This window comes from Diceros bicornis, chromosome 28 (assembly GCF_020826845.1).
Source record: "Diceros bicornis minor isolate mBicDic1 chromosome 28, mDicBic1.mat.cur, whole genome shotgun sequence".
NCBI classification, from domain to species: domain Eukaryota; kingdom Metazoa; phylum Chordata; class Mammalia; order Perissodactyla; family Rhinocerotidae; genus Diceros; species Diceros bicornis.
This window is the reverse complement of record NC_080767.1, coordinates 17,747,930-17,820,018: the sequence shown is the minus strand read 5'-3', so window position 1 is coordinate 17,820,018 and position 72,089 is coordinate 17,747,930. Positions and strand designations below refer to the sequence as shown.

Here is a 72,089-nt window from a genome sequence, read left to right as displayed (position 1 = left end):
TTTTCCCCCCATCACACAATTAATAAATGATGGGACTATGATTTGAACTTAGGTCTCTGTGACTCCAGGGTCCAGGCTCTTTGCTCAGTGGCGGGCTGCCCCTCCTAATAAGCCAGTATGTGCTTCTGAAAATAGGTGCCCACTATGCCTTGGTGATTTTAAAGTCTTAAGCATAAATAGAAAGGGCTTGTTGTTTCAGATAGGTAGAGCTGGCAGGAAGCTGTAACTTCAGGCTGTACCCAGTTTATAAAAGAACAGTGATCTGACAGTTCATTTACATTCCTGTTGTTTGGAACTCAGACCATGTTCTTCCACAGAATCAATGTGATTCATGGTGACACATGCCCAGCCTAGCTCCCAGACACCTCTATAACTCATAGCCTGAGGTCTGGGTCAAGGGAGCAAGGAGAGAGCATCATGATAGAGATTATGATTCTCCAATGACCAGATGCCTCATGCCTATTCTCCCCTATGCTTCTGGCCTGCCTTTCCTCCAAATTGCCACCTTCCCTACCTTTCAGTCAAATCCCCCAACTCCTCAGTCTAGCTCGTTCCACAAAGGAATAAATAAAGGAAGCAATCTGATTGATCTAATTTACACTAACATGATTGTTATCTAAGAAAATGTATGCGATTCAATATGGTGGACTTAGAAAAATTTGCTTTCTACTTAGTGCATTTTGTTACAGTGCAGTTGTGGTCTACAAGCATGCTTGCACCAGGCTGGGGAATTCGGTTATTTTACTGATCACATTTAATTCTTGCAGACAGAGGAAGTTTCATACAGAAAGGCGTAAGTAGTATCTTAAAGGAGAGTGAGGTGGGGAAACAATTTCAAAAGACAATCAGATGCATAGCTACCTAGTTTAATTGCTAGAAGACTGGATTGCCTTTATGGAGTTTGGAAAGCAAAGAAATTGTCATCGACTAGGTGCCTCGAGAAACTCAAAGGTGGATTTGGAAGCAATTAACTGTTTTTTCAAGTTGTTTCTTTTCATTTTTTGTGTTAAGGAGATGTAACCACCAGCCATCCTGAAACTGACCAAGCCTGCCACAAGAGCTCTGCCCATGACCTTTGCCTTATTTTTAATACAAAGATCTCTGCAGGAGGAGCTTAGGCCACATTATGTGGAAGCATGTTCTCCAAGTGAGCCTGTGCAAGTGAATATCTGCCTCTCCCTTTTGAATATTCATTCCTCAATCAAAGTAAAAGTTCCTGCTTCCCTTTGTTTGGGGATGCCATGACTTTGGAAATGATTCCTCATGGCCTCCTATTTGCTGCAAATACACTTTACTTTGTGAGACAGCTTCCACTGGTGTAGAGTCTTATTTAACTCAGTAGGAGGTGAGCCCACTTGGTTTGGTGACAGAATGAACTGGAAACACAAGAGCTGTGTTATAATTCTGCTTTGTACCATATTGATCAGAATTCAGTTCAGGAAACAGAATCCTTTCTGAATATTTTAAGCAGGAAGAGATTTTAACACATGAAATCTTAACAAAATAGTGGTGAGCTTTGGGGGAACTAGCTCTGGTTCTGGATGTCTGGGTATGCAGGACGCTACAGAAATGACCCACTAGGAAAGCCACCACCTCTTAGGCCACTTGAAACGATTGAGTTCAAGAACCCATGACTGTAGCTTTGACCTGGGATAAAGAAATGGGAATCACAAAGCTGCTGCCACTGCTGTCAAGGTCAATGCCTATGCCACCGCTGCCTTGCACACCCAGGAAGCTGAACAGATGCTGGTGTGCTGCTGCAGAAAAGCCTGACCTCCTCAGGTCATGCTTATCTTATGTTTGCCTCACCAAACTCATACAAACATATCTAATTCGTAAACAAAATTTGTATCCAGAACCTGCAAAGGAATGTGGGAAGTGTAGTTTTAGCTTCCTAACCTCAGCCATATTGGAAGGAACTTGAGATCTACGCTGTCCAATAGAACTTTCTGTGATGGGAAGATGTTTTCTATCTGCATCATCTAGTACAGTAGCCTCTAGCCAGAGGTAGTGACTGAACACTTGCAATATGGCTAGTGCAACTGAGGAAATAAATTTTAAATTTTATTTAGTTTTAATTATTTAAATTTAATTTTGAATAGCCACATGTGGCTAGTAACTAGATTATTGATTAGTGTAACTCTAGAAGGAGCGTGGAATGGAGGTTGAATGAGCCAATCCACAGTATCCATAACACTGGTTATAATCCTTTTGAATCACTGTGGAGAATAACTCTCATGGCCTCTACTTCTGCACCTGTAAAATGAGGATAACTACTTCAAAGGGTAACATTACAATAAAGTGGTTGCAAAACAGCTTATGGTTGGCAATACATTCAGGATCATGAATACCAGGGAGCTGGGATTAAGATGTGGTAGGAAAGTTATCCCAGAGGATAAATACACTTGAAACTAGATCTGGCACAGTACTTTTGACAACTCAAGGACTCTACAAAGTGTACGTTTCCAAGGAGAAAGCTGCTGCTATGTGCTTGGCTGAACTTGGCTTCTCCAGTCTAGACCTCTCTCCTGAACTCCATATCCTCATATCTATCTACTGAATGGCTACAGCTGGATGCCCAACAGTCACCTCAAATGTGACACATTTATCCATCCACCCATCTATCCATCCAGCCTTCTGTCCATCCATCCATAAATTCACTCATCCATCTATCCAAACATCCATACAAACATAAACAAACATGTATTATATGCTACTAGATGCCACGTGCTGAGCTAGGCACTTGGGGTGTAGTGTTGAACAAAACAGATAACACCTCTCTCTCTGAGCTTACACCTTAATAGGAAAGAGAGGGAAGTAACAGACAGTGGGGTAAGTGGATTTACAAGGCACAATGGGAGTACCTTGGAGGAGAACTAGACCTATACCTGGAGGGCCTGTGTTGCGTCAGAGAAGGCTTCCTGGAGGAGCAGAAGAGTCACATCTAGCCAAAATAGTTAGAGGAGAACTACAAAGGCAGAGGCCCAGAGGCAAGAGAGAATGCAACGTGCTCTAAGAACCAGAGATGCTCAGTATGACTAGAGCATGTGAGGGAGCAGTGTAAGGTGGGAGAGGTAGGTAGAGACAGACGATGCAGGATCTTGAAATTCAATCTAACTGGACTTTATCCTAAAAGCATAGGGGAACCACAGAAAGACTTTAAGCAAGGTATTTGTTTTTTGGGAAAAAGCCCTGCTATGGACTGAATTGTGTCCCTCCCCTAAATTCATATGTTGAAGCCCTAACCCCCAATTTGGAGATGAGGCCTTTGTGAAGTAATTAGGTTTAGATAAGGTCATGTGGGTGGGGCCCTCATGGTGGGATTAGTGCCCTTATCAGAAGAGACACCAGAGGGCTGGCCCTATGGCTTAGCGGTTAAGTGCGCACGTGCTCGGCTGCTGGCAGCCCAGGTTCAGGTCCCAGGCGCGCACCGCTTCTCCGGCCATGCTGAGGCCGCGTCCCACATACAGCAACTAGAAGGATGTGCAGCTATGACATACAACTATCTACTGGGGCTTTGGGGGAATAAATAAAATTAAAAAAAAAGAGACACCAGAGAACTTGCTCTCACTCTCCCTCCCTGCCATGTGAGGACACAGTGAGAAGGTAGCCTTCTACCAGCCAGGAATGAATCCTTACCAAAAACTGACCATACTGGCACCTCTCTAGCCTCCATAACTCTGAGAAATAAATTTCCATTGTTTAAGCTGCCCAGTCTATGGTGTTTTGTTATAGTGGCCCGAGCTAAGTAATACAAGTACTCGGGTTGCAATGTGAAAGAATTCTAGGAAAACAAGTCTGGAGGCAGGGAGACCCTTGGAAGTAGGAGGCTGTTGAAGTAATTTATATACGAGATGACTACCTGCACGAGGGTAGTAGCAATGGGGAAGGAGAGAAGAGTACAGGATATGGGGATAAATATAGATTTCTGACTTGGGCAATGGGTGAATATTGGTGCTAAGGTAGGGAACACTAGAAGATAAGTTGGTTTTGAGATGGTGAGATAAAGTCAATTTTGGATGTGATAATAAAACATTCAATTTGTTGATCCTTTACTGCACTATGTCTAATAATGTAACTTCACTTGATCAATAAGTTTTTCTAGTGGTCATTTAGGGAGATGAGTCAATGATTGGAAACATTGCTAACTGATGATTTTGAAGGTGTAAGCAAATAGACCTTGTGGTAGGGAGAATAATGGTCCCCCCAAAGATGTCCACATCCGAATTCTAGGAATCTGTGAATGTTACCTTACATGGCAAAAGGGATTTACAGATGTGATTAAGATATGGGGAGATTATCCTGGACTAACTGGGTGGGCCCAATCTAATCACAGAGTCATTAAAATGGAGAACCTTTCCTGGTTGGATCAGAGAGATGGGATGGAAGAAGAAAGAGGAGAGAAGGGCTCAACCCTCCATTGCTGGCTTTGAAGATGGAGGAAGGGGACCACAAGCCAAGGAATGTGGTAGCCTCGAGAAGCTGGGAATGGTTCTCAGTTGATAGCCAGCAAGTAAATGGGGATCTCAAAAGTACAACCATAAGGAACTGAATTCTGCCAACCACCCAATGAACAGGAAACAGATTCTTGCCCAAAGCCTCCAGAAAGGAATGCAGCATGCTGACACCGTGATTAGTCTAGTGAGACCCCTACTGGACTCCTGCCTTACAGACCTGTGAGAGAATATATTTGTGTTTTCTTAAGTCACTACATTGATGTAATTTGTTAGGGCAGCATAACAAACAGATGCAGGCCCTCACATGTATGGTGGAGAGGCACATCAGCCATGGTCAATCAGGAGCTTAGACCACACTAGTAATTTGAACAAATTGATTATAAGAATTGTTAACTAGTAAATGGTGATTATAAAATAAAATAAAATAAAGAGAGTAAAAGAGAACTTTAAAGAATATAGGAATGGCAAATGCAGAGAGCAGCTACTACCTCTACGGCTGAGGGAAAATATAGAAAGAAGGAAAAAATTTGGCCATGTGATTTTAAGGAGGTCTTGCAAGGTGGGGAATTGATTAGGATTGTTTAGAGTTTATGACATCAAAGCTTTGGACTGGTGGGCACAAAAAGCAAAGATCTTGAAGCAAGCCTTGATGAGCAGTTGTCAATCCTGATGAATAAATCATTTTAGTTGTTTTGCATTGTAATCTTCCAGGAGTAAAGCATTTCCTGGTACAAATAGCTAAATTATTTTTGCTTGTTTTTAGAATTGTTTAACACAGCAGTAGAGAAATATGCATATTTTAATGTATTATTTTAATACAGGTACAGAAAATTATGTTGGTTTAAATTCTCATTATCTTTGTCATTCTGATAGGGGAAAAAGATACCTTCATTGTTTAAATTTATTTTTCATAAATGAGTTGAACAGTTTTTCATATATAGTTCTGTGTGAACTCCTCCTGTGAATTAACCATCTTTTTCTGATTGGTTTGTAAGAATGTTGGATAATAAGGATATTTGTTCCTTATCATTTGAGTTTTAGTTTTTCCCAGTTTGTTTTTGACCTTGTTTTTACCTTTTAATATAGAAATATTAAATTTTTATATTGTCTTATGAATTAGTCTTTTCCCTTTAAAATTTCTGAGTTGCAGGTTATGCTTTAAAATGCCTTTCCATACACACCAAATTATTAACTGTGCTTACCTCCAGGGAGTGGGAGTATAGAGGGATGGAAAGAATGCTTACTCTTTGGGATTTAAACATTTATGTGTTGTTTGAATTTATTATAAAAAGTATGCTCTACTATTATACTTTTAAAATATTTTTAGAGCAGAAATGCCATATCTACTCCAAGATAATAATCTTCTAGAGCTTTTTATGTTTTTTTTTTTAATATGCTTATTTAAAGAGTGCGTTGTATCCAGTTTTTCCTCCCAAATGCCTAGGCAATTGCCCCAACTTTGTTGAATATTCCATCTTTTCTCACTGATTTGCCATGCTGCTCTTATTAGATGCTCAATTTCCCTGCACATCTGGGGCAATTTATAGACTCTTTATTCACATCCACATTCCTGTATACTCCTGTGCCAATACCATACTGTTTTACCTACTGCAACTTTATTAAAATATTTTAATACCGTTGGGCCACTTGCCCCCTTCATTGCTATTTGTTTTTCAAAATTTCTCTGACTATTCTTATATGTTTTTTTCTCTTTATGTTAATTTTGGTAATATTTGACCAAAATCACCACAAATCATCCTGGTATTTTCATTACAATTGTAATGATTTATAGATTTAGGGAAAACTAACATCTTTATAATGTTTATTTCCATCCTAAAATAAGGTGTATCTTACTTTCCCCCAAAAATTTTCTTTCCGGTGTTCTTTTAAGTCCCTAAGTAGAATTTTAGAAACTTGTGATTTTTGTGTGTTTATTTTTTTACTTAGCTACTTTATTATTACATTGTTCTATCAGTTAATTCTCTAGGCCTTTCTAATTTTTCTGACTGTATTTTAGGCATGTAGTTTATAGACAGCATAGAGTGTGGTTTCATTTTTTGACTCAATCTGAGTTTTTCATTTGCTAGGGATTTTATCTTACTTTCATTTAGTGCTATAGCAGATGTTTGTTGTGCTTCTGTATTCTTATTTCAAATAGCCTTAGTCTGTTTGGGCTGCTATAACAAAAATACCATAAACTGAGTGGCTTAAACAACACACATTTATGTCGCACAGTTCTAGAGGCTTCGAAGTCCAAGATCAAGGTCCCAGCAGATTCGGTGTCTCATGAGAACCTGTTTCCTGGTTCACAGATGGCTGTCTTCTCGCTGTATCTATGCTCGGTGCAGAAAAAAGAGATGGGACGCAAGCTGTCTTGTGACTCTTATAAGGGCGCTAGTCCCATTCATGAGGGCTCCCCGACGCACGACCTCATCTAATCCTAATCACCTCCTAAAGGCCCCACCTCCTAACACTATCACATTGAGGGGTAGAGTTTCGACATATGAATTTTTGGGGGACACAAACATTCAGTCCATAATGTAGTCTCTTTTGAGACTTCCCTTTTATATCTTTTCTTGGTAGTCAACCTCATTACTGCCATCCAAACAAATCTGGTATTTTTGGTTCTAATAGTTAAAATAGTTACTTTTATCTCTCTTCAGATACAGGTTTTTGTTTAGATTTTCTGAGCTTTATCCCAAACTACTGTCATACATTATTATTATTTCTACATTATGTAAAAGGATTTTAAAAAGGACTCCAAAATTGAGTGGCAAGTTGGTCTGAAATTTCAAAGCCCTATTAATCTCTCAAGATAAAATATACTGAATAGCTCTCATTTTTTGAATACTTACTAATGACTAAGCATTTCACATATGCTATCTCATTTAATCCATAGAACATTTTTAGGAGATGGGTATTATTATTCTCATTTTCTTGTGAAGAAATCAAGTCTCAAAAAGTCTAGGAAATGCACAAGTTCAAACAGTGAGCGCACTTGAACCATAATCTCTTTCAACAATGTTTCTGTTCTTCCCTGCTCCTCTCATTCCTTCTACATTTTGAGAGAAGAAATAAAAGCCAGGTCATCATCCCCATGATGTTTTTGTTTATGAATCAAATGAAAGTGTTGGAAGTGAGTATAATTTATTTACTTTTGACTTTTGAACTATGTAAATGTTTTACATTTTTTGAAAAATAAAATCAACAAGGAAAACAAAGCTAACCCTAAAATTGAAAATAAATTGAAACTAATAACCTTAATTCTTTCTCAAATTAGTTACATAACCACACAGAGAAAAGAATTATTTCAAGTGACTTTGGAACATGTTCTGGTATACCTTCTTGGTGGGATATATTCTAAGGAAAAAAGAATTGGAAATAATTTCAAACTTGACTCTGTAGTTTGATTATTAGGAGTAATATTTGTATTATAATTTTGAAAGTACTTTATGTATATATTAGGATAGAACAAATAAGAATGTTAATGTTACTAAGATCCAAAATTTTCATTGCGAGAGAAATGAGATACATATAAAAATCAAGGTGAAAACCTTGTGTTAAATTTGAATAGTATGTATTAATATGAACTCATGGCTAAATTTTTTAATTTCCTTTCTCTGTTCACTGAAAGGACCTAAAAGCAACCATATCCCAGTAGCAATGTTAACTGAGAGTCTTTCCCTCATTCTTGAAAGTTAGTTTTGCTGCCAGTTCTGGCAAAGCCTCATCATATGGGTGGGAAAGGATTGGGTGCCCTGGGCCAAGACTGTTTCAGATAAAAAAATAAACACTGAATTATTTCCTTATTTTTTTTTTTAATTTTTTTTCCTCCCCAAAGCCCCAGTAGATAGTTGTATGTCATAGCTGCACATCCTTCTAGTTGCTGTATGTGGGATGGGGGCCAGCATGGCTGGAGAAGCGGTGCGTCGGTGCGCGCCCAGGATCCGAACCGGGCCGCCAGCAGCGGAGAGCGCGCACTTAATCGCCAAGCCAGGGGCCGGCCCCAGTAATTCAGTGTTTAATTCAGCAGTTAGGGGTTTTAAAATTGTTTGTCAGGGGTGAGGTCTGCTCCTGGCCCTCTTCATCACCCTCATGATATCTTTTGTAAAGGCTACATTGCTCACTAATGCTTTTATGTGAAAGTGGACTCTTTTTTTTTTTCTTTCTTTCCTTGTTTTTTGTTTTTGAGGAAGACTGGCCCTGAGCTAACTACCTTTTGCCAATCTTCCTCATTTTGCTTGAGGAAGAGTGGCCCTGAACTAACATCTGTGCCCATCTTCCTCCATTTTGTATATGGGTCACCACCACAGAATGGCTTGATGAGTGGTGTAGGTCTGTGCCTGGAATCCGAACCCGTGAACCCACACTGCCAAAGTGGAGCACGCAAATGTAACCACTATGCCACTGGGCCAGCCCGGAAAGTGGATTCTTTTGGGTGAACGTGAAGACGGGGTCATGTCCTATGTCTGGGTTGGTACAAGGTAGGAAGCTGGAATAAAGAACAGAGGAAATCCTGGGACTGTAAATCCCTGGGAATTAGCAAAAATTCATGGAAGAACTTCAGATTTTCAAAGGCTATATAATTGGTAGGATCAAAGCTGAGGTGATGGACAACCTAGCTAATATCTCAGTTGTAGGAGGAATAAATAGAAAATAGCACTACAGTATATCTGTGATATGATAAAAGGATTGAATTGGAAAAATACTAAGGCCCAGAGAAGGATAGAAGGATCTGGAAGGCTCAGGGAGGGGTGGAGGGATCTACTAGGCTGGATGCTGTGAGGAGGGATTGTGAGGTCACCTTTCTCCATAAGGGCCCTCTCCCACTCTCAAGAGCACTGTCACTGTTCATAGTCCACGATGGGGGCCTAGAACTCCAGTCTACAGGCGTATTCTCAGTGCTCAGTTGTCTGAGGCTCACATACACTTCAGATAAACTCTGCTTTCAGATGCATCTCAGTGAGTCGTGGAGCACTAGTTTCATTTTATATTTTCTGTGTAGTATGGGGTTCGTTTTCCTGTTCCTCTAGTATTTATAGAGGAATCAAAATTTACTAACATTTAGGAAAAATAGACACATCAGTTTGGCAAAGGAACCCTAGAGCCAGCCAGCAGCAGAGATTAACCTTTTCCTCTTCCTCCTTTTCTAAATCAATTATGTTGGCACAGAGAGCCCCCTGAGATGGAAACTCTCAGGGAAGATTAGAACATCATCCAGGGGAACAGGGCAGGGGTAGGAGTGGGAACTAGGGTTTATATTTGAAGCACACAGACCCTCTATCTCGGTGTGGTAGAGGGCTCCCGGATAAAACCCTGATCACGATCAGTTACTGGATTGGATTGTGAAGAGAGTTAGGATACCTGTAAGAGGACAGAGTGCCTCAGCTCTTATTCATCAGTCACGGACCCATCTCAGGTCTCTGGGCCAAGGCTTCCCTTTGCGTTAGGGCTGATATGGAGAGCAATGCTCTGAGCGTTTGAAAGCCTTGAATCAGAATCCGGATCCCAGGCTCTGTCATCAGGGGCGAGTCCTCTGTGAAGGAGTGCACATATGCCTGCAGTTCTGGGATTCTGTGCCCTTCATCTGCAGATGACAGGGACAGAAAAAAATCAATTGAGCATGACACACAGAAAATCCTTCTTGAAATTTTCGAAGAAGGAAAAATAGAAAACATTTTTATCCACTTTAAAATGAATAACAGGGATAGATCACAGAGCTCTATTAATTCAATATAGAAAATCAGATTACCCATGAATAATGAATGTCTGCAGCTTGCCTAAAGAGGGCAAAGTAAAAATTCAGACCTAGCCACTCACTCTAGCCTCTTAAGATCAGTGCAGAGTCAAAAAGAGGAACAAAGGTGTAGCATTAAAAGGTGAGCTTTTGTCTAGTCAACCCTGGGCTACCCATGAGGGTAGTAGCAATGGGGAAGGAGAGAAGAGTACAAACTATGGGGATAAATACAGATTATTCTACCCAAGGTTTAACCTTACATTTTCAGGAGGCAGAATAAACACATCATCCAAAGGCATTTACAGAGTCTATTAATCTATAACCCTTAAATAATGTATATGAATAAGGATAAATTAAAACTATATATATATATATGTTTTTTTTTTTTAAAATAGAAACTGTTCAGGTATCCAAATATTATATGTCAAGTGATTCAACATTATTTAAAGTCTTAACCTTTTAACTAAGTATTTGGAAATTACAATTTTAGCTAAAACAACAAGTCCTCATGATCTATAGTATTGTAAGAATTTTACAAGATTAAAACCCTTTAAAAGACATCTGTCCTATGATTTCACTTAAACACAATTTTATATTTTGTAATCTTAAAAAATTTGTTCCGACAAGGATTCTTTTCTTGTCCCACGAAGCCAGCATACAAAATTTAGAAAGTTTAAATCTTGAGAAGTTTTAATCTTCATCTTATATGAGCTAGAATTTTGTCATAGCGTTAATTTTATATAATAAAACTAGGGCAATATAGACAGAGTTGTGTTTAATCAATATGATTCACTCATTCCAATTTGTCCAAAATTTACTTATCAGAAATATTACAGGATACTTCTAAAAATATACTTTATAAACTTTGTATTCATGAGACAACATTTAAATAATCTTACAATATTTAAAAGCTCTTATATTGTAGGTAAGATCTTTTCTTCTCTCATAGCTATAGTAATGAAAGCTATTATTTAAATACATTTGTCTACACTTTATGATGCAAAATAAATAGTTTATTGACATTTTTCTTTTTTCTTAACATTTTCAACTATTTAGTATGCAAAATAATGACACTGATTTTTTTTCTGCACAATTAATCTTTAAAATTTCCCAAGTGAGAGGAAACGAGAGGGATAGAACAACAACAACAACAAAAAAGTCAGAGAGAGGTAGCTTTAGACAAATATGAAATTATCACTATAAAAGGTTATCTTTGCTCTTTAATGAGAAGGGACAAAGTTTAGATGCAGGAAAACCTTTTTCATGTATACATAGACACAAAAGAAGAAGTCTCTACAGCTGGTTTAAACAGTAACTCAAGCCCTTGACAATTTTATCAAGCCATACAACTAAAAGCCAGTGCTTATTAATCCCTAAAGAATGGAAATAGAGGGGAAATCTACATTAATCACAGTGATCTCTCTCTCTTAGACAAACCAGTTATACAATCTCCTCCTGAGAGTTTCTTTTTCCTTTTTGCCTCAGGCTTTTCTCAAATGAACATTCTTGTTCATGTCAAAGTTCCCCAAGTGGCCACTATAATTCTAATTTATCCTCAGTAAAGTTATGCCAGGAGGTTGCACCAGTTTATTAGCAGACAAGCCCATGAGAGATTGCTTGACTGTTGATCAAAGGTAAAATATCACTGTGTTTTGAGTCCTCAACCCTAGGATTAAGTTGCGTCTATTTGCTGACCTGAGAAATCAGTAGCCACCTGGCTCACGGAATGTGTGGAGAGATCTTTCCCAAAGTCAATTTCTCATACCCAGAGAAGACTGGGAAAAATTATCATAGACAAACAGAAGAGGTGGACAAATAGAAGGCAGGAGATGGTGGTAAAAGCCCAGTTTTACCAGCGACACCAAAGTCTGATCGGAAACTCCAAAAATTTCAGGAGACAAATAATAAACTGATATTGAAGGACCAAAGAGACAACCAGAGTCTAAATTCAGTGCCAAACCACACAAAGAGGGAGGGACTTTGAATGTCTTGAGACTCAAGGAGTCTCGGATATGCACATTATTACTGAGTCAAGGAGGCCAGTCCTTAATAGGGAGGGTCTTGACCAAATATCAAGAGAACCTCCAAATGTCCTAATCAGGACACCCGGAGCAAAGTTGTAGTGTGACCAACTTAGGTTTACTGGCTCATTGCAACCAGGGAGGTCACACATCAGAGGAACCATGGGGTATGTCACCAAGAAAGGGAAAAGTTATGATATGATTTGGGGGAAGGGTGGCATTAGGTGAGATTTATATGAAATAGTATTTTGATGAGTTAAAGCAAAGCAGGGCTGTGTGTGAAGGGGCAACATCAGGTCTGGACGGGCAAGTGGACACAGGGTCTCCTTTCCTTAGAAACTACAAATGAACATAGACATGGAATGTTATATCCCAAACTTCTTATCTGAATTTGCATCTGGGTTGGAAATCAAGGCGGCTGCTCTGTGTCAAGGTGAATTAGATCCTTCAGGCAAGAGCAGGATGTTTTGTTCTTACTGTTATGATTTCAAAAGCAAAGTCTCTGATAAACTAGGATTTTAGAAAACAAGATTTCTCAGTAACAAAGTAATAGCCATGCTACTGAGTGTTACTAGGACACTTTACAGCTGCAGTGTTTCCTTGGGAGAAAGAATTTTCTGCTAACTTTGCAGCTGGCTTTATCTGTGTTCTGTCTCTTTTCCCAGCTTGATGAATGGCATGGCGGATTTTCATTTTCTCAGGCCAAATTAATTTTCACTTTTTCAAAATGTAACCCAGTCTCTTGTTTTATCAGCTTGTGGAACTTGCCAGAAAGAAGCTGTGGTGGCATGGCACCTTTTCTGGAAGTGATTAATTTCTTCCATTCTTTCTCATTTCCCACTTGCTAGCATGGGCCATGCAATTTTAGGGCCCCAGTGCAGCCAGGGGTTGTTCCTGAAGGAGGAACCCATAGGGTACAGAATGAGAAAGCAATCCTTTATACCTCAGCAGAATGAGGTATAAAAGGAGTATTATAAGGTCTAAGAAGTGGAAGAACGGGAAGGGGCAGCATGCTTCAGGTGCCTCTACCCTTGCCAGATCCTCTGTTCCTCTTGCAGTTTTGGTAACTGCTGGGTTAAGGTCTGTGCAGGGAGGGTTGGGAAAGCATCACTGTGGAGGTTGACCTGCTTTTGGGAAGCCTGTGAAAGATGCTGCTCCCTCTGTGTCGCTGTTGGTTCCCACAGCTCCTCTGCTGCAGCCCTCTTTAACTCTGGCCTCACCCTTTTACCAGAACTTCCAGGAGACCAATTACCAGCCCCTCTGTCTGTGCCCTTTCACTTCTGGCCTGTTCATCAGCCTCTCTTCCCAGGACCTCACAGTCTCATCAACCTTTGCCGCTCCCTAGCTTGTGTCTGACTCTGCTCCCACATAGTCTGTTTTCTCATTGTGCCCTGCCCTTCACAATGGGTTCCACTCACTCATCACTCCTTTCGCCTCCATTTCTGGCCTTCTCTCTGCCTCCAGAGGCTCTGCCATTGGCTCCCACATTCTCGCTCATCTCCTTTTCCACTCCCAGGATGGCTTTATGTCCTCTGCCTGGGAGTCCTCCTTGCTTTGTCTCTCCTAATCTTTCAATTATCCTTCTTTCACCCCCACTACCAGCTTTCTCATTTTTTCCACCAAGGTCCTCTCCGCCTCCACCCTGCTCCCCAGGTTCCCTTATTCAGTCTCAACACTGGACACAAGATCCCTTTTTGCCTCTGGAGCTACAGTCTTAATGGACCATCTTCTACCCCCATCATTTACCCTTCCTCCTCTCCCCTAGAACACACTCAGATACTAGACTCTCTTCCTCAACCAGATCCCACTTCTTCATATGATGCTACTCTTTTTGCCAGGACCTCAACCTCTCATCTCTCACCAATATCTCATTCACTCCATGAATCCTACTGATTCATTTGCTTGTCACCTGTACGACCAACTGTCTCTACCCCACCACTGCCAGACTCTACTTTAACAATGACTCAATTTGGTTTGATTTCAATCCTACTGAACAGTGTCCCATAGAGCTCATTTTCAGAAAACCTTCTTTTGTCTGGCTTCTGTTGCAACAACCTCAGACATCGCCGGCTCCAAACACTTGCCAATTTCAACTTTCTCCTGCTGGCAGGTGTCTGCTGAGGACTTGTTTCTCCCTACCTTCTCTTCCTATGATTTCCAGCAGGAGCTTTTTTCCCCATCCATCGGTTTCTGCCTTTGGGGAGACCCTGTATCCAGACATGTGGAAGCAGGTCGACATTCTTTCCTCAGCCCTACTGTCCAGAAGTTCCTGGAGATACAAGTTAGAAAGAGTGTGGATTTCCACATTTGGGAGGAGAAGGAAGAAGGGGTCATTTCTAAAACAACAGAGGGCATACTAACAACTCCATTGTTCTGCGACTCCCTTAGCATCAGTCGCTGTTGAGTACTACTCCACAGCCCTCCAACCCTTCTAAAGACATGAAGGCCAACCAGAGTAACTGCATAGTCTGTAGGAGCTTCCAAATCCCAAAACCTTGGGAGACTCTGCAGCAGAAATGTAGCTAGCTCTTCAGACGTCTCCCTTCTCTGCACAGCGAGTCCCTGGCGGACTACTCTCCTGTTCTTTGATAGCCATTCCCCACCAGTCTCCTTTTCTCTTATTCAGTCTCTAATTCCCTCCTCCCCCAATCCAAATGCAGATAACCAATCCCCCGCTGCTTCCTCAGCCCCAGACCTTGCCCCCACCTTAAAGCCTAGCCTCAGCCCTTGGGGGAAGTTCCAGAGGGAAGGAGCTCACCAAGGAAGGACAGTATCTTCTCTAAGTTGAGTTTCCACTTTAGGAATATGATGATGAAGATGAATTTAGGAATTCTTTCAAGGGTTAACAGTCCAGAGAGACAGTCAAGGCCAGGGAATCCCCAGCTCTAGAGCAGCTTGGGTCAGCAGAAGCCCTGTGTCCCTAAGCTTCCGGCCCCAAGGAAAAGCCAGAAAAACAATAGAGCTGCAAAGGATGAGAAGACCTTAGGAGATCCAAAGCATAAATGCATCAAGGAGAGGAGGCAGGATGAGAGACCTTCCAAGCCAAAGAGTCACCCTCTCAGACCAGGGACTTAGCTGACACCCTAGTGAACAAGACCCCTAGTTTTTGCCCCAGAGAGAATAGACTTCTACAAAAAGTCACTTGGTGAAAAAGGAGGAGATGCTTGTTTCAGTGGCTTTGTCCCAGGCCACAAGGCTAAGGGCAAGAAGGTTACTTGCAAAAAACTACATCAACTGTGCACTGTCCATATCCAGTTGAAACCAGAGGAGTCTTTGGGTGAAGAATCATAGTCATTATTCCAAGCATTTGGGACACATCAGCAAGAAAAACAAAACTCCCTGCCTTCTGGAGCTTACATCATTGGTCCTTGAATCAGCTCCCTCTCATCCTACTCAAAACGATATCATATCTCCTTCGCTTTCCTCAAGCTTCTGCCCCTCCCACCCCTCAACAGATTTGCTGTATGGCCTGTTTCTGAAAGGAACCATAAGCCTTCAGATGGGAACTTTCATCATCAAGTCTTCAAAAACTGTTGCATCCCACCCTCTTTTCCTCCTTCCTTACTGCTATGTGAAAGAGCGGTCCTTCTGGGAGACCTTTCTTGACCCTCCCAGGAAGGGACTGGGGCCCTCACTTTCCCCATCACAACTCTCGTTACAGTGTGTTGTAACTTTGGGTTACTATCCAGCTTCCCTAAGAACTGGGACCGTGTTTATCTCCCTCACTACTGGCCTGGCATGTTGCACCTAGTTAAAAGGCAATAATCATTGAGGGGAATTAAGGAAGGAGAGTTGGACTGCACCTCTAGAGGAGAAGCCCCGCCCAGCGCGGCATGGGGGCGGGTCATATCAGGGGCGGTGCTGCGGCTTGGGGGCGGGGCTACATCCGGGGCAGGGCTGCGAACTGGGGGCGGAGCCAGCATTGGGCTCGCCTCGTGTTAGCCAGCTGGGGTGTGGCCCGCTTCTCCTCAGGGTTGTGAGTGGGGAAGCAAGAGGATTCAGCCTTACAGATGAAGTTATGAGGGGGCTTTCTGGAAGCCTGAGGCACCTTTCCACCTCCCCTGCCTGCAGGGCTACACCAGCTGTCCCTTCACCTCAGCCCGCGGGGCATCGCCTTGGGGCCGCGTGGGCCAGGCTGCGGCCTTCGCAGGGAGAGGCCTCAGAGGCCCTGAGCGCGGGCCGCCCTCTCTGCCTGAACTCGCCGGAGATCACCTTCCTCTTCATCTCCGTGACACTGACCGCTGTCTGCTGAGGCCGCACCCCGCACTGGCTGCCCCGCTCTGGGCAAGTCGCTGGGCTCAGGCCCCCGAAGTCACCCTTCCACGGGGCACGAACAGTGCAGTACACCTACCGAGTGAGGGTGCGCGAGGAGTGGAAGGAACCGGAAGGCCTTCGCGCGGCGCCGGCGTTCAGGGCCGGCCCAGAGGCTCTGCTGCAGTTGCCGCAGGGGCTCGGCGAGTGGGCACCACACAGCCTCCCTGCAGGACCGGTGCCCACACCGTGGAGGGTGCCCGCCGCCCCGCGGGGAGTTGTTTTCCGAGGAGCTGCCGGGCAGGCGCGGGCGCCCTCAGCAAGGCCAGGGGGCACGGTTCGTGAGCGCCCGGTACAAGTCTACCAGGGCAGCGTGACGGTGGAGAAGACGGGGGTGGAGGAGATGAGACCAGCCCTGAGGGCAGGGGAGAGCCGCGCAGACTCCGGGATCGCCCGTCTGCGCCGCGCTGCAGTGTCGGCAGACGGGGTGGAGCCGCGGCGCGAGGGCTCGGCTGCTGCCTTCGCGACGCAGGTGTTGGTCCGGCGTGCTGATACGAGGGCCCCTAAGCGTCGCCGCCTGTGTTAGACGGGAACGCTGGCCGTGATGGTCGTCGCTAAAGATGGAAGGCAATACTATGTTTCTTTCTCTTTTTTCTTTTTTTGGACAAGTTTTCTTCTTCATAAGTATTACATAGGGAATTGACAAGATGTAGAATAGTAGACGGCAGTATCTCACAGGCTCCCAACCTCAAAATACTTAATAGTAACTTTTATTTATTTATTATTTATTTATTTTTTCCCCCAAAGCCCCAGTAGATAGTTGTATGTCATAGTTGCACATCCTTCTAGTTGCTGTATGTGGGACGCGGCCTCAGCATGGCCGGAGAAGCAGTGCATTGGTGCGCCCCCGGGATCCGAACCCCAGGCGGCCAGCAGGGGAGTGCCGCGCTTAACTGCTAAGCCATGGGCCTGGCCAAATACTAACATTTTAATGTATGTCTCTCCAGACTTTGCATATTTTGAATGTTTAATATATACATATATTTTTAAAAAGGAAGGAAAAAACATTTTATCATAAGAAATTTCTGCATTATTGTGTGCTTTTCCTAAACATTTTAAATGTCTTTCAGATTAACTGAACCATTCTATATTTCTTTGATATGTTTATTCTGTTTGTGATACGTAAGACATTGCTTAACATCTTTGTGAATATTTGTACTTGTTTATGAACTGCTTTATTCCCAGACTCGTAAAGCTTTTCCTGAAACTCAGATTATTTCCTAATCTAGGGTTCTAGCTTTAAGCCATTTCTGTCCTCTTTTCTGTAGTCTCTTTAGGTGCAATATCTACCCACGCCGTAGATTATCTCAGTGCTGACTTCTCCCCTTTGCTTCAAATTTATACGTCCAAATGCTTGCTAAACATTTCCAACCTTGACTTCCCACAGGTACCCCAGACCTAAAGCCTGTAAATTTAGTCCATCATCTTCCTCTGCTATCAACCGTTCTTGCTCTCCTATGCTCAGTTTCAATTAGTAGCACCTGGTCCCCAAGCCAGACACGTAAGAGCCTTGCTGCGCTCCTCCTCCTTCACCCTTCCCATAATAAGTCAGTCACCATGTCCTACTGAGTCTGTCTGCTAACTTTTCTCAAATTTTATTCTCCTTTCAATTCTTACTACCACTCTGATAGTTCCGGCCCTCATCATCTGTCACCAAACTATGCAGGAGCCTCTTAGCTAATCTCTGTTCTTAACTAATCCTCTACTTGCAGATCTCTCTCTACTTCTTTAGGTTCTTCTGCTACTCTCTACTCTGCAATTTTCTACTCCAGTAATAGAGAAATGCCTGTTTTGTTCAATGTTTCCACGTCTTGACTCATTATGATTTCTCTACCTGGAGTTCTGTAGGCATATAAACACTAAAGTTCTCAAGGTCTACTTCAGTAGGTCAAGGGCTCTATTTTTTTTTTTTCAAGGAATTTGTCCATTTCTAAGTTGTTGAATTTATTGGCGTAGTTGTTCATAATATTTCCTTGTTATTCTTTTATTGTTAGTAGATCTGGTGATGTCGCCTCTTTCATTCTTCTTTTTTGTTCCTCCCCAAGGCCCCAGTACACAGTTGTATATTCTAGTTGTAAAGTCCTTCTAGTTCTTCTCTGTGAGCCACTGCCACAGCACGGCTACTGACAGACAGGTGGTGTGGTTCCATGCCTGGGAACCGAACCCAGGCCGCCAAAGCGGAGCGTGCCGAATTTTAACCACTAGGCCACCAGGGCGGGCTCTCTTTCATTCTTGATATTGGTAATTTCTGTCTTTTTTTTCTTGATCAGTCTGACTAGAGATTCATCAATTGTGTTTTTTTCAAAGAAACAGCTTTGGTTTCATTGACTTTTTTCTATTATTTTTCTGGTTTTTATTTCATAGATGTCTACTCATATTTTTTATTATGTCCTTCTGTTTGCTTTGGGTTTATATTGCCTTTCTTTTTCTTTTTCTTTCTTTTTGTGAGGAAGACTGGCCCTGAGCTAACATCCGATGCCAATCCTCCTCTTTTTGCTGAGGAAGACTGGCCCTGGGCTAACATCCGTGCCCATCTTCCTCCACTTTATATGGGACGCCGCCACAGCATGGCTTGACAAGCGGTGCATCGGTCCGCCCCCGGGATCCGAAACTGGGAACCCCAGGCTGCTGAAGCTGAGCGTGAGCACCCAACCGCTGCGCCACTGGGCTGGCCCCTTGCCTTTCTTTTTCTAATTTCTTAAGGTGAAAACCTATTAGGTCATTGACTTGAGACCATTCTTATTAATATAAACTTATTTTGTTTAAGTGAACATAACCCCAAGATTTTATTGCTGTTATAATAAAACGAAAGATGAAGCTCAGAACTGGATCATTTGGCCCTCTATCTTATCTCTTCCTAGTTTAAAATGCTTCCGTCTCTTGATAGCCAGCATTCTTTTAGATCTGTATTTGGACTCAATGCATTCAAGCCTCAGCACAATCTTCATTGTAGCTTTAGCCTTTTTCTGGAAAATCCACTTAGTCTGCTTACCATAGCCACTTTGCTTCCTGTTGTAACACTGCTTTCCTTGAACACATGAGAATCCTTGGCCTTCTTGTACTGTGTCATATTGTGGGGTTGGTGCTCACCACACTTCTTACAGAAAGTCTGGTGGGTTTTAGGAATGTTTGCCGTGTTTACAAGGTCACTATCACTATGTACTTTTTTTTTGTGAGGAAGATCAGCCCTGAGCTAACATCTGATGCCAATCCTCCTCTTTTTTCTGAGGAAGACTGGCCCTGAGCTAACATCCATGCCCATCTTCCTCTGCTTTACATGGGACACCGCCACAGCATGGCTCGACAAGCAGTGTGTCAGTGCGTGCCCGGGATCCGAACCGGCGAACCCTGGGCTGCCACAGCGGAGCGTGTGCACTTAACCGCTTGTGCCACTGGGCCGGCCCCTCACTATGTACTTTTAATGCTATGAATTTCCCTGTAAACACTAATTTACCTGTGTCCCACAAATTTTGATATGTTGTGTTTTCTTTTTCATTCAATTCCAATTATTGTATAATTTCTCACTTGACTTTATCTTTTTTTTTTTGCTGAGGAAGATTTGCCCTGAGCTAACATCTGTGCCAGTCTTCCTCTGTTTTGTATGTGGGTTGCTGCCACAGCATGGCCATGGACGAGTGGTGTAGGTCCATTGTCAGGAACTGAACCCAGGCTGCCAAAGTGGAGCATGCTGAACTCAACCACTAGGCCACGGGGCTGCCCCTGACTTTATCTTTGAGTTATTTAGAAGTATGTTTTTAATTTTCAAATATTGGGGAATTTTCCAAATATCTTTCTATTCTTAATTTCTAATTTAATTCCATTGTGGTGAGAGAATATACTTTGTACAATTTCAATTTTTAAAATTTTGTTGAGATTTGCTTTATGACCCAGTGTATGTTCTATCTTGGTGACTGTTTTATGTATACTTGAAATGAATGTGTATTCTCCTGTTTGTTGGATAGAGTTCTCTATAAATATCAGTTAGGTCAAGTTGGTTTGTAGTGTTGTTCAGGTCTTCTGTGTCCTTCCTGATTTTCTTTCTGCTTATTTTATTACCGAAAGGAGTGTTGGAGTGTCTGACTATAATCACGGAATTGTCTGTTTCTCCTTTGAGTTCTGTTGGTTTTTGCTTCATGCATTTTGAAGCTCTGCTGTTAGATGTGTATACGTTTAGGATTCTTATGTCTTGTTGGTTAATTGTCCTGTTTGTCATTATCTAATGACTCTCTTTCTCTGGTAATATTCGTGTTCTAACGTCCACTTTGTCTGACATTCATCAAGTTACTCCAGCTTTCCTTTGATTAGTGTTTGGAAACAGGAGAAAGTTTTCCTTTTTCCATCTTTTTAACTTTTAACCTATTTATATCTTTATATTGAAGGTGAGTTTCTTGTAGACAGAACTTGTGGGGTCTTGCTTTTTTATCCAATCTGACAATCTCTGCCTTTTAATTGGGGTGTGTAGACCGTTTACATTGTTATTTTTGATGTAGTTATATTTAAACCTGCTATCCTGCTAGTTGCTTTCTATTTGTTCCACGTGTTCTCTCCCTTACCTTTTTGCCACATGCTTTTGGATTATTTTTTATGATTCTGCTTTCTCTTCATTCTTGTCTTGTTAAACCTCTTTTTACTAATTTTTTTTCCTGTGGATGTTGCAGGTTTTAAAATATTCATCTTTAATTTGTCATCTTTAACATTCATCTTTAGTTTATCACATTTTTCAATAGTTGTCTTCAAATAATATTTTACCACTTCATGTATAATGTAAGAACCTTACAAGAAGATACTTTTTCCTTCCCTTCATCCTTTGAGCTATTGTCCTATACTTAGAGGCTATATTATTTCAAATTAATTGTAAATTTCTCAAGTAATATATGATTATATTCTTTGAGTAAAAATGTTAAAATATTGCACATAGTCTTAAGTCCCTTTGACCATCCCTTCCTTGGAGGTAAACAGTGTTACCAGTTTGTTATACTTCATTCCAAACCTTTGCTATGCATTTACATATATGTGTGTGTGTGTGTGTGCACGCTCGCACGCATGTGCGTATGTATATGTACATATATATACTTAGAATATGTATAGTTTATTTTTTTACGTAAAAGATGTCATACTTCTATATCCTTCTATACATGCTTTTTAAATTCAATAATATATCTTGTCAGTCTACCGGTGATTAGTACCTATAGATCTGCCTCATTCTTTTGAGTTGCTACATAGTACAGTCATGCACTACACAATGACGTTTCAGTCAATGACAGGCTGCATATATGATGGTGGTCTGATCATCACAATGAAATTGCCTAATGACACATTTCTCATTATCCGTCGTTAAGTGACACATGACTATTGTCGGGGGAAGAGGGAGAATCTCCCTCTGCCCTTTACCTTAAGGTTCTTCTGGCTGGCCAAACAATCAACAAGACAGGTTAGCAGGAGAAAATAATACCAAGTTTAATAACATGTATACATGGGAGAAAGCAGGGACACTGCATTTCTCAACACAATAGCAGAAATTCTCGTCTTAAATATCATTTTCAGCCAATGACAAAGGAGGATTTTGGGGGTGGGGGCAGTCAGTTACAGGAGATTACCACTAAAGCACAGTAAACAAGAGTAAGGTTTATTATGTAGCTCAAGGCCTCACCTTCCACATTGACAGGTCACTAGAAATGAGCTCATCCCCCTCTCTTCTCCAAACAGAGGGAGATACCTTTACAAATGGAGATTTCCCTTATAAATGTAAATGATTGTCTGGCAGGGTCATCCAGAGAATGTGGCCAGAGAGACAGAACTTCTGATAAGAGGGGCTTGTTGGTGCCTTTCCTATTGTAACATTTACCCTACGTTATCTTTACAGCCATCATGATAGATCTGTTCCAGGAAGGAGCTACCATGTCAAATTCTTTAGGCAGTTAGTAGGGGAGGTCAAATGTCCCTAGAGAAAACAACCAAGGTAAAGAGATAGATTTCAGGGTGGCCAAATCTTGATCTCCCACACTATATTCCATTAAATGGATTTCCTACAGTTTTTTTTTTAAGTTGATGGACAATTGTTTTCAATTATTCATTATGATACACGAGGCCCCAGTGAACATCCTTCTGTATGCCTTTTTATTGTGGACATTTGCAAGTACTTCTCTTGAGTACATACCTAGAAGTGGAATTGCATTTCTCATAGAACCCTCTAGCAAGAAATAAGGGGGAGAGGAGAGGCTAGAAAGTTTTACGGTTGTACTGGGGCTAGTGGGTGTGGTAGCCATGTGATAGAGGATTTAAAGCCTTGGAAAGTCTTTGGAAAACCTTATACAGTAATGGCATCATCTTTGGAACTCAGGGATGTCTGGGAGAACATGGGTTGGTTACTATTTTCATGCCTTGGGTATAAAGAAGCACCTGTTTTGCTTCATCAGAGATGGAAAAGAGGAGTGTGACTCATTTTGATGGTCTATCAGAGGAGTTAAATAACTTGCCTAAAGTCATATGGCTAGTAATCGCCTTCTTTTCTGGTCACCTCACAGTGGAATGAGTGACAGCCCAGTGGGCTTATGAAGGTAATTGAATTTAGAGATCATCTGGTTATACACCTTCACTGTTCACATGGGAAGTGAGGTCTCGTGAGGGAAAGAGACTTGCTCAGGTTACCATATCGGGTGAGTGGTAAAGCTGGAGCTCCAGCACTAAATGCTGACATATTTCAGTCCAGCTGCAGGAGGCAGAAAGCAGAAACAGGAGGGAGATAGCTTAGTCCAGCCAGGGGAAGTGGTGGTGGGGGGCCAAGGAGACAGAGAAGCAAACAACATTGCTGCCCACTGCGCAGCCTGCAGCCCACTCTTCCTTTCTCCAGATTCCTGCGGACTTCTTTCTTCAGCAGTGTCAAAGATGTCCAAAAAGGAAAACTAAACAATCCAAATTACAGGATGGAGAAAAAGACCCATTTCCATGTAAACGTTACTGTTCTGCAGCAAAACAAACTTAGTAGAAATAATGAGGCTTTGGTTTGGGTCTGCAATGTGGAAGATGGGCGTAAATAGTCTCTAAACCAACAAAGGAGCCGCAGTAATGCTCTCCTGGATAGTAGATGAGTGGGGGCTGGGCACATTACCCAAAGGCAGCTATTCAAAAATGGGTCTAGGTCTCCTTGCAGTAATTGTTAGTTTCAGGCAACAAAATGAAAAACCCAACAAAAGTAGAGGCTGGATCATTAAAACAAAAAAGCTGGGCATTCAAAAGACTTCTCACAGCTGGAAAGATGTGGAGGTTGAATTTGAAACTGTTGCCTGGCTCTTGTCCACTTTTTAGCAGAAGTCCTCAAACTGGTCTGCCCACAGGCAGACTAAGGATGCCCATTGAGAAATGCAGCATCTTGGGGTGCTGTCTTCTGAGTACTTGGGAACAGGATATTCTTCTGGTCTAGAAATGCAACAGAGGAGTTTCCCCCTAGAGCAATGTCTCCGCCTTGGGATACCTGGGATGCCTTTTTAAAAGGCAAATTCCTGAACTACCCCACCCCAACTTCAGTACTGAATCAGCATTTCTGGGGGTGGACCTAGGAATCTGCATATTAAACAGTCACCCAGGTGATTCTTGTGCCTGCCTGCTGATGTTTGGCCCAGGATGGGCATATCTAATCATTTTGCAGTGATAAAGGAGCCGTCTTTTTGAAGACCTGCATCAATTATGTTGAATCCCTTTGGTAATTTCACATGGTTCAACCTACTATCTTTGTTTTCTTTAAATTTTAACTGACCTCTAGAAAATGAATTTTCTAGATCTTTGATTGGACACACTCAGGGTGAAGAGAAATTTCCAGGGTGTGAGCATTAACTGACTAGTGATGTAGGGCAGAGGTTTCCATACTGGTAAGTTCAGAAACCAATTTAGAGGGCATTTTAGAATTCTGGTTTGTATTTGGAGCCATGAAGTTCAAAGATATATTTCATGAGGTAGCAGGTCCTTGAGTTTTAAAGGTAGTTACATTGTTATTTATGTTTCAGACTTAATTCCTTTTTCAGGACCTCCAGGAACACTTTGGGAGGAGTTTCTCCCCATACTACAGATAAAATTTTAAGGCAACCATGTTAAACCTCTTCTGGAATAAGCCAATGGTATCAACCCATAAATCAATCAAAACAAAACTCCCAGTGGTGAATTGACAGATATAGTAATTGGGAGAATTAGCCTTTTAACTTAAGTCTTTTGGAAGCAGGCTAGTGTTGTAAAAAGAGTATGAATTAAATTAAATTTTGATCCTAATTTAGGATTGCAACTTACTAGTTAGTTATGTGATCCTGGTCAAGTAACTTCCTTGAGCTCTCTGCATCTCTAAAACAAGGAGAAGGACATCTTGCAGAGCTGGTGAGGCTGGGGTTGCTGTTCTTGGGGAAGTTGTGTGAGACCCTCAGTACAATGCATGCCCATAGGAGGTGCTTACTAATGGTTATGATTAGTGAATTCCAGGCTGAAGTTTTTTCCACAGATGCACAGCAGTCTCTCAGGTAAGAAAAAGAAGTCTCCTAGTGCCTTTAGGCCAGTTGCATCTCTTCCTCTCTTGCCCCACCATTCCCTTCACACATACAATTGCCCTGAAGCATTTACTCTCCAGGGGATAATTTCCTGATGAAGCTGTCACATCTTCTGTGGGCACCAGCAGGTGCCAGCACAGGCTAAGCTTTCAGAAGAGCTGCTTCATTTGGTTTTATCATTCTTCCATCCCTCAGTGTGACTCATAAAAGCCCAGACTTCCTTTCCTTTCATCCAGAGTGATTTGTCTCACAGCCTTTCTTGCTTGCTCCTCTGAGCCTGGGAGAAAATGCTCAGTGTTGCACTATCAAATATCAATGAAGATGAAAGACCTCTTTTTTAGGGGTTCCTTGTAACAAAACTGATAAACACCAGTGGCTACATTTGGGCAGCACTTTACACTTTGCAGAGTACTTTCATATCCATTAGCTCATTTACTATTTTGCAAAGTCCTGGCAAGGCCATGTGATGGTTAAGGGCTGGGCTCTGGAGTCTGCATATTGCCTTCAAATTCCCATCTCACCTCTTTGCAGCTGAATCATCTTGGGCAGGTAACTTAGCATCTCTGAACCCCATGGATTTAAGTGGGAAGTACTTAGAATGTGGTAATAAGAGCTCAATTATTCTTACCATTTTACCAAGGGACTTTGAGTTTTTCCATAACCTAACTATTGGTCCTTAACTTAATGGGTAAAGTCTCACTTTCTTCACTTTTATACTCTCATCCTTTCCTCCCAGTGCCCTGCCTGGGTATCCTCCTTAGCCTCACTCCCCATCACACGTAGCCAACACTGAATTTTTCCTTTTTCTGTTCAGCATGAGTTGTCTCAGGCCTTTGCATGTGCTATCCTCTCTGTCCTGAGTCTGCTTCCTGAATCCTGGTAAATACCTACCCACCCTTCAAGTAGACTGACTCCCTCTTATCCCAATGCTCCCAGTTTCTTTCTGCACTCCTTGGTTACGAGTTATGTGGACTGACATGGTCTCTTTCCCTATCTATCTTCTCATCAGACTGAGTGCTCCCTGGGGACAGGGACCATATCTTCTCACTTGTGTGACCCTTGTGCCTGATATCTATGAGGTACCAAGTAAATATTGGTTTGAATGAACAAATGTTGAACTCATCAATCCAGCTAAAATTATCTTAGGTAAGCATTCAAGTCATTGAGCCCAGAGGCTGTGGAGCCAGTCCTGGAACCCAGGCTCCAGCTCCCTGGCCCTGTGCTCTCTGGGTACCCCTCAGGCTGCCTCTCACTGACATTGCTGTCATTTGGTAATTTTTCTGACCAAGCTGGGCACAGAAAGACAAAAAGGCATGATATGAAAGCATGAGACTTCATATTTACAGGCCCAGTAGAGGTTTCCAAATGACACCAACCAGCCAGTGTGCAAAGGCCTGCTTTTAATGTATCAGAAAAGACAAATTTATAGTATGCCTGGCTTTGATGTGCTGTCTGTTTTGTCTTTCTGAATAAAAGGGAAACTCTGGCTCCAGGCTGATTTTCAATTGCAAAAATAGACTAAATTCCAACCCTTAAATTATCAAAAGTGCCACATACTTGACAAGCAGCTAAGCAGAGAGCAGAAACTACCAAGTTAGTAATTAAACAGAGCTTAAGTCAAATTAACAGAGACAGACATTCTTGTCTGGTGGTCAGAACAGAGGCCTGGAGAGCCCCAGATCTGGCCCCGGTGTCTGCATATGTCAGAGTCAAGTCCTAATGTGGCCACAGTTGCCAAGGAGAGACCCTGTGGGCTCCCTCCACCCCCGTCTGTCTTCCTGGAAAGGCTCCCAGGGTGGGAAAGGGGTGTGTTCCTGTTGAGAGATGGGACAGGGGGAGGGTAGGCCTGAAAGGAGTCAGGAGGAGACTGAGGGGGGCCAGCTCTCCTCCATTTCAGAATTTATTTCCAAATATTACAAGAGACCATGGAAGATTTTTTTGTATAAAATTGTTGTAGCTTAGGATCTCTTATAAGTAGTGTAAGTTGAATGCCTGTAACAGTGGACAAAGCAAAGTCCTAGTCTTGGATTGCTGACATGCTAGTAGGGGAGGGCAGACACTAAACAAGCAAATAAATGTATAGTATTTCAGGTGGCTCTAAGTGACATGGACATGACTATAGTGAAAGGAGGAAGATAGGGAGTTCAGGAGTAGGAGAGAAGGGAGTAGGGGAGAAGAGAAGAGTGGAATTGCTATTTATATTAGGCAGTTAGGGGAGGCTTTCCTGATAAGGTGATATTTGAGCAGAAACCTAAAAGGAGAAGAAAATTCCAGGCAGAAGGAACAGCAAGTGTAAAAGTGTTGAGTTAGAAGAGTGCTTAGCAAGTTTGAGGAAAAGCAAGGAGCACCTTGTGGCCAGATCATGGCAAACAAAGGGGGATGGTAGGAGATGCGGTTTGAAAAGGATAAGGGGCTAGATCATGTAGGCATGCTAAGAAGATTGCTTTTATTTTAAGTAAAAATGATGGCACTGAAGGATTTTGAGCAGATCTTACATGATTGACAAGGGTCATTTGGGCTGCTGTGTTAAGAGCAGAGTGTAGAGAGATAAGAGTAGAAATAGAAAGAGCTGTTATGGGGCTATTGCAATAATCCAGAGGAGACACAATTGTGGCTTAGATCAGATGGTGGTAAAACGTGGTTAGATTCAGAATAACTGGTTTTTTTTTTGGTGAGGAAGATTGGCCCTGAGCTAAATGCATTGCCCATCCTCTATTTTATATGTGGGATACTGCCACAGCATGGCTTGATGAGCAGTGCGTAAGTCCACGCCCACTGTTCGAACCTGCGAACCCCAGGCCACCGAAGCAGAGCATGCGAACTTAACCACTATACCACCAGGCTGGCCCCCACAGAATAACTTTTGAAAGTAGAGCTTGTAGGATTTGCTGATAGTTTGGAAGTAGGATGTAAAAAGAAGAAAGGAAACAAGCTGAATTTAAGGATTTTGGCCTGACCAAGTGGAATGATGGGGTTCCTATTTAATGAGATGGGGAAGACTATGGGAAAAGTAGGTCTAGGGGATGGAAATCAAGAATTTATCTTTGGGTGTGATAATTCTGAGATGCCTATTATGCCACTGTTAACAGGTATTGTGATAATGTATTGTGAAGAAGCACAGCTTTGGGAATCAATCAGGGTGCAATTTTATTTTTGTCTCCTAACATTTAACATTTATTCGGTGGAGGAACAGTTTTCCCTACTGTTGGGTGAAAACTCTGGCAGGCACCACGATGTTTCTGGCTATGTAACCGAGCAAGGGCTAGTTCTGCTCATTGCAACCTGATGCCAATCAGTTACTCTTAGGTCTCTTTTTAAGTAGGTTCCATTCAAGTTGGAAATCAGAGTCTTGATTCAGAAATAAGAATGTCCAGTTAAGTTTATTAATTAATACTTACATATTCATTAGAAGGTCATGTTTCTTCTGCTTCCAACTTCCTCTACCTTCAAACCTCTCAAGCTATGGCCTGTAGCAGGTTGGCCACCCACATTGGGGAAGAGGTTATGGTTGGCTTTTTTCTCTTTCTTGCTCATCTTCTCCTCATTAGCTATGGTTCCAGCCACTCCAGAGCCGGAGACCTTGGTGGGTAGAGGGGAAAGAGATCAGAAAGTTCTTACTTGGCTAGGACTGTCCTAACATGATTTCACTTTCCTGGGCTGACTAATATTTAAAGCTGTGCCTTCCTTTGTTCTTTTGTGGATTCTGTGGCTGCTCCCCTGCTGTGGCTCCTCTTTCTGCAACACCACTGGTGTGGGTGATACATCCTGCTCCTCCAGCTTCCACTGGTTTTCCTGCAGCTTACACCACACAGACTTTCTCGTTTACAGTGCCATCACCCCACCAAGCAGAACACTTGAGCAAGAATAATAAGGCTTCTGGCTGGCTCTCCTGCGTGGCCTACCTCTTGTCTACAGGAAACCCACACCCTGTGCCTTGGCTGATCCCCAAGGGAATATCTCTTCTCTGCTACCACTCACTGCTTTAGCAGCCTCTCACCTTTAGATTCCTGAGGAGGGAGTCAGACTCCAGTTAATTAAGCAGCTCCCCCCACTGCCCTTTCTCCAAACTGCAGTGAACACATATCAGCTCTCCAAGTCATGCTCTCTCAATAGATCTGAGCTGAGGGGGGCTTCTCCCACCCTTTCTCTTCTCCAGGGAGAGGAGCTATTTATCTACAGCACAGCTTTCTTCAAAGAAAATCTTGCACAAATCCTCCCTCCCTTCAGTCTCTAGGAACTGGATCATTTTATGACCTTGATTACAGTGAGGCGCTCAAGTTAAACTGCTCTCAGATACTCACCTTGAAAATATTGATTTGCATCAGCCCCTTACTTTAGTATTTGATATCTATTGTGTGGAGCCTTGGCTCAAACTCCCTTTATAACATCTTGTTACACTTTCAAAATTTGGGAATCAACAGCATATGAATTGTACTTAAAGCTATGAGATTAGAGGAAATTGCCTATGGAGTGAACAGCAAAAAGGTCTGAGGACTGAGCCCTGAGACTTTCATAAGTTGGAGAAATGAAGAACCAGCAATGGACACTGAGAAACAGCATTTAGAATTTGCTCTGTTTCTGGATTGGCTTTAAAAAAAATAGAAACAAATAAGGGCCGGCCATGTGGCGTAGCGGTTAAGTGCTTGGGCTCCGCTGCTGGCGGCCTGGGTTCGGATCCTGGGTGCGCACCAATGCACCGCTTGTCAGGTCATGCTGTGGCCGTGTCCCATATAAAAAGTAGAGGAAGATTGGCACGGATGTTAGCCCAGGGCCAGTCTTTGTCAGCAAAAAGAGGAGGATTGGCATGGATGTTAGCTCAGGGCTGATCTTCCTCACACGCACAAAAATAAATAAATAAATAAATAAAAATAAAAACAAGTAACACTTCAAGCTCTTAGAACTCATCTTCTATTCTGAATTATAATAAATACTGTAACAATTGGCTTTTCCAAGAGTGAATTTTCCGTTTTTCATGATGCCACTCTTCATATGTAAATGGCTTTGGCATTTACAAAGTGTCCACTATCTCATTTCAACCACCTGACACCCCTGTGAGGAAAGTTCATTACAGATGGGGAAACTGAGGCCCAAAGAACTTTAAGAAGCTTTCGGAAGTAAGGTTCGGAAAGTAAGGTTCGGAAAGTAAGAGGCGAAATTGATTTTCGAATCAAAAAGTGGATTTGAATTCAGGTCTTTGGCTCCAGGTTCTGAGCTCTTTTTTGCACAGCTGCTTCAGAGATACTCATGACAATCGTAGCATTTTTGGGGTTTTTCTAAAGTAGACTATTTAATAAATGGATGGCAAAGGTTTCATCTCACATACCAGTTTCCATGCATTAATCAAGGTTACCTGGAGAGCGGTGTTGAGAAGGATTCTGGGCATAATGAAGTTCTGCAGGAAAGAGTACCTTGATCAATTAATCATGACTGCCATTGGTGTGGTAGGAGTTCTGGTGGTATATATGCCATGCATTTGGCATCACTGATTTAATTTTTCCTGTATAAGTTGTTCCCTGGAACAGTTGTAGTTTCTCAGAATATATTAAAAGAATGAGAAAAGGGAAAAAGAACAGTCTAAACCCACCTTAGGTTGCTGGAGATGACAACATTTTATACATGCAATCTGAGAGCACACACTTTTTAACATGTGGCATGAGCAAAGGAAACAGCCTGAACTCAGAGTAGCCTTGCAAATAAATAAAACTAGCCACTGTTCCCCAGCAGTTTTCTCCCTAATTTTTATTTTGAGAAATTTCAAACCAACAGAAAAGAAAAAGAATAGTACAATGAATACCCATATATCATTTTCCTAGATTCATCAATTGTTAACATCCTTTCTGCTTCTGAATTATTTGAAAGTAATTAAAAAATTCATGACACTTGAGCATTCATCTCTTAAGAATAAGGATCTCCTACATAATGATAATACCTTTATTATATCTGCAAAAATAATATATAGGCCATATTTAAATTTCCCTAGTTGTTCCTAAAAGTGGGATCAGATTCAATATACTACTTTTTGACCAGACTTTATTTTGGTAAATGATATATGGTAAGATTTTTCACTTCATCGATGAAATGTCCTTCAAAAATGAGCATGTTATTTTTATTACCTGGATATAGCACACTTTAGTTTACCAGCCCTTTACTTTTGGGCATTTAGTCTGTTTTCTGTTTATTGATTGCTCTTCTAAATGCTGCTGCAGTGAATGTTGTGGGAACATGGTGGATATTCCAGCCTCTTTTCCAGGGCCTTCCTATACTGAGAGGCTACATTTTTCCTAGCCTGCCTTGCAGTTCAAGTTCTAGATGTAATTTAGGTTCCATGAATCACTTACACCTGCCAAAGATTTGGAAGGCAAAAGTGAGGTAGAGGTCGTGCTTGTGCTGCTCCTGCATTTCTCCTGGAAAGCATGAGTTGTATGAGTTCTTTATATATATATATAACCCCTTATCAGTGAGAGGGCAGAAACTAAGATTCCTGTGCAAGTGAAGGGGTTATCAAATTGTCCTGTGAATGAAATTATCAGACCCCATCCTCAGCATTCAACCTCTTTGGCTCTATATGATGGCCTTTAGTTCTTGAAGAATATGAGAAAAAGATGGGAAAGGGGGAGGCCAGGTTTAGATTGTTTACCGTATGACTGGCTCCCTGCTGTATACTTTAAACAATTAACCTCACTGAGTCCTCACAGTAGTTCTGTGAGGTGGGATTTATTTTTCCGTTCAAATATGAGAAAACTCAGGCTTACAGAAGTAGAGTATTTGCTGCAAGTCACACAGCTGGTAACTAGGCATTGCTCTAAAATGCGTTTGCTTATGTAACATTAGGAAAACACCTTCAATATTAGAATGAATACTTCCCACTTAGTATCCCTATAGCCTTTTGTACGCAGTAGAATATAACATACACCATTACTTGTGTTATGTACCTGTCTGTTTCCTTCACTATATGTAGGTTCCCTGAGGCTAGAGACTGGGGCAGATACTTCTGGTTCTCCTCCCCTCAACCACTCCTTTCTTCTACTTTGCCAGTAGGGTTTATCTCATTGCTCAGAATATAGTCACATGACCATACTTAGCTGCAAGGAAGGCTGGGAAATGTAGTCTTTTAAGTGGACCATTTCTAAAGCCCTTAATAAAAATTGGGTTCTGTTGATAGGAAAAGAGGGGAGTTGGGATATGGAGTAGGAAACTTTTCCACATAAGGTACTTTTAAAAATATGTATTTTTATATACCTTTAGGAAGAGCACATTTTCCAGACCCCTTTCTACTTCTTTTTTCCTTTAACTTGGCCCAATTCACACATGTGTGTTACCTCTAGGCATTGAATTTAGAACCTGGCAGAAACCTCTGTGGAGGCAGCACCCTCCTTTCTTCTCCTGACAGTTCCTCTCTGAGGTCAGGAGTGGGTTCTATTCACTCTGCACCTGGAGGGGGCTCTCAACCACTGCCAGAGTTCCCTGAAACGAAGCTCTTACTCCCTGGGGAGTGCCCCTCTCAAATCTGTGCTTGCCACATCCTTGCTTTCTAAACCATTTCTCCTGTCTTTTCAAGTTCCTCTCACATGTTTAAAACACAGCTCAATGTGACTTTCACCTTATTTGCAGGAAAATGTCCATTGAGAAAGGTGGGAGTGGAGGTACTTGCCACAGCTGTTGCATTTGCCTGGAAGCTACAAGTGAGCTAATGTTTTAGTTCTTCAAGTAGAAATGTGTAAAATTCCCACAGATTTGGTGCCTGTTCTCTTATCTAGCTGCTAGTGCTAAAGCAAATATGGATGGAAGCTGACTGTTGTTTCCACTCCTTTTGGAATGAACTGACTTGGGTCTTTGTTTTAGGTGCTATGGTTATTGGTATTTGTGATATAATTAGCCCATTTGGAAAAGAGAGCCATGGAATCTGACCGAGTGGTTAGAATAAAACTATTTTCTACTTAAAAAAAAAAAATCATGTATTTATTTATTTTAATTCTTCCAGCAGTTTCTTTGATTCTTGGGAAGACTTTGGGGGAATTGGTGAAATTTGGTTGATTTTCAAAGACTTCTCCAGTTGTTTTCCACAGGAACGTAAAAGCATACATTTTAGTTCATTTGGAAATATTTCAGGAAAACAGACCTAATATGGAAATAGGAAAGAATGTATAAATAAATAAATTTTTAAAAAAATCAGAAAATGAGTCATTTCATGTTGTTTTATTGAAATTCAGTTACTACTAATCATGCCTACCATTCTTTGAAGTTCAGCTATCTTTTGGTGGGTAGGATTGCTTGGTAGGCTGGCTCTGTAGGGCCGTGCTGTGGCATTGGGTTCATGTTAGTCCTTTTAGTGACCAGCACAAAGACAAGTACAACCAGTGGCCCAGGACATACGTGTTGAATTGAATGGGCACCAACAGTAGAAAGAGTTTCATTAATGGATCTAGTTGATTCATGTCTTAAAATTTTGAGGAGAACATTATAGACTTCTGGCCATTCTGTGGGGGGAATCAATTTGCAAGTTAATTAATTAGCTTCAAATGAATTATTGTGTTCAATTCTAATTGTTTATGAGCTTTAAGTAGATGGTTTTGCTCTGAATGAGTAAATCAGTGCCCCAAAATATTTGACTTTTCTGCACTCTATGTGTCTCTATTATGTATATTATAGCAGAATCCAAAGTTAATAAATTATTTTGACACAGAGAATTGTAATCAGGAACTTTCTACCTGAGAAAAGATATAAGTGGTTCTCCACACTGGTAGTATAAGTAGAATTTTGAATTTCTTAATTGGCAAAATGGGTCATTTTTTTCAGGTCAGTCTTATAGCCAATGGAGCAACCTGTTGACTATCCAATTAAAAATATCAGCAATTAGGGATACTTGTAGAAACCTGTCTCATTATTTCATATATTAGTAGCTGTGAAATAATAAAAAATATATATTTAGGTCTCTGCTCCCACAGAGCTCCTAAAACCCTGGTAATTTCTTAAGTGATAAGAACACTAGGAGCATCTTTTGTTCTAATATTTGGTCTTTGATCCTGATTTCTCACACTGGGCTCCTAAATCCCTTGGAATTTCTTGGGTGATAGCAGTTTTTGTTTTAATGAGGTGACTTTTGGTGGGCTCCTGGATGGGCGCTGGTCACCAGAAAGACCCAGCCATGTTTAGAAGCTTCGAATTTTCAGCTCCAGTCTCCATTCTCCAGAGAGGGGAGAGGGGCTAGAAATGAAGTTACGGATCCATCATACCTATGTGATGAAGCCTCCATAAAAGTCCCAAAAGTACCGAGTTCGGAGAGGTTCCAGCTTGGTGAACACGTCCACATACCGGGAGGGTGGTGTACCCCAACTCTATGGGGGCAGAAGCTCCTGTGCTCAGGACCCTCCCAGACCCAGCCGTATGGATCTCTTCATCTGGCTGTTCATCTGTATCCTTTATCATATCCTTTATTATACAATAAACTGCTAAGTGTTTCCCTGAGTTCTGTGAGCTGTTCTAGCAAATAATCGAACTCGATGAGGGGGTCATAGGAACCTCTGGTTTGTAGCCTGTCAGTCAGAAGCACAGGTAACAACCTGGACTTGCGTTGGCATCTGACGTGGGGATGAGGGTGACAGTCTTGTAGGACTGAGCCCATAACCTGTGAGATCTGATGTCTCCAGGTAGATAGTGTCTGAATTGAGTTAAATTGTAGGATACCCAGCTGGCGTCGCAGAATTGCTTGGTGTGGGAAAAACTCCCACACATCTGGTGTCAGAAGTGCTGTGAGTGTGATAGTAGTGTGAGAGTAAAGGAGAAACACAGGAGTAGCGTAGGTGTTCTTTACAGTAGTCTATGGAAATATAGCCGAATTTGCCATATATTTGAAAGACTTCTTTATTAAGGTATAATTACATCTAGGAAAACATAAAAATTATGTGTGTAGCTCAAAATTTTACAAGTGGAATCCACTCATGTACTTAGCACTCAGATTGAGAAACAGAACGTCATCAATACCCTAGAAGATTCGCTCATGTGCCCTCACAGACTCACACTGTTTTTTTTTTTTTTGATAGACACACAAGTGTGCCTTTTTCTTAGGCACAGAAGGAAGGAAATCCTTCTTTGTTTCCATTTATTCTTAATACTCTTAATTTACTCTTAATACTCTTCAAAAGTAAATAAGTTCTACTAAAGGCAAAGCCATTCCTTGAATTATTCTTAAAATAATAATAATGATAATAGTCTGTTTAAAAGTAGTTTTATATTTCCATTTCCATTACTTTAAAAGCAGTTTTACATTTATTTTTTTCATTTAATTTTCACAACTGCTACTGAAGTAGGGGTTATTTTCACCACTTTGTACATGAGGAGGAGAGGCTTAGGGAGGTAACACAGCCTACAATGGACCCCAGGACTGAGGGACTCCAGGGTAGGGTCTTTGCTCCTCCACCAGGAGTAGCAGAAATGTGTGATCCTTCCCTGACCAGATGTACTGTGGCCTTAAAGACCTTGAGAATCCCTGGTTTGTGACTCAAAAAGGACACCTCTCATCCTTCATTCAGAGACATTCTGAGCATGCAGATAATTCAGAACAGGGCTGGGGGAGAGTAGTTATCCATTTATTCTTTTATTCGTTCTTTCTTGATTACTCTGTGCCAGGCACTGTTATAGACACTAGGAATGTAGCATATGCAGCAAGACAGATATTGTCTTTGTTCTCTCTTGGTGCTTATATTCTAGAGGAGACAGAAAATAAATAAGTAAACACAAACATAGACAAGTTAATTTAAGATAGTTATCGTGCCGTGAAGATAATAAATAAGGCTAACATGACAGTGAGAGTGTGGGGAGCATAGGATGGTCAGAGAAGGCTTCTCTGAGGAGGTGACTTATCTTGTAAAATAAAGTTTTGTGTTGAAGTACACAAGTCATAAGTGTACAGCTTGATGAATTTCTGCAAAATGAAAACACCTATGTAACCACCACCTGGGCCAAGAAGTAGAGCATTGCCAGCACCCTAGAGGTACCTCCCCATGGCCTGAGGAGGTAACATTTGAGTTAAGACCTGCATGCTAAGTAGGTGGCTATGCAAAAGTCTAGGTTCAGAGTGTTCCAGTAAAAGAGGACTAGAATTGAGAAGGCAAGGGGAAGAACTTGGCATGTTTGAGGAACGGAGCTAATTTGTACCGGTCTGTTGATTTAGCACAGCAATATTTGAGTTATGTGTTTGTAATATGACTCTTAGCTTGGGACTGGAAGGGAAGCAACACTTTGATTATAACTGCTATTCAAGCCACATCCATCATCAATAAGTTGCGCTCTTAGAATCCTATAGTAACTTGGAGGAGAGTCTTAGCAGGAAAGTCTGTGGAGATTTTATTGATCACATAGTGTCTACCACATCAAAGGAGGGCAATATCCCAGTCCATGCCCAACTCAGATATGGAGACTTTCATAAAGGTTTTATAATCTCTCACATGACAATAATTCTCCTAGATTCCTTTTAATTCCATCAACTTCCCATCACCATGGTAACACATTGAACAAAAGAGTTCCTCCTGTTATCTTGTCCAGGGCTCTGGTCTTAACGTTTGATGTTCTAAGATATCACGACCAAGTATTAGAAAATCTCAAGTTACCTAAACATTTGAATGCAGGTCTGGTTGATTTCTAAGAAGGAATGTAGGGAAGTAACAGAAGTAGTAGGAGGCACTTACATAACCGGGAACAATAGGAACACTGGGAAAGTCATTACGCAAATGTCTGCCACTCAAAGCTATTAAGCTCAGAGGAGATGATGTCAAATTGTGGCCGAGGGGGCAATCTTAAAAGTTTTCTGCCTACCCTAGTTAAATTCTAATTCTGCTTTAACGTTAGACTGTCCCACATTATTAATATTTCCTTGTATGAACAACGCTTCATTCAGAACTTGACAAATGAGAAGTTCGATGAGGCAGTTCTGCCTTCACAGTGGGACATAATTAACCTTCTTTGGTCCCTGACTGTCTATGCAGAGGCTCCATCCATGCCCCCAGCAACTCTTTAGAGTGTATTTCCCATGAGCTCAGAGTGTGACCACTGCTATTATGTCTAAGCCGTGCCACCATGGAGGACTCTGCAGGCTGTGGCGATTCCTGTGGTGCGCATCGCTGCTGTAAGGTAGGCATGGCCTGAGACACTGTTCTGTACCAGTCTGTAAATAGCTGTGACGTCTCTTGCGTTCTTCACTGCTGCCACCCTGAGCTGTCAGGTGCCAGAAGTGTATGGAAGAGGACTGTCTCCTCCACCTTTGCTACATTCTGTTAGGGGGACCCCCAAGCAGAGCTGCCTGAGGTCCAAGTTGTTTCCATCTTTACTTACAGCCTTTTGCTCAACAGAGGAGTCTGATATGAACCCAATGGAGCCTGAGTCAAGAAAGAAATTGGAGGGGCAGACACCTGGCTGAACTCAGGACTTAGGACTTTCTTATAGGCCTAATAGGATCTTTCTTCCCTTAGGATATGTTCCTTCTCAGGAGGCTCTTTAGCTACCCTCCGTACAGACATTTGTTAGGCCACTTCCTGTTTGCTAGGTGTGCCCAGACATCCTGAATCCCCAGCCTGGAGACAGCACTAGATCTTTCTCAAGAAGGCTCCACAGCCCATGGATGGCTCATCGTACGGGCTCAGGAAGGCCTGAATCTTGCAGCCTTGAGCTGGGAGCCCCCACCCCTTTTTAAACAGTGCTCAATCCTTTTTTCTTTCCTTAATCAGCAAAAGCCTGATCCTTGTTTTGACAAGTCATGTCCCAACAAGAGAAGGGAGTGCTTGTAGTCAAACCACCTTAACATGTAAATCTCCTGGGAAGTTGGATCCTTTCTTTGGCTCAGTCTTTAGTGAGGAGGATGAGAGGAGGCAATGGACTCCTAACTGATGTCTCTACCAGAGTCTTGCCCCTTGTGATTTATCTCCTTGCAAGGGGCCACATGATTAGTCTTTCTAAAATACTGATCACACTCCTGCTTTCAAAACTGTTAATGCTTGCCCTTGCTTAAAGGTCAAGTTCTTTATCGTGACAGATGAGGTCCTTTCTGATCTGGTAGCCACCTTACTTCTCCTGCCTCATTTTCCCCTACTTGCCTCTGCATGTCGCACTCCCCAGTCATCCCAGTCTACTCCAAGCTTGTAGCTTTTTTCATGCTGTTCCCTTTGTCTGGAATACCACTCTCCTCTCCCCTTTACTCTCCAGCAAACTACTTATTCTCTAGGCCCAGCTCACATGTCCCCCTTTAAGAAGCCCTTCCCCTCCTGATATCATAGATCATCTCCTTACTGCAGAGAAGGTGTCCCCAGCATGATGCGCAGGGCTTGGCTCACAGTGTTGAAGCAGAGTCGAAGTTCTGCTTAGGGGTTGGTTGTACCTGAGGCCTGGTGTGCCTCTCTACAGGGCATGGATTTTCTCCCCGGTGTGTGTTTGTGAAATGCACTTTCTCTTCTTATTTGACTCCTGGGGCCCAGTTGCCATCCATTAGTACATCAGGGAGTTGCCTGTTGGTGCGAGATCATCAGTCCTCTTAATCCTCCTTTGTAGCTGTATTATGTCAGACTTTAATGTGTGCCTGGAGGCTTCCTATGGGTCTAATTTCAAAATAACTGATAAACGTCATACTAACCACCAACCCCTCCAAATCCGCAACAACATATTTGTTTTTAAAACAGTTTAATAGAATAATATCCAGAGAAGAAACAGGAGCAAGAGGGAAAAAAAACCCTCCCAGACTCACAAGACAGCTAGTACACTGAGTATGTCAGAGGGCTCTCAGCTCCTCTAGGAGGTCTGCGGCAGAAGAAAAAGGCATCACCGTGCAGAGGAGCGAGTACCTTTCCCTACTGGATGGATGACACCATATTGGGCTGCCAGTGGGGAGGGCCCATTATCAACAGGACCCTTTAATTAAAGCCCAAGCCATTGCTAATTCACTAGGTATTAAAGCAGCAAGAGGCAGCTGCTGAGGGTAGCAGTGGGGTTGGGGTAGGGGCTGGTTTGGGTGAGGGGTGGGAGGATTCAAGTCTTCAAAACTCAGAGCTGAGGCACTTAGAATGAGCCAGATTCTCTTGCCTGTGCTATTCATGTCTCTCCTCTGCTCAAAACCCTTTGTAGCTACCGTTTTTTAGCCGCTGCTGTCCCTCCCCACTTCCCTAACCCCTGGCAACCACTAATGTTTTCCATCTCTATAATTTTGCCATTTCAAGAATGTTATATAAATGGAACTATACAGTATATAACCTTTTGAGATAGGCTTTTTCACTCAGCATAATTCTCTTGAGATCCATCCACGGTGTTGTGTGTATCAATAGTTTCTTCTTTTTTATTGCTGTGTAGTATTCCATGGTACAGATGTAGTACCTTTTGTTTAACCATTCCTTAAAAGGGTAGCATGAGGGATCCTTGTGATGGAACTATTCTGTATCTTGACTGTGGTGGTGGCCACACGAATCTACACATCTGATAAAATTGCATACAATTCAACACATGCACACACACACAAATGAGTGCATGTAAATTTAGTGAAATTTGAATAAGCTGGGTAGATTGTATCAATGTCAATTTCCTAGTTGTGATACTGTACTATAGGTGTGGAAGATGTCAACATTAGGGGAAACTGGATGAAGGATATATTGGATTTACCTGTATTGTTTCTTACAACTGTATATGAATCTACAATTATCTCAGAAAAAAAAAAAAGAGCAATTGGTGGCACTCCTTTGCCTGCGGAACAAAGCCTAACCCCTTGGTCTGGAACTCAAGGCCCTTCCGTGTTCTGGCTCCATTCTCACCTGCCTTCAGTCTTCTCTCTCACAACTCCAGCTAGGCTGACTTGTTCAGCATTTCCCATCATACCAGGCACTTTTCTTTAAAGTAAACTTTTTTTTTTTTTTTTTTTTTTTTTTTGTGAGGAGATCAGCCCTGTGCTAACATCCGCCAATCCTCCTCTTTTTTTGCTGAGGAAGACGGCCCTGGGCTAACATCCGTGCCCATCTTCCTCCACTTTACATGGGACGCCGCCACAGCATGGCTTGCCAAGCAGTGCGTCGGTGCGCGCCCGGGATCCGAACCAGCGAACCCCGGGCCGCCGCAGCGGAGCGCGCGCACCTAACCGCTTGCGCCACCGGGCCGGCCCTCTTTAAAGTAAACTTTTAATTGAAATGAACATTCAAATAGAAAAGCAGTCAAATCATAAATGTACAGCTTGATGAATTTTCACAATGTGAACCTACCCATGTAACCAGAACCAGATCAAGCAATAGAACATCTCCAGGACCCCAGAATCCCTGCTCCTTCTCCAGTCCATTTACTACCCTCCAAACGATAATTGCTATGTGATTTGCATCCCATATATTTGTTTTGCCTGTTTTTCGAACTTCATATTAATGAATTCATGGATTCTTTTTTAACTGGCTTCTTTTGCTCAATACATTGGTTAGATTTATTCATGTTGCAGGTAGCAGTAGTTTGTTCATCATCATTGCTGTATAGTATTCATCCCATTGTGAGAAGAAACTACAATTATACACATCTTCCTTGACTTAAAATGGGGTTACCTCCTGATAAATCCATCATAAGTTAAAAATATCTTAAGTTGAAAATGTGTTTAATACACCTAACCTACTGAGCATCATAGTTTAGCCTCTCCTCCTTAAGTGTGCTCAGGACGCTTATATTAGCCTACAGTTGGGCAAAATCATGTAACACAAAGCTTATTTTATAGTAAAGTATTGAATATCTCATGTAATTTATTGAATGTGTACTGTACTGAATGTGTAAAACAGAATGGCTGTATGGGTACAGAATGGTTTTAAGTGTATCAGTTGTTTATCCTCATAATCACATGGCTGACGAGGAGCTGCTGCCCAGTATCATGAGAGAGTATCATACTGCATGTTGCTAACAGGAGAAAAGATCAAAATTCAAAATTCAAAATATTGTTTCTACTGAATGCGTGTCTCACCATCATAAAGTCGAAAAATTGTTAAGTCAAACCATCATAAGTCTGTACAGGTTATACATGGAACTGTTGGTGGTTATTGGGTTGCTTACAGTTTTAGACTATTTCAAATAGTTCTGCCATGAATGCTCTTTTATATGCCTTTTGGCTCACATATGTACTCATTTCACTTGGATGAATACTTAGAAGTAGAATTGCGGGTCATAGGATATACACATGTTTAGAATTAGTAGGTACTGCCAAATAGTTTTTCAAAGTGGTTATACCAATTTACACTTGTACCAGCAGCATATGAGAGTTATTGTTCTGCATCCTTGCAGGTTCATGGCATCATCAGTTATTCTGGTGGGGTGTGTAGTGGTAGCTAATTATTGAGGACCAGTTTGCAGGAGGGTTTTCTTCTCTTCCCCCAGCAGGAGAGAGCTCTTGCTTGTTACTCAGTGCAAGAGTTATCATGAAGGCAGAGAGATGTCCTGCTTCTTCCTCAGAGGCAAGTAGCTTTGTTTCTACCCCTTCTGCAGACAGTGGGTCTTTGCCTGGGCCTTGGGAGTGGGTGGGTTGCCTTCTCTTCCCCTATGGGCTTAAGGTTTTGGCTTCTTAAAAGAGAAGGTTCTGGAAAATGGGCAGGGTTTCATGCCTGTGGGCCAAGGAGGGCTCTCTCAGTTCTCCTGCCTGCCTCAATCTGTCTTCTGAGTACGTGGTAGAGATTGTGGAAAAGAGCTTGGGAATATGAACTTCTTTGGTGTCTGGGCCTCCCAGGGATTCTCAACTTCACGCCAGCCCACGCCCGGTTTTAAGAATTTGTTATAATGTAAGCTGTTTTCTTACCCTCTTCCTCCAAAGAGGCTCTGGCAAAGGTGGAATAGCTTTTGTCTCTCTGTGGTGGGGCTTATCACTCTTTGGAATTCAGTTCTCGTGGTTGCCTTTTAACCTCAGCTCTCTGATGGGAAGTTATGATTTTATAGATTTTCCAGCTTTTTCTCGTTGTTGGGGTAGGAGTTATGTTCTCTTGTAGTGTGGCTTTTAATTTGAATTTCTCCCATGACTAATGAGTTTGAGCACCTTTAAATATAACAACCATAACTTGCATTTTCACCCTCCACTGCCTTTGTCTGAAAGGCCCTTTCCTTTTATTCTCTGCCTGTTCCTTCAAGGGTCCCTTTGTCTATGCACCTGTCTCTAACCACCTCTATCTTCATCCACCACCACCACCAAACCTTGCTCCTCTTCTCCTCTCTGTTTCCCAGCATTTTGCATATTTGGATTAGGCAACTGGGAGTTGAGGAAAGATAGTACTTTTTTCTGGTTTCTGTCAGTTTTCCTTATGGTCAGCTGTGAGAAGCAGAGCAGCGGGTGAGAGGTGGTATAAATGCCCGGGGTGGATTTTTCCTGGGGCTTGAGAGACGAATAGGGCAGAGAGATGATTTCTTCCCAAACTGTTAAGGCTGCATCTCATTTCCCCAAAGGCAGTGTTTGCAGTCTGAGAATTTGTAGGAGGGTCACCTCACAAGTGCCCTGAAGGCCTACTCCTGGTTCCTTGCCAGGCGCTTTTCCTGCCTAATTGAGCCCAAATTGCTGAAAACAAACTTTCTTGGGGTTGTCCTCATCCTGCTGGGTATCAGCTTTCCCTAAAACCAAAATTGCTGCTTAGTCTAGACCTGCACGTTTGTTGTTCTATTTTAAGAGAAGCCCCAAATCCACACCAGAACAGCAAAGGTGGCTTCTCCACATAAAACTCCCTTTCCCTTTGGCATCTGCTCGACTCCCTCACAGCCGTGAACCCTTTGTACAGTGTCTGTCCCTGGCAACTTCTGGGCAGGTCTCAGCTGCTTTGGTGTTGACCAGGGCAGCAGCAAGGACAGAAATAGCATTTTCACAGTGAGAGAAGAGAAATATAGGATAAGTCTCAGGCACAGAAAAGCAAGCCTGAATCCTGAAGGTAGTCATAAAAGACCACCTGTTGATTAAGCCATGTCCAGGCATGCAGGGCAGGGTATCCCTCCGTTTTTGTTTTCCTCTCACTCCATGGACTGCATTTTCCCTTTTCATTCTGCTTCTCTGTCTGGATTTCCTGGGTGAGTTGGTAAAGCACTTTCATTTTGTGTGATTCTCTCCCACTGAGACCTCAGGGCAGTGGTGTGCTGGTAAATGTTTAACAACCGGCCCTCCAGGAAAAGAAGCCTGGTTTGCAGCGTTTGCCCATTTCCATAGTGTAAATACTCCCACCATAGCCAATTTTAAGCTACCTGAGTGATATTACTGAACATGGGGTTGGGAAGAGATGCTTGGTAGCACAGAATTATGTAGTATTTCTATCATATAAGTGAAATAGATTTAAATAACCTCAAGAGCACAGATCAGTGTTTGGCAAATTATGGCCTATAGGCCCAATCTGACACATGGCCTGTTATTGTGCAGCGCATGAGCTAAGATTGGTTTTTACATTTTTAAAGAGTTGTAAAAAGCAAAAAACAGTATATGACAGAGACTTACTGTGGTCTTCAAAGCAGAAAATATTTAGTATCTGTCCCTTTATGGAAAAAGTTTGTTGACTCTTGGCACAGATAATAGTAAAATAATTACAAAGTGATGAGTTTTGAGTATTTTTACTCTTGGGTTTTAATATAATTTATTTAATTGTAAATGTATATAATTTAATATTTTATATAGCTATGTTTAACAAAAAGCTCACAAAATTCTCCCAAATTTAATAGCCAATTTCCATGATCCAGTAAGAGCTGACTTCAGCACACCACTGCCTCAAGAGTATTTGCTGGAGGGACTTCAAGGGTTCTTTAGTACAGTCTTTCCACATTATAGACGGGGAACCTGAGGGCCAAAGAAGAGAATGACTTACTCAAGGTCACTTGGCAAATTAGTGGCAGAGCCAGGTTTCCTAGCCCCAATTCTGTTATCTTTGCTCATTTGATGCTGCCCAATAAATACCCATGGTTCCCTTTTTATTGCTTTTACCTGTTTGCTCCCGGATTTCTCCTGAAGTCTGAGCCAGCAAGGTCAGCACCGTATGGTATTTCCTAGCACTGTGCAGCTTTGGGCCAGCACACTGTCAGAACTCTTGCCATGGACTTAACTATGACCTTGTTCGGTTTACTGACTTATTTGTCTGTCTGTTTACCTTGAGGATAAGTATTCTTTTTCTCTCCCCTGGATTATTGCCCTGGGTATTTCATCACCTCCTTTTCACGCAGTCTTGGCTTCTTCTGACAGGATGAGTGTTCTTGTACTAGCCTCCTGGACTACCTGCCTCCCCTTTGGGGTTTGCACTGAGCACTCTTCTTGCTAAATCTTTGTTCTAGTCAGACTGGGACCCCATTTATTCTGACAGATCCTGATGTTTTCTGAGGAGATGAGGCAGGGGTGAGGGAGGGAGCAGAGGAAGGTGGGCCTGAGAAAGTGAGGAAAATGCTGGTATCAGGATCTTGTGAAGAGGTGACTGGCTGGGGCTGCATCTCCTGTGAGTTGTTGAGTGAGAAGCAGGATCCAGACTGGAGAGAAAGAGAAAGAGGGAGGGAGAGACAAAGAGAGAGCGGGGGTGGGGTGGGGTGGGGAGTGAGAGAGAAGGAAGTAAGAAGCAGAGACAAGCCCTGGGTTCCATGGCTTCCCTAGTCCCATAAGGCTGGCTAACTTCCTGTGCTTTGGGGGTGTCTCTGATATCTCCAGTAATCTTATAATCAACTCCCACATAATTTGAGCTGGTCTGAGTGTATTCCTGCTCCTTGTGACCAAATAGTCTCTGAATGAAATACTGGAAATCTCAAAATCTGTAGAGACTGGGAGCAGCTGAGGCACTGAGAGAAGTGACCCCGTGAATAAGCGGGCACCTTTCCTTCAGAGTCCCCTGGCTGCTGTGAAACTATGCCAAGGTCTCGATTGCTTTCTGCTGTTTTCTCTTCTGCTTTTCCCAGAGTGGTTGAATGCCGAACAGTTGTTATAGCACAATTCATGCAGTCAAAGCCAGGGGCAATTACAGATATTGGCCTGATTTTGATATATTGTAAGTGATAAATTATAAAAGAACCCATATAAATATGAAATGCCAAAAAACTTAGTTTGAAGAAAGTTTTCATTTTATGTTTATTTCTGTAAAACAATTAAATTTATTTGAATGAGCAGCTAGAACAGATAATTTAGGAAAGCACATGCATCTGGCATTGAAAAATCAGCAGAGATGTTATAAACCTAATTATTGTTAAGACATTGTAATGTCGTTAAAAAACACTTGTAAGGAAAAATTTATCCAGATTCTACTTCCCTGTAAGTAGTGCTTTCATTTTATCTGATGCTCTGCCTATCCTTATTTACATAGGTACACTTTTGCACAGTTGCATTCACACTGTACATAGACATTTTTCCATAATATAAACTGTTATGAAAAGTTTCTGTGTTGCTGTAATGTACAAAATTTTAATTTCTAATGGTTGAGTAATATTGTTTCTAGTGGATTTGCCACAGTTTGCTTAACTATTCTTCTATAGTTGGATATTTAGATTGCTTCCAGTTATCACGAACAATGCAGTGAATACTTTTTATATTTGATTTTAAAATTAAAAAACAAAATTCCTCAGCACAAATTCCCTGGAGTGGGATTACTGGATGACCTGGGAAGCCTGGCACCATGGAAGGAGCACTGGATTTAGAGTCAGAAGACCTGGGATTGATCTTTGATCTACTACCTGTGTGATCTTGGGCAAATTACTCAGTGTTATTGACCTACAGTTTTCTCACCCGTCAACTTGATTTATACCACTTCAGACCTCGTAGGATTTGAATGAGAATTAATAAGATATCATGTAGGTGTTAGCACATAGCATACTTAAATGAGTTAGTGTCAGCTGAAAAGGGATAGACATTTTATTCTTCTTCTTTTTTTTTGTGAGGAAGATCGGCCCTGAGCTAACATCTGCCAATCCTCCTCTTTTTTTTTTTTGCTGAGGAAGACTGGCCCTGGGCTAACATCCATGCCCATCTTCCTCCACTTTATATGGGATGCCGCCACAGCATGGCTTGACAAGTGGTGCGTCGGGGCACGCCTGGGATCCGAACCGGTGAACCCTGGGCTGCAGCAGCGGAGCGTGTGCACTTAACCGCTTGCGCCACTGGGTGGTCCCCCATTTTATTCTTCTTGATCCATATCATCAAATTCCTTTTCAGAAGATAGAATCATCAGCGATGTAATGAGTATATGCATGTTTGAGTGCAAACTCACCAGAATTGAATTTTATGATTTTAAAGGTCAATATAATAGATATAATATGTTATAAAAAGGCACCTAGGGAAATTCTGAAGTGTGCAAAAGAAATGCTTAGATAGTAAAAAGTAAAAAAAAACAAAAACACACAACAGCAGGCAAAACACAGCATGGTATGAAATGACTGAAATAAGAGAAAGAATCAAAGAGATTAGGGTGGGGAGAGGGCTGTACAGAGGGAGTCAGTACTTTTCTGCTGCATCTCTAACCTTTGCCAAGTTGGCTTGTGGGTGGGCTGCCATAGGAGCATTCAGTATTTCCTTGTCCTCTGGATGGCCAGTGCACAGTTCTTTCCCTGGGGCCCTGGCAGATGCTCCCGACTCAGTTCTTTTCCATCCTCCTCCCCTAGGGGAACAGATGTAATGCAAGGAGGGAACAATGCCCACACTGTAAGCCCAGCTGCCACACAGAACTCCTTGCTCCTCTCCCCACCACAGAGGCTGCCCCCTTTGCTGCCAGAGCCTCCACCTTGCTCCTCTGCCTACTCAGGCTCAGCTCTGCCAGACCCCAGGGGGCAAACAATGCCTGGTTGTTCTCAGGTGCCATTTTCCTTCTCCTTACAGGGCAGACCACCTCCATTTGCAGAGCTGCCTTTGGCCCGTCTCTCCCTCAGGAAGGTGGGATTCACTCTCCGTAACTGAGTCCTTGGCACTTGAGGAAGGGACAGCCACCTAAGTTCCAAGGGACCTGGTTGAAGTGACCTGGGTCTATCCCTTCTTCTCATGAGGCTTAAGTGGTCTTGACCATGAACTGAAGGGGAAACATCAGAACAACTGTAGTGAGCCCCATGCTCTAGAACTGCTCTTCTGGAAACTTCTTTGATCTCTACAACAATGGTCTTTACTGAGCATCCACATTGTGGGCGGAAGGAAACAGCTGTCTCTGTGTCAGGCAGTTGATTTAAAATCTAGTACAAAAACGTTCTGAAGTGGGAGGAGGATTTCTTCTACTTTAATGGTACTTGATATTCTGTAGAGCCCATTCTCATCCATTCTCTTGGAGAGAGGCAGGACTATAAATGGGAAACTGAGGCCCAGGGATGGAGGGTAGTTAATAAATGTGGGAACAACTGAGACTTTGGAATCCAGGTCATTGATCTCCTGGGCAAAATTATGTTCTTGCTAGTACACCACACAGAGCTTAGAAAAGAGCATGGAGAGGGCAGAAAACAAGTAACCCCGCGAAGGCAGAAGAGGATCCCAGGGAGTGAGCCTGGAGGGGCTCTGCAAACAGCAGAGCTACCTGGAAAAAGCTTATGGAGTGGAAGTGACATCGGACTCTCAGATTTTCTTCTGAGTCAGATTTGCACTGGAGCTCCTTTATGGTTTCCTGCGATACTTTCTCTTCCTGGGTTTCTTTGGCTTCTAGTAGGACTGAGAAGGCTGCTCTGAGCTGAGTGTGCCCAGTAGCCTTTGGTGTTTGAGTGTTTTTGAGAAGCCATGGACTAAGGGCAGCTGCTCTAAACTGGATTGCAATGGCTGGTGGATCTCAGGTCACCTCGATTAGACCGATAGTCTATGTTTCTCCCTTCTAATGGACTCTCAGTGCTTCTCCTTTCTAGGCCATCCCCTACCCCTCATCAAGAGTGATCATTTAAAATCTCCCTACTCAATAATTTTCCATGGCTCCCTATTCCCTCAGGAAAAGTATACGGGAGCCCCACTGGGAAGTCTGTTCCTGGAACATTCGGTAATACCTTTGCAAAACTATTTCTTCTATCTAGAGTGCTGCTTTCTCACTTTTGTCGTGAAAGAGCCAGCCTGGCTCTTTCTTAGCCCACCTAGCCTATGAGATGGCAAACCCTAGGTTCCAGTGAATGAACTCTATAAGCCCTGTCATTGCTTATTGCTAAGGTTTATACCTGTGTGTCCATGACCTGCATTGGTTATCACCCTTATAAGGAATGAAAAGAAGAGAAACAAAGTGTTCTGGGGCCCTGAGGAGGAATAGCTAATAAAATAAAATAAATAAATAAATAAATAAATAAATCAGTCTCTTTAAAAAATTTTTTTATTGGGGTCACATTATAAGTTTATAATATTATATAAATTTCAGGTGTACATCATTATATTTCGACTTCTGTATATTTCGTGTTCATCACCAAAAGTCTAGTTGCCATCTGTTACCATATACATGAGTCCCTTTACCCCTTTCACCCTCCCCCCACTCCTTTCCCCTCTGGTAACCACCAATTTGTTCTCCATATCTATGTGTTCGTTTATCTTCCACATACGAATGAAGTCTTATGGTAATTGTCTAACTCATTTCGCTTAGCATAATACCCTCAAGGTCCGTCCATGTTGTCACAAATGGCAAGATTTCATCTTTTTTCATGGCTGAGTAGTATTCTATTATATATATACTGTATCTTCTTCTTTTTTTTTTAATAATTTTTATTTATTTATTTTTTTCCCCCAAAGCCCCCTTAGATAGTTTTATGTCATAGTTGCACAGCCTTCTAGTTGCTGTATGTGGGATGCAGCCTCAGCATGGCCGGAGAAGTGGTGCGTCGGTGCGCGCCCGGGATCCGAACCCGGGCCGCCAGCAGTGGAGCACGCGCACCCAACCGCTAAGCCATGGGGCCAGCCCTACTGTATCTTCTTTATCTATTCATCCATTGGTGGGTATTTAGGTTGTTTCCAAGTCTTGGCTATTGTGAATAATGCTGCAATGAACATAAGGGTGCATATATCTTTTCAAATTAGTGTTTTTGTGTTCTTTGGATAAATACCTAGAAGTAGAATAGCTGGATCATATGTTAGTTCTAGTTTTAATTTTTTGAGAAATCTCCATACTGTTTTCCATGGTGGCTGCACCAGTTCGCATTCCCACCAGCAGTGTATGAGAGTTCCTTTTTCTCCATATCCTCTTCATCCTCTGTAATTTCTTGTCTTCTTAAAAATAGCCATTCTGGTGGGTGTGAAATAATATCTCATTGTAGTTTTGATTTTAATTTCCTTAATAATTTGTGATGTTGAACATCTTTTCCTGTGCCTCTTGGCCACCTGTAAATCTTCTTTGGAAAAATGTCTATTCATGTCCTCTGCCCCTGTTAAATCAGTCTCTTTTCAGATAGACCTGAGTTCAAATTCTAACCCCACTCTTAATAGTTTTGGGATTTGGAGCAAGTTACTTAATCTGTAACCTTACTTTCCTCATCTGTAAAACGGGGTTAATAATGGTTCCTGCCTCATAGTGTTATCATGAGGTTTGAGTTAAGGTGTGTAATGCAGTTTAGCACAGTGCCTACTGCATATTAAGTGCTCAACTTTATTTATAATTAAGTAAAGACAGTGCATGTAAATATGTAAATAAGCATTTATTCAAAATTACTTCAGAATCGTTCCTTCCTCCTTCCTTCTTTCTTTCTCTTCCCTCCCTCCCTTCCCTTCTCTCTTTTTTTCTTTGTTTCTAGCATTTAATAAACTTTATTGGGTGCCTACTGTATGCCAGGCAATGTCTTAGAGTCTGGGAAAAGATTTTGGTGAGAAGAATGTGTGTTTTGTGGTCTTTTCTTGCCCACGTCCCTGAGTGAACCTTGAATTTGTCTATATGACTTAGCCTCAAATGACAGGCCCAGCAAATCCAGGGAGGTAGGGGGTGGATAAAAAGGCACAGCGGATGAAAAGGGTTTCAGCTGAGTCTGCCTCCCCAGATCAGTGCCTCCACCCACTGCCTAGCAGGAAGTCTCCACTTGTGATATGAAAATGCCCTTTCAACAACACTAGTGTGGAAGCTCAGATGTTTGTAACAGTTGCTTAATTTTAGGAATAGGGATATATTTTGCCAAGTTGTGATCCCACTGGGCCTCTCAGCAGTCTGAACTTGGACTGAAATCCAAACCATGGAGTCTTAAACTCTTGAAACTTGAAGGAAAAAAAAAGTGATTTCCAGGTTCAAAGAAAAAAGCTTCACTAGGCTCCTGGATGAAGTTGATCCGAAATATAATCATCCAAAAATAATATTCTGAAGGTTTCCTTTAGAAAAATCAGAGACCTAAGGGTAAAACTTTCTTTGTAACTGAGAGATATAAAAAGGTAGTGTGTAGGGGAATGGGTCTCCTTTCCAGAACATTCAATCAAGAGTTTGTGATGTCAACTGCTCAGAGAAAATAAAATGCTTTTCTTTTTTGACTAAGAAAGGTCTTCTATGGCTAATGGGTTAATAAGTTTGAATCTCCAGTTATATTGCTTACATTTTAAAGATGAAGTTCACAATTATCCTCTCCTGAGTTGATGAGGCCTTAAAATGAGTTAGACCAAAGTCTATTAGCATAGTTCAAAGCAGATTTGGCGGATCATAAACAAACGGGGATTATGAAGGGTACTTTTACTGATATAATATTTCCTACTCCTCCTTTAGGATGCACCTCAGATTTTAGTTCCTCTGTAAAGTATTCCTATTCCTCTTCCCCTCAGCCTGTATCCCCCCACTTCCCCTGGGCCATTTCCCTCCTTACCGTGTCAGCTGCCTCCTGCCCCAGGCTTGTGGCCTCCCCTAGGACCCACTGGTTATGGCCCCTGCCCTAATCTGCTGCCTCAAGACCCACCCCTTGGGCCCCTCACAAAGCCTGAAATTTTTAGGAAAAGAGTGCTGGGTGGAGAATTCTAGCTAGTCCAAGGCTATGGCCATTTTCACTTTGGACACCACTCTGAGTCAAAGGCATTTTTTAGTCCCCCTGCCTGCTTGTGGGGAGAATGAGGAGACAGAGAAGGGATATGATCCCTGCACAGGTCCCTGGGAGAGATTGTTGGCTGTAGGCTCCTGAAGGCTCTAAAAGGAAGATATGCATATGCAGAGCCTGTCTTGGGGATCAGACTTGGCTTAGCCAGCCTCACCAGCCTTCTAGTGGAGAAGAGAGGAGAGGTTGCAGGAGACAGTTCTGCTGGCCAGAGAGTTGACTTGGACCATGTGTGTGGTAAGGCCTGGGGCCTTAGGAAGGTCTACTTGGGTGAAAAGCGGTGCTCAGCAAAGTGGGGGCCGTGAGCTTATGGCTCAAGTTCAGTCATGGCTGCCCCAGCATTTGAGCCTGTGAAACTAACTTGATAGAACTGGATAAAGTTTCTGGAGGAGTAAGAGCTAAAACCCTGGAGTTTCATGGGGTGGCTGGCTTAGTGTAGAGGCAGGAGAGGGAGAAGCTTACACTTCTGAGGCAAGACCCTCTCTGCTTTGTGGTTCTGGATTCAAGAACCACAGTTAATTCCAAGATAAGCCCATCTGTGGAGTTCTCAGCTCTTTCCTCCAGGAAGCCTAAAGGTTGGCCTGGGCTGAGAAGGAGAAGAATGCACACTCCCTGGGCTAGGAAGTGTGGCTTCGGGAAAGGACTCCAATGTGAGAGTTTTATGGTAGTACTCAAATATGGTGGTTTGGGGCCGGCCTGGTGGCATAGTGGTTAAGTTCACGTGCTCTGCTTTGGTGGCCTAGGATTTGCGGGCTTGGATCCCAGGCGTGGACCTACACACTGCTCATCAAGCCATGCTGTGGCGGCATCCCACATACGAAAACAGAAGAAGATTGGCACAGATGTTAGCTCAGAGCCGGTTTTCCTCGGCAAAAAGAGGAGGATTAGCACAGATGTTAGCTCAAGGCTGATCTTCCTCACAAAAAAAAAAAAAAAAGACCAACCAGCATCAACATGCATACCTAGGCTGTATTAACTCAGCCACCTGCAAGATAAAAGCATCACTGAGTAACAGTTTAATGTCATGCCCTTAACTTTTATTCATGATCAGTATGAGAAGTGACCATGGGAAGAAATCTGTGTATCTTTAGTGGAATGAATGTGGAGGATGTTATTGGGAATGATTTTCAGTGTCCCTGAAATGAAATGCCAAGTGATAAATTCCTTCCAGAAGTTAGTATCAGGAAAATGCTTGTCTCACCTGACAAAGAGTAATCAACAAATCTTCCTTTATGAGGCAATAAAAGTCTATAACTTCTCTTTCTCTCTCTCTCTGTCTTTCTGTTTGGCTTTGGATGCTGAAAATAGCAGAGTTAAATTTAATGTTTTGTTGCAGTATTTCTGTTAGCCCTGTTAGCTGTGGCTTTTGATATATTTATTTCCCTCTCTCTCTATCAGGTGATATCGTTCTGTTTTGATGATCTTAATTTTTAGGAACTGTTAGGGGATTGAAATTATAAATACATGAATAAACAAATAAATATATTAAGCAGTCTCAGTTCTACTGCTAACAAGTTGTGTAATCATTTAAAAAACCATCATCACATAAGTTGTGTAATCATTTAAAAATAATAAAAATAATTTCCCCTTATTATAAGGTATAGGGTTGGAATAAGTGAGCATTAAAGTCCCTTTGGCTCTTGTCTTGATAACTCCAAAACTATTTCTCCTGTGACTCTCCCAATTGAACATTTTATACTTTATGAGTTATTCCAGCTATTAAATGTCTTGAATGGCTTAATAGAAAAATGGGTAAATTCAGACCTGTTTCAGTGTGGTTTAAGATTTTTTTTCAAATATCTTGTGTTTGGCAAAAAATGATGGACATTGGCAAGACTTTGTCCCTTGTTGCTAAACCCAGTTGTACACTATTTCCCCGGAAATGTAAAGCATATGGCATTGGTTCATAGCACAACTCACCCACAGTGTTCATCAAAACCCATTTGAGGGGCTGGCCCGGTGGTGTAGCGGTTAAGTTCACGCATTCTGCTTCGGTGGCCCAGGGTTCACCAGTTTGGATCCTGGGTGCAGACATACTCATTGCTCCTCAAGCCATGCTGAGGCAGTGTCTCACATAGAAGAACTAGAAGGACCTACAGCTAGGATATTCAAATGTACTGGGGCTTTGGGGAGAAAAAAGAAAAAGAAGAAGATTGGCAAAAGCTGTTAGCTCAGGGCCACTCTTACTCAAAAAAAAAAAAAACAAAACCGTTTGACACCCAAGAAACCTTTATGGCCTGACATATAAAAAGCTTTGTTTGATTTGCTTTTAAAAATAACTTAGATGCTAAAAATTATCAGAAGGCAACCATTGACTCTTAAGTGTTCTTAAATTCAGGGCCGGCCCCGTGGCTTAGCAGTTAAGTGCGCGCGCTCCGCTGCTGGCGGCCCAGGTTCGGATCCCGGGCGTGCACCGACACACTGCTTCTCCGGCCATGCTGAGACCACGTCCCACATACAGCAACTAGAAGGATGTGCAGCTATGACATACAACTATCTACTGGGGCTTTGGGGAAAAAAAATAAAAATAAAAATTAAAAAAAAAAAGTCTTCTTAAAGTCAGCCAAACATTTTCCTGATGGAAAGTGGGAGTAATTTAGCTTTTAGATAGTACTCTGGGATTCTGTTGTTTAGACTGGCTGATTTGTTGTAAAATAAATGTTTAAAACAGACTTTGGACTGGAGTTTTGTAGGAAAGCCCTATGTAAAATATAGAGCCACTGTAGGGTTATTCTCATATGATTTATTAATTGCTGCTGTAGAAGCATAAGAAAACAGGACTATTTGAAGGTGGTATAGCCTAGTGGTTAAGGGATTAGCTGTGGATATCAAACCTCACCTCTGTCTCTCTCTCCGCATGACCCTGGCAAGTTACCTTCTAAGACTTGGTTCCCTAGGTTTTAAAAGGGTGGTCATATACCTACATTGTAGAAGTGTAAGTAGGACATGCGGGTTAACTGGTTAGCACAGTGCCTGCACTTACTCCACACTTAATAACTAACCATTAGCTATTATTAATGCTGTTATTATTATTAATGTTAAATTACACAGGATTAGGCCCAAATTTTTTCCCTTGTCTCCTTTTTTATGTGAAAAGCTTTTATTGAAATTAAAATGAGCTGAGTGAACTTAGAATTGCTGATAGTTTAATTGCTGTCCACAGCAATTAAATTTTTAACAAATATGTTAAATTATCACATATTTGTGACAGGAGCCAGAAGACCTGGGTTTATATTCTGATTTCTTCACTTACCAGCCATATTACCTTGAGCAAGTTTCTTCACCTCTCTGAACTTCATTTTTCAAAGCATAATGTCAATTTTCCTGCCAATCTGGCTGGTATGTGAAGCACAGCGTACCCCATTCAGTCACCAACATAGTGTGTCTTTTCATGAATAAGCAAGGAAAACTCTGGGAGCAAGACTTGCCTAGGATAATGGTTCCTGATGGCCTCACATGGGGTTCTCAGCTGGGAGGTATTTGGAAAAAGTTTGGGGTTGCTTTGATTGTCACAGTGGCAGGGGTGTTGCCGGCAATTAGCAGGCAAGGAGCAGGGATTCTAATTGTCCTGAAGTGCATGAGATAGTCCTGCACAATGGAGAACTGTCCTACCCCAAATACCAATGACATCCATGTTGAGAAATGTTGAATTCAAGGGATAAGAGAAGGATCTCTGGTTCGGAGTCACAAGGTTCAGTCCAGGTGTTGGTGGTGCCATTTCCTAAGAAACCAAGAGTGCTGACTCATTTAAGGTTCAAGGACATCTTTGTGGGTGCCACCTTTTCCAAGATTTCCCTGCTGGTATGGGTACTGAGTCTTATCCTTAAAGTGCCTTACAAAAATCACTAGCTTTCCCATTTATATGGGCTCTTGGCTCTTCCATACTGACCATGCTTTTGTCAGGGCCTTTGCACTGGCTGCAACCTCTGCTTAGCATGCTTCCTCTTGATAGCTCTACCTTACATTCCTCATCTTCTTTCTCAAAGACACCCTCTCAATGGGTCCTATTCTGACCACCCTACTTAAAATTGTACCCCCCAACACTCCTGATTTCCTATTACCTTGCCTTTTTTCCCCATAGTACTTAACATCTTCTGAAATATTACATTATCTACTTATTGATCATGTTTATTTTTTATTTTCTGTCTCCCCCCACTAGAATGTAAGCTCCACAAGTGGGATGTGTGTGTGCTTGCATATGTATGTGTGAGTTTAATTCACAAATGTGTTCTAAGCCCTTTGTCCAGTGCCTGGCACCTAATAGGTGCTCCATGGATATTTGTTGAGTGAGTGAATGAATGAATTCCAGAAAAAAGAGCTAGAAAATCTAATGGGGATAGAAGGTCCCAAACATAATAGTAGTAGAAAAGATTTAAAAAGGGAATAAATTTGAGAAATATCCAGGGCCTGTGTGATGAAAACTATATTATATTACAGAGAGGTATGAAAGAAGATTGGATTAAATAAAGATATATTTTGTTATTTCCTGAATGAAAGATTTTGTATTAAAAAGAAAGCCATAACTTTATTATTTATTTATTTATTTTTTTTGTTATTTAATTTGTGTTTCATTTATTTACGTTGTGAATTACTGTTGAGCTTCTTGTGAACTGGCTCCAATGGACTTTTCTCATGTTGCCGAGAAGTAAAGCACTAGAGACACCATGCTGGTCATCCTCTGATGACAGAAAGCCATAACTTTAATCAAATTTTGGTACAGATTCTCATGAGTTTTTTCGAACTTGACAAACGGTCCTCAAATTCTTTGGGAGAATAAATATGAGAAAAGCTAAGAGACATAAAAAAGAAGAATAATGAGGAGAGGCACACCTCAGCTTTATTGAAACTAATTATAAAAGTAAAATAATTAAAACAGTGTCCTACTTGTGCAAGAGTAATCAGACAGAGCAATGGAACAGAATAAAAACCTCAGAAAAAGATGCAGGTGTATATACAGATCTAGAATGGGATACAGGTAGTATGTTGAATTAATAGGGAAAAGTACCAATAATTAAGATTTATTGGGCGTTATCTATTGTTTATTTTATTTACTTCTTGCAGCAGCCCTAAAAGGCATGGACTGTCATTATTCGTATATTATAGACAAGGGCATGAAGTTTAGCTGCAGTCATTGCCCAGCCCCATGTCACCCAATTAGTACATTGCAGAGTCGGCATCTGAACCCAGACCTAACACCAAAGTCCATAGCCTTAACCTCTACCTTACATGAATAAAAGACACTGAGATACTGGCTAAATATTTGGAAAAATATGTCACACAGATTTAAATGTAAAAAATGACTTAGCTTCAAGTATTTTTACAAAATTTTTTTATGATAAATATTTGAAGCCACATGACTTTCACTTTCTATTTTAAAATAATTATATATTTTAAGATTAGATATATTTACAAATTATAATTCTAGGTAATTATCAAAAAAATGAGATAGAGGAATTTTCAAGTAATATGAGAAATTATTCACAATTTGTGTGAAAAAAGCAGTTTGCAAAATAGCATGTAAAGTACAGTGTCATTTCTATAAAAGTATACTTATAAGCATGAACAAAAGAAGAAATCCCTCCCCCCACCCAATATGTTATAGGTATGTAAAGAAGGCTAGCACCAGAAGAAACCTGTGACTTTTTCTCTCTTGTGGGATGGTTTGCTACCAGTGCCAGACAGAAAATGACACTCCAGTATCTTGCAAAAATTGATGCCCAGGTCCTTGGCAATAGTCATTTCTTAACCTTTCACTCCTATCAACAAGCCAAAATAACAGCCTGACTTTCTCTGTGCGGAGTTCCCACAGGGTTCCCATCTTCCTTGACCTGACATGTCAAACCCTATAAAAGACAAATTGGAAGCCTCGTTAACTCTCTTTCCACTCTGCCTTGACTTAGAGTGTTTGAGGGTTTAGGCTGGTTAATGACGTCTGTTTTTACAGTTACTCAACCCAGGGCCTCATTTCTTACCCAGGTGTCAGGCCGAAGGGAAGCAGTTCTTCAAGCCGTGCCCACTTATGAGCAGAGGTTCACACACCAGCTCCCTGTTCCACCTGGGCCTCTGGTCAGGGACGCCCTCGGGTGGGAGAGGGCTGGGATCCCCAAGCACTTGAGCTGCACTCAGTTCCTACCTCTATGCAAACAGCACTTTAGGACTCTGTGTTATTTAATATGAATTGGCCTGCCCAGTTAAAATATGTAAACATGGTGAGATCAGACAACCCAACAGGGGCTGGATCTTATTTATCTCTGTGTCTTCAACACTTTGTACTCAGTGTGATATTGAGGAAGGAGCCCTGGATTGGGAATTCCCCAGATCTTGGTTGGAATCCTTATTAGCTTGGTAACTGCACAAGTGATTTAAACTTTTTGAGCTTCTCCCTTCATCGTCTATAAATGGGTCTAATGATAGTCACCTAGTATGCGTATTAGTGAACTTTGTGTGTAAGGCACATATCCCAGAGCCTGGTACGTGGAGGCTTTCAACTGATGTTGAGAGATTGCGTCACAGTGAATCCTGGACAGGGCTAATGGCTCCAAGTGGGTGAAGAGGAATCCTCCCTGGCAGTAATCCAGCTCTGCCACTAGGAGGCGTGTGAGCTCCATGATTGATTATTTTTCCCATCTCTCCAAGCCAGTCCAGGCAATTCAACCTCTGCAACTTTATGTTTAATTTAAAAGTTGATGAATGGCCTGCTCCTGTATTCCTTTTCTATTTAAATTATTTTAATTAAAATTAAGACAGTGTGGGGCTGGCCCCGTGTCTTAGCGGTTAAGTGCGCACGCTCAGCTACTGGCGGCCTGGGTTGGGATCTGGGCGTGCACTGACTCATGGCTTCTCCGGCTGTGCTGAGGTGGCGTCCCACATACAGCAACTAGAAGGATGTGCAACTATTACATACAACTATCTACTGGGGCTTTGGGGAGAAAAAGGGAAAAAAAAGGAGGAGAATTGGCAGTAGATGTTAGCTCAGAGCTAGTCTTCTTCAACAAAAAGAGGAGGATTGGCATGGGTGTTAGCTCAGAGCTGATCATCCTCACACACACACACACACACACACACACACACACACACAATTAAGACAGTGTAGCCAGCTAATAAAATGTTGACTCCTTTTTGTTTGTTTTTTGCTGGTCTCCATTTAGGATACCAGCCCTGTTAGTTGGATACCTAAAGCTTAGCCTTCATTTTGTTCTATGTGCACTTCACACCCTTGGATAACACCTTCTATCTTGGTCTGAAGGTTTGGACTGTTTGTGGGAAGGGAAGTGAAACTGGTCTTGATCCATTATCCTTTATACAACCAAGGAGGGCCATATGTGGCCCCAAATGTACTGTGGCTCCTTCTCTTTCCTGTTTTAGAAGAAGCATTCTTGGCTCCATCTTTGTTTATTGTCTCTGGCTGTGTTCCCTGAGCTCTAGCAGTGCACTTGCAGCACGAAGAGCTGGGTTTGAGCCTCGATGGGGCCTCTTAGCCTCACAGATGGTTAGATTAGGAAGAGCCTTAAGGGAGGAGTGAGCCCAAGCTGCCCTCAGATGGAGATACTGAAGGTCAGAGTGGGCTAGAATCTTAGGGCTTGGTTTCTTCATGCGTAAAACAAGAGGATTGGGCTGAGTATTTTCTAACACCCATCCAGTGCAGACATTTTTCCATGTTCAAATCCAGAGGCCATACTCGCAAGCTCAATTCTCCAACTCGCCTAAGGTGTGTGACTTCCAGTCATGGGGAGCAGACAGAGATGTCGTAGATTTAAGTGTCACTGTGGTTTATGGGTGTTGTGGCACCCTAGCCCTGGGAGCCATGTTGGGGCTTTCTCAAAGTAGACCTTATGCCTTGGGATGAGCTGTTCTGATGAGCAACACAAGGACACATCAAAGACTCCAGCTCCTCTGCTTGGCTCTGGGGCCCATGATTCTCCTTTTTATAGTTCTGTGACGTTGGGACAGCGATAGCGTTTACTTTCATTTGCTAAGCAGGACAACATGCCATGAGAAGGCAATGGTTATAAAGTATTCTCATGGAAGTAAGTGGCCAAGCTAGGAGAACTCAGTTTTCTGACACATGTCAGGCATTTGGTGTTGACTGCAGCAAGAGTACAGAGAGGAAAAAGTCCACAGTTCAGAGCAGAGCCTGCCTGGGTTTAAATCCTGCCTGCCATTTACTGGCTGTGTGACTTCAGGCAGGTAGCTTAACCTCTCTGAGGCTCACTTCTCTACCTGTGAAATGGAATAATAATACCACCCACTGCTTAGAGTTGTTTTTAAGGATTGAGAAGAGAACATTATTGTAAAGTGCTCATGAAATATGAGACTATTGTCATTTCTTTCATTTTGAAGCACAAGAGCAATGAAACATGCTTTTTCTTTCCTGAAATGGGGGTTCAGCAGGGTTAAAAATGGGAAAAAATAACGTGAGAACTTGAAGAACTTTAGTGAGCAGCAGCAGAGTCTGAATTAGGGATAACAAAATAAAAAGAAAAGAGTGGTTAGAATTATTTCGGAAAAATACACAAGAACTGCTAGTGTCTCTGAGCTTCTGAAAGAAGGGAAGCCAGGAATCTTGAATTCACTGGGGATTCCTGAAGGGCCAGATTGCCAAGGATCACATCAAACCGGTGACCATGGCTTCTTACCTTCTGTTATCAATCTGCCAGAATATTTATTCTCGTTCTCACCCTCTGCCTCATTGGGCCATGCAAACATCTGTTGAGCACCTATCATGAGCCAGGCATGTGTCACTGCTAGGGACACCAGGAGGCCAAGGACAGGTCCTGGCCTCCACGATCTGATAGTGAAGACCCGGGTGAAAAGGCAAGTTCACTATCCCTAGAGCAGAGGGCCTCAGTTGAGGCCTGCCCGAGCAAGAGTGGGGTGTGCGGAGCATCCAGCACTGCCTTCCAGGCGGGAGTCAGGGAAGACCTGGCCAAGGAGGAGGTGTCTGGGCTCAGGGTGGGGGCTCCTGAGGGAGTGGAGTAGGTCATGGAGGAGCCAGTGATGGGAGAGGAGAGAGCTGGCTCCTGAGGAGCAGTGTGCTGCCTCTCAGAGTTGGGGAGGAGGAGATGGTGAGGATTGTTGGAGGAGGCCGTTCACCCTTTCTCTTTCCTTCTCATGCCCAACACAAGGGTCCAGGTTATCCCACAAAGAAAACTTAAACCCCAGTGGGAAAGCCTTCTGCTATTAGCTCTAGGAAGACCATTCAAACATATCCGTGTCCCATTTTAACTCTGACCTTCATAGTCTGATAGTGTCATCTTAGATACTAAAGGAAGTATCTGAAGGAAGAATAAGATCACTGGGGAGCATGCGTGTTTAAAATCCATAGCTTCTCTTCAGGGACCATTGTGAACTAACTCAATTGGCACATGATTGAAAAAAATAGTTAACGCTCAATGCTGATGAGTTTCTGTTGAAAATGACACATATGCTGTCTCTAGTAGCGGTGAAAATTTGTATCATGCCTTAGGGGAGAACAATATGGTAATATGTAGCAACAGCCGTGAAGATGTGTATATCCCCAGGCCTGCTCCTGGCTTTTAGTTCCTAAACGAACTAAAGGAATCTGCCCCAAGGAAGCAGCTCCCCTGTGTGAGCCACACAGGCTATGCACTGTGCTCCAGGGTTGTCAAAGACAAGGGCAAAAATGGTATTTCTTGGAGTGGTATGCAGCTGCTGCTGTGTAGTTGAGAGCTGGGACTTTGTCTTGTTCATTGCTAGATTCCTAGAGGCCTGGGATTGCATCTGGCACACAGTAGGAGTTCAGTAAATACTTCCTGATTTACTGTGGATTGCTTGAGTGGCATGCCAACTCATGAGTCTGTTGTCCAGAAATTTAAAATGATCGTCATGAAGATAACGCGTAAACTCACTTATGCTGAAACTTTAACCAGGAAAAAAGCAAGACTTAAATATCACTTCTACTGTGTAGTTACCGCCATGCAAAATTGTATACGAATATGAAAACAAGGCCTGAATCAGAATGGGCAAAATTGAAAATAATTATGTTAGTGTGTGCTGAGATTACAAGCCATTGCTTTGCAATGTTAAGATTTTTCCAAAATAAAGGGAAGTCAGATATTTTTTGACCACAGATTTAAGGTTGATTTAAGAAAAACAAGGCAAGACGTTATTAGCAGTAGAATTGGTTTTAAATAACTACTTTATTTCACAACTTTTTTTCTTCCTTGGTGTTAATAAATATTCTTCACGCATCTGTAATCCATACTTTGTAGCATCAGTCCCAAGGCAATCAACCAACTCAAAAGGAAAAGGACTGCCAAGATGGAAACTGAGAAGAGGACTTTTGTTTTCAATATCTACTATGAGAATGCATGCAACTGAACAATAAAGAACCACAAAGGGAAAAGCAAGCTCTGGTTTGTTGGGAGGTTTAGATTCACTAATTGACCAGAGACAGAATTCCCCTAATGGACTGAGGGTGCAGTGAAGGAAAATTGAGCCCAAACTTCCCTAAGGCAGGCTTGGCTTTGCCATGGAATATTCTACATTTGCCCGTTTCGGTTTCAGCCTCTATTCCTTCTCACTGCAAAGGATGGATGAATTCCTAATTGTGGGAATGGAACCTGACGTGAAGCTTTCTGCATTCAGTTCCCCATTCCACAAGGAACTTTGTGTCCTTGGAGGAAGATGCATTCCTTTCCACGTCTAATTTTCCCAATCTCTGGCTGGCTAATAGTACGAGTTGCCACTGATTGCACAGAGATGCCATATACAGCAGAAATGCTCAGTTTGCTGGGCACCAGAATTGGCTGGAGAGCTTGCCAACACAACTTCCTGGGCCCTGTCCCAAGAGATTCTGATCCAGTAGGTCTGGGTGGGACCTGAGAATGTGACTTCCAGCCAGCCCGCAGGTGAGGCTGGTGCTAGAATTTGAATTTTCTCTTCCAGTCTGACACATTTCTTGGCAAAGGGGAAAACTTAATGCCACTGTAATCATGGAACCTAATGACTTGCTGCTAAAGTAATTTTAAAGTAATTATGCCTGAAATGGTAACAGAAATTCTTCCCACTCTCTATGAAGGCACTTGATGCCTTGTCTTATAGCTATAGGTTTCTTGGTTGATTAGACAGTCTGCTGTGGCAGAATGATCCCTGAACTTAAAATTCAGAGACCTAGGTTTCAAACCTGGCTCTGTCAAATGACAGACCTTGGGCAGCTTCCTTCCCTTCAGTATAAAGACAATATGAGGGCTGGAAGTTAGAGATCCTCTAGTCTAAAAGGCAAACTACAGGCCAGTGTGCCAAATCTGGCCCACCACCTGTTTTTGTAAATAAAGTTATATTGGGACACAACCATGGTTATTTGTTTACATATTGCCTGTGGCTGCTTTCTTGTTACAAAGACTGAGTGAGTAGTTGCAACAGAGACCATATGGCATGCGAAGCTGAAAATATTTACTATCTGGTCGTTTACAGAAAAACGACTGACTTTGCTGACTCTTGCTCTAGTCCAACACCCCTTCTCCCCCTTTTTTAAATATGGGAAATTAATTCCAGAAAGAGAAAGGAACTTGCTCAAGATCACTTAAAGAGTTAGCAAAAGCGAAAAGGCAAAAACTTAGGAAAGAAAAAACTAAAGTTTGTGAATATTCTGTCATTGTCCAGAGGCTAGACATATCAATTATTCTCAGATCATTCAGAGATATTTGAGGGGCTTTGCTCTTCCTCATTTTATATCTCTCCAAGTAAGACAAATATTATCACATTTAAATGATTCCAAGGAAATGAGTGCCTTGGAGAGTCCTATAATGAAGGCTTTGCAGTGTGAATCCAAGAAATTCATCATAACGAACATCCAGCCAAAACATCCACTGGCATTTTGTTTTTGTAATCATCTCTCTGATGTCATGGTGCATCTGAACTTCACTAATTTGCAAGTTGTGTTAATTTGATGACATAAACTCTGGTTAAATTTATCTTTGCATACTGCCTGACAAAATGCTTCATTAAGCAGGTTGATAGTGTAAACAAGATTTCGGGGGAGTGGTGTTTAAATTACTCAAGAGGATGAACGATTTTTCAGGCACTTCCAAATCATTTAGAAAGGTTTATTTGAAAATAAATGATAACTAGGCAAATCACAAATCATTTATATCTGCTTATTCATGCATGTTCAATGTCCTTCTAATTGGAAAACATTCTGATAACGTATCTGTTTGGATATTGAAACTCATTTCTCTTAGAATAGTCTGTAACTCAAATTTTCCACTAATTATGATCGTCTTTTCTCTATAGAAGGGCTCAAATGGAATATCAGTGTGGGAGGAGACTTTAGAAATTATCAGTTGTTTCCTAAACCATAGGAATATTGAGATAATTTTGGTGATAAAGATAGGACGTTAACATGGAGTCCTGTAGTGAGATGTTATTCCCTTTTAAGTTCTCTTTCAATCTTTTTGATTAGGGGAAAATCTTACATGGGTGCTGAATGTCCTTAACACCTCCTTACCGTTTACTCATCTCCTTGCCTCAGAACCAGAGAGCAGACCTCAGGGAGCCAGTCTTCAACAGGCAGCACTTCCCAGAGATAATTAAAAGCATTGTTCTGTTTTCATTGTATTTACTTTCATGGCTGCCTTCTGTTCTGGCAAGTGATAGTAGTTTCCATTCATGGTAATTCTATCAAGTTTCCTTTTAAAATCAATTTCAAAGAAGGAAAAAATGTGAGGAAGTGAGGCAATTTTAACCAAATATATTGTGTAAACAGTGCAGATGATGTGTGGATATGACAGAAATCACAATGTGGTGTGTGTGGATATGACAGAAATCACAATGTGGTGTATGTAGATATGAAAAACATAGTGAAGATGGGTTCACATGATGGAAGTTGGGGTTAAAGTAATCTAGTCCAACTGCTTTATTTTATGGCAGAGGAAACTGATGCCCAGAGAGGACTAGAGACAGGCTAAGGTCACACAGCCCTGAGGTCAGAGCTGAGACCAGGAAAAGGCCCCCGACTCTCAGCTCGCACTCTTTTCTGCCACCTGACACCAACTTGCACCCATTTTGGTGTTCTTGCAAACATTTGGGAATGTGAGCTTGTTCTCTGAATGTGAACTTTTTTTCACCAACCCACCCTGCATCAAAATGTTTACTTCAAACCAGCCTGCCCTGTGATATTGAAGAAAAGTTTGCTGGAATGATGGTCAGTGGAACATAGGATCAGGCCCTCACCTTATTGTGGTTCTAATTCCTTCTGTGACTTTCCTCACACATCAGGCATTGGCCAGGAGGCCGTAAAACATGAGCTCTTTGAGAAGAAAGAGATTCTTTCTCAGAATGTGGTCCTCTTCTCAATAATATCCCAGGAAGTATTTGTGTTCCCCCCTCAATGGGGAACTCACTCCATTAATGGGGCCTGCTCCATTAATGGCAGTGAATGCAATCCTGAGGATCTTCTGGGGCTGAGGAGAATGGCCCATAGCCCTGAGATTTCAGATGCCACTTCTCAGAGCTAAACTAGCAGAGATGTTGAGGGCTCAGATCTTAGAATCCTGATGGGAGTAGGGGACTGCAGTAATGGCCTCCTTGGTTTCTGTTTCTCCTTGCAGCAGGCCTGCAGGCAGCCTTGGAGGGCAATTGGGGAGGTGATCCTCCACCAATTTTCCCCAAGTTCCTGGCCTCTGGGTGCAGCTGAGATTCTCGGCCCTTCCAACGTGGGGCCCCACTCATTGGCTGTGGCTCTCTGGAATCCCAGGCATGTAGAACATGGTTAGATGTCACCTCCTTGCTTTGAAAGTAAAGCGGTGGAGGGAACAAAGCCTCACTTCTGAGAGTATTGCGCCAGAACACATATTTCCTGTGCATTTTTCAGATGCCGCTTGACCTGCCTGAGCCAATAATTGTCCCCAAACCACATACCAGCTCTTATGGTACATGGTGACATCTGTTTTCAACAGTAGCCATTTAAGTGACACTGATTGGCAAATCAGGAGATGAAAGGCCAGACGAGGAAGCTGGCTGGAGATCAGTATCTCCCCTCTATCCATATTTGGGAATGACTGAAGCAGAATTTAAATAATGGTAAGACAATTGCTACTACTTATTGAGCATCTACTTTGAGCCAGGCACTATCCTAAGCACTTTATTTCTCTTGTCCTATTGAATTCTCTCAAACACTTTTAAAGATATATATTATAGTCCTCAATTTTTAGATTTAGATAATGAGGCTCAAAGAGGTTAAAGTATTTGCTTAGTGCAAATAGCCAGCAAGAGGCAGAGCTGGGATTTGACGCCAGGTCTTTCTGATGTTGGAGCCCATGGTCTTTTCAAACTGCAGCACCCTTTATAAAAATACTGGATTATCAGGACTGTGTAGTCTTGCCCAAATTACATTCTTCATCAATGACACATTGGATTAGAGTACATTAAATGAGAAATATTACAAATGGGGCCAGGGGAGGACTGACATTAAAAGGAAATGATGATTGCTGTCTTGTGTTTGAACCCCCAAGGCAGCTGTCCCATGGTCTCATGTCTACAAGATTGTGGTGCTTCGAAGGCAGGGACCAGCACCCAGGATAGGGCCTGGCAATCAGGGGCCTCTCAGGTGAGTTGGATTTAGAATTATTTATATCCCTGAGTCCTGGAATAAATACTCATTGGAGAGAGGGAAAGCCCTCAGGAATAGATTACATTAAAGTTTGAAAAATGTTATTAATAAGTGTTTCACTTTTTTTTTTTTTTTTTTTGCTGAGGAAGATTTGCCCTGAGCTAACATCCACTGCCAATCTTCCTCTTTTTTTGCTTGAGGAAGATTAGCCCTGAGCAAACATCTTTGCCAGTCTTCCTCTATTTTGTATGTGGGTCACTGCCACAGCATGGGTGACGAGTGGTGTAGGTCCATGCTTAGGATCCTAACCCGTGAACCCAGGCCGCCAAAGCAGAGCGTACTGAACTTAACCACTATGCCACGGGGCAGCCCCTCACATTTTTAATTACTTGTTTTTTCTTTAGTGTTATGCTCCTTTCCCTTCCAATATGCATCCTAACTCTAACTGGGTCATTTGGATGATAACGCCATCTTACATTCAATTTTCCTGCCTCTAGTCCCTCTCTCTTTTAACTTGATTAGTCTCCCATAGTCCTGCTAGGACAAGGGGCATCTTTCAAGTGCAATCCTGATTACATCTCTCCTCACAGAACCCCTCCATTCTGACAGAACTCTGTGAGCCCCTCTGCCCCAATAAAGCTGGGAGCATTTTTGATTGTATTCTCTCTCTCTCAGTGCATACTGCTGTGCCTGACACGGAGCAGGGGCTTAATAGTTTTTTATTGAAGCCATTCCCTTGCACTGAAATGTCCTTCCCTTTTGTCTTAATTAAAACACATTCCCACTCATTCCTAAGACTGTCTTGGGTCGGGTTCCTCCAAGCAGAGGCTGAGAGGGGCTAGTTTTGCATGTGGTTTATTGAGGGAATGCTCTCAGAAGAAAATCTTGTAAGGAAGTGGGGACAACAGGATAAGGCAAGGGTGAAGCCAATAAAAGAGGAGCTTTCAGCTGAAGTCTCCCCTCAGCCTGATCCTGCCGGCCGTGTGAAGAGCACCCTTGAGAAAGCGGGCAGGCCTTTTCTACTCTGAATCAATCAGGCAAGGACTGAAGGTTGCTCCTGGATTTTTTTTTTTAGTGGAGGAGCAGATGCATAACTTCTTAGGCTCTGTCAGGCCGGGTGGCTTCTGACTGCTGCAGGCAATTCTCTGGAAAATGGTGCAGTTATGAGCCCTTAGCAGCCAATACATTTTCTGGGGGATGGGCACGTAAACCAAGTACAGTTGCTGTGCTAGGGCCACCGATAGCATCTACTGCAAAGACTCAGCTCAAATATCATCTCCTCTGTGACTCACTGGGGCAGGGCTTAAAAAAATTATTGCTTTTTACTGTTACAAACACAGAAATTGCTATCTTGTTCAACACTTGAGTTATTTGCTAGTCACGGAATAAACTGAGACTTTGGAGCCAGATGCATCCAGGGTTCAAATCTAGCTCTGCTTCTTATTACCTTTGGCCTCTTGAACATTGCTTTACATGCCTCACCTCAGTTTCTGCCTCACAGAATTGTTGCAGTACCACATGAGCTAAGGACATGAGCTATGGACACATGCACCTGGCCCACAGGAGACTCAAAAATCTGGACTTAACCAATAAGTGAATGAGCAACTCGCAATGGATTTTATGCTTTTAAAGAGCTGTCAGTCTCCACCACTATTATTATCTCCCCTACATGGATGAGGAATCAGAGTTGAGAGACCTGGTTATTTGCAGAAGGTAGCAGTCAATAAATGGCAAGGCTGAGTCTTATCCTGCGACTCCACTAACCAGAAGCACAAGTGGATTTTGCTGTCTTTTTCCACGTAGCCATCTCTTTTAGCTCTGAGGAAACCTTGGTGATAATTAGATTGGAGCCATATTTTCTTTATCTGGTTGAGGTGGACCGAGAATAGAACTAATATTTGTTGGGTACCTACTGTGTGCCAAGCACTGGGGGAGACATTTTTATGCTTAAACTCTTTTTAATTCTCATAACCAGGTGGCAAATTTCACCCCAAGTTAATAGATGACAAAAGTGAGCTAGTTGCTCAAGTCACACATTATGTGGAGCATCAGATTCTCTCCAGAATTGGGCTGCCTTCCTCGAGGAGAGTGGTGGCTCCTGCATTTGTCTCTGTTGTGGCCTGATCTGACAGTAGCTTCTTATTCAACCCTTGTCATGTGCTGCCTCTTCCCTTGGTGTGTCTCCAGTCCTGCCTAGTGTGGCTGCAGATGGTATTTTTATTGCTGTGGTCACAGAACTAGACTTTTCCCCGGCCGGTGCCATCTGTCTGCCCAGTGGACACTGGAGGCTCTTCACAGTACGTACTCTCCAGAGGCGCATTGCATATACTGCTCAAAGGCAGTGTTGTGTAGGCCTACGTGTATTCACTCGCCCAGGCACCCCAGCCCTCAGGCGAGGCCTGTGGGGTCAGACAGTCTGTCAGAATGCCTCTCAGGAAAGAGGTTGGTGTGGTCGCCCTGTTGTCTGTCCACAAATGTCCCTGTGCTGTGCCCTGGTACTTGGGGCCTTGCTGCTCCCTCAGTGTACATTGAATGGGGAGGCTACAGTATTACAGCCAATGCCATTCATTCATTGGTCCACTCACTCATACATTCCACCCCCACTTACTGAACATCTGCGGTGTGTCACTCAGCCTTGCCCCTAAGGAGCTCAGAATCTAATGGGAAACACACAAAAGGTAAAAGATCATTAAAATATAGTTTGTAGAGAGATGAAAAATTGTCCAAAATTTATTGTCGCTGCTGCTGCCTTCTCAGGGGAGTGGGATAATCCATATCAGGGAAATCCTTTAAGTTCTGATCTTTCCTTTTTTGTGGATTCTTCCCTTTTGGGCTCAGGCAAGATTAGCTACTCACTCTTCTGTACACAGCTCCTTGTAGTCACAACCCATAGTGGCAGATGTCGCTTCTATTGTAACTGTCCACCTACTTGTTACTGTCTGCCATCAGACTGTGAACTTCATGACAGGTTGAATATTGTCTGTTTTTTTGACTTTTGGAAGCAGTATGGCTTTGGAATCAGAGAAACCTAGATTTGAATACCAGAACTGCTGGTTACTCATTCCAGGCCAGGACAAGGGTGAGGAGGGTGAGGCACTCACCTTGGGTGCAAATATAAAGGGGTACCAACAAACTCAGTAATCAAGGTAAATAATATTTTAATGCAATATTAAAAAAACAACATTAATGCAAAAAATCCATGATGAATAAAATTTTAAATAAGGATAGGATCTGACCCAGAACTTGCATGACTTACCTCAATTGCCTGTCTGTAATACTGGCCATGTCATATTAAGTTTTCATTAATTTGGATTAATTTCTGCATTAATATTGACTTTAAAACATATTGCCCTCAAGGAGCTCACATTCTAGTGGGGGAGGTAGATATGTGCACAAATAACCATAACACATATCATAAAGGAATGTACAACATATGTGTGCAAAGGGCACAATCCATCTCCCAAGGTTGCTGCTGCTGGTAGTGGGGTGGGTGTTGGGAAACACCATGGAGAAGTGGTGATATTTGACCTGGGTCTTGAAGGATAAATAAGAGTTCATCAGCTGCTTGACAGGTGGATGGGGGAAGGGAAGCAGAGGGAATTGTCTGAGAAGAAGCAGAAAAGCATAGGAGTGCTGACATGTCAGGGGAATGTCAAACAGGTTGGCTGTTAGGTTTGGAGAGAACTATTCAGTTGATAAGCGAAGTGATTATTTCCATTCTTGATGTGTTGTGTTTCAAAAAACATTCAAGTGAAGTTTCCCTGCAGGCAGTTAGAGATCCTGGGAGTGAGAATCAAGAGAGATTTTGGAGTCAGAGGGAGGAGGAAAAGGCATGAAAGAATGTTCCTCAAGGGACTGATATGGGCTCTCTGGCCTTTTACAGAAAAAGGTATTATACAGTGTATTACATAGCAGATGTATTACATAGCAGATGTGCATTTAGTTCCTTATGTAATTTTGTCATTCAATCCTCAAAACGATCCTGTGTGAGAGATTTTATTAGTTTATTATCTCTCATTTTAGAGATGAAGATGTTAGTGAGGTTAAGTAACTTGTCCAAGATTACATAGTACCAGAGTCACTGGAATATAGGGAAGAGTTGAAGTCATGGGAAATTGCCAAGGGAGAGAGAAGAGAGACTAGAGCATTTGTTCTAAACCTCTTTCAAAAAGGTCACAAGCCTCTTTGGAAATCTGATGAAAGCTAAGGACACCCCCACTCCTCCCCTGTCTCGAGCATATATATACAGTATTCTGCATACAATTTCAGGGAGTTCAGGGAACCCCTGAAGTCCATGTGATATTGTGATTTATAATAAGTAATATATATTCGGTCTTTGTCCTTGTTTCTGGCGCAGAGTTCCCCAAACCCTTGGAATTTCCTAAGTGATAAGAGCAATAAAGGTGTTTTGATATTCATAACAAACTCCTTTCAACCACACCTGAGTTTATGTTAATGAGGTGACTTTTGGAAAGCACCTAAGGATGGGGGCTGGTTTCCAGGAGAACCAACCTTGTGATTAGAGGGTTGGAACTTTCAGTCTCACCCCCCTGACCTCTGGGATGGGGAGAGGGGCTGGAGGTTGAATCAGTCACCAATGGCCAATGATTCAATCAATCATGCCTATGTAATGAAACCTCCATAAAACTCGAAAGGACAGAATGCTATATTTTTTACCAAGGATGAACCTACATTGACACATGATAATCCGTAGTTTACCTGAGGATTCACTCTTGGTGGTGTACATTCTGTGGGTTTGGACAAATGTATAATGACGTATATCCATCATTATAATACCATACAGAGTATTTTCACTGCCTTAAAAATCCTCTGTGCTCTGCCTATTCAACTATCCCCCACCTCATCCCTGGCAACCACTAATCTTTTTATTGTCTCCCTAGTTTTGCCTTTTCCAGAATGTCGTATAGTTGGAGTCATATAGTATGTAGCTTTTCAGAATGGCTTCTTTCACTTAGTAATATGCATTTAAGATTCCTCCATGTCTTTTCATGGCTTGATAGCTAATTATTTTTTAGCACTGAATAATATTCCATAGTCTGGATGTACCACAGTTTGTTTATCCATTCACCTACTGAAAGACATCTTGGTTGTTTCCAAGTTTTGGCAATTATGAATAAAGCTACTATAAACATCTGTGTGCTGGTTTTTGTGTGGATGTAAGTTTTTAACCTCTTTGTGTAAATACCAAAGAGCATAGTTGCTGGATCATATAGTAAGAGTATGTTGAGTTTTATAAGAAACCACCAAACTGTCTTCCAAAGTAGCTATACCATTTTGCATTCCCACCAGCAATGTATGAGAGTCCCTGTTGCTCCCTATCCTCATCAGCATTTGGTATTATCAGTGTTCTGGATTTTGGCGGTTCTAATAGGTGTATAGTAGTATCTCATTGTTGTTTTAATTCTCATTTCCCTGATGACATATGATGTGAAGCATCTTTTCGTATGCTTATTTGCCGTCTGTATATCTTCTTTGGTGAGGAATCTGTTAATATCTTAGACACATTTTTTAAGTTTGTTATTGTTGAGTTATAAGAGTTCTTTGTATATTTTGGATAATAGTCCTTTATCAGATATGTCTTATACAAATATTTTCTCGAGTTTATGGCTTGTCTGCTCATTCTCTTGATGTTGTCTTGTGCAGAGCAGAAGTTTTTAATTTTAATGAAGTCCTGCTTATCAATTCTTTCTTTTGTGGATGGTGTCCTTGGTGTTATATCTAAAAAGGTATCACCATACCCAAGGTCACCTAGGTTTTCTCCTATGTTATCTTCTAGGAGTTTTATAGTTTTGTGTTTTACATTTAGGTCTATGATCTATTTTGAGTTGGATTTTGTGAAGGGTGTAAGTGTCTCTTTGTGGCTTTAATTTGTATTTCTCTGATGACTAATGATGTTGAGCTTCTTTTTGTGCTTATTGGCCATTTGTATATTTACTTTTGTGAGATATTTATTCAAGTATTTTGCCGGTATTAATTGAGTTGTTTGTTTTTTTATTGTTAATTTGTGAGAATTCTTTATATATTCATTTTTTCCAAATGGGTATCCAGTGTGTCAGCACCATTTGTTGAAAAAACTTTTCTCATTGAATTGACTTGGTACCTTGGTAAAAAATCAGTTAATGCTATATGTATGGGTCTATTTCTGAACTCTCTATTTTGTGCCATTGATCGATTTGTCTATCTTATGCCAATACCACATTGTTGTGATTATGGTAGCTTTTTAGTGAACCTTGAAATCAGATAGTGTAAATCTTCCAACTTTGCTTTTATTTTTTAAGATTGTTTTGGCCATTCTAGGATTTTTGCCTCTATATACATTTTAGAAGCAACTTGTCATCTAGGATTTTGATTGGCATATCTTTTTACTTATAGATCAGTTTGGAGGTATGGATACCTAACAGTATTGCCTTTTTAAATCCATGAACTAATATTTATCTCCACATGTTTAAGTGTTTAATTATTCTAGCAGTGCTTTGTACTTTTCACTGTGGAGGTCTTGCACATTTCTCATTAGATTTATTCTTAGATATGTGATTTTAA

At 42.0% G+C, this 72,089-nt stretch overlaps 1 pseudogene; it reads right to left on the bottom strand.

Moving 5' to 3' along the window:
• Positions 1-19,345: 19,345 nt before the first annotated feature.
• On the bottom strand, positions 19,346-25,628 carry LOC131393798 (large ribosomal subunit protein eL42-like; annotated as a pseudogene).
• Between the last annotated feature and the right edge of the window lie 46,461 nt (positions 25,629-72,089).